Here is a 70,522-nt window from a genome sequence, read left to right on the forward strand (position 1 = left end):
ATATTTAAATACACCCCGAGCCACTTGTATGATCTGGAACTGTTCCCCACGTGACTTAAGTCATCTGTAAATTCGGAGCGGGTCATTTAAGTAACCTGGAAATGTACCGCGGGCCACTTAGGTGGTCTGTAAATGTACCGCTTAGTTCATTTTCACAAAATTAAGCTTTGAGGTAGCGGGTCATACCATACTACACCGAGGGCCACATTAGGCCCGCGAGCCACGAGTTGAGCATGTATGCCTTACGGCAATGTATGCTTTAAATCTGCATAATCGTAATTTTTGAATTCAATTTTTAGAGGGCAATTAATTGAAGGGTTGGTCAAGTGCTCGCGAGCATGAATTTGAGCACTCTTGGTGCTTAAGGAGCACCACGGTGCTCGCGAGCAACAGGTTGAAAATGCCTTCAAGCATGGTCCTCAAGCAGAATCGATGAGATTAATTCTAATAAAACTTAATTCTAATTGAATGAAAAATTATCCAAATTTTGTAATTGACGTTAGTTTTTTCCCATATATGGGTGCAAATAAAAATTATATTTTCAAATTTGGGTTCAACATACGTACATCATCTTGGAAAATGTCGGGAATTTTGCGATCCTTCGGGCAATGGCGTATTTACAGGGGCACTGGCGGGCCCAGGGCGGCAAGTTCAGAGTGTCTGCAAATTTTAGGAATGACGGGACCAAGAAAATTAGTAAGAATTTGAGAAAAGTGGCAAAATTTGTATAACACTCAATAAATCCGCCTCTGCCCAGAAATTAAGGGAATAGGTCAGTGAGTGACTAAAGAGTATCCTAGAGAGTTTGCAAGCACGTGAGTGAGCAAAAGGGTGACTTAGAGCGTGAGTAAGCATGTGAATGACCAAAAGAATGATCTGCAGAATGAGGGACCAGATCAGTGAGTGACCTAGTGTGTGCAAGCATGTGAATGACCAAAAGATTGACCTAGAGCATGTGTAAAGGTGTAAATGATCAAAAGAATGACCCATAAAGCAAGAAACTATGTCAGTGAGCAACCAAAAGAGTGACCTAAAGCATTTGCAAGTAAGTTAGTGACAAAAACAGTGTGCAAACACGTGAGTGACAAAAAGAGCGTGCGAGCAGGTGAGGGACCAAAACGGTGTGCAAGCGTATGAGCGACCGAAACAATGTGCAAGCCAAGTGCGGACTTGTAATCGTGTGAATGACAAAACAGTGTGTAAACGTGTGAGCGACCAAAACTGTGTGCAAGCACGTGAGTGACGAAAAGAGTGACTTAGAGAGTGTGTGAGCATGGGAGTGACCGAAAGAGTAACTTAGAGACAAGTGTATACTTACAGGAGGGGGGTGGATTACAGCACAGGGTGGCGAATTCGAGTAAAGGGTAGTTATATATGAGGAAATAAAACTAGGGTACAAGAAGGGCGGCAAAATTCGTGTGGCCCACACACGACGAAACCGTAAATGCGGTTCCGCCTATATAATGCGATAAATCCGGAGCAAATCACTAAATTTTGTCCAAAAATCCAAATTTTTTTTGCCCTGAATTCAATTTGTCAATTGCTGCAGGGTGGTGGAAATGAAAGACTGCTACAAATCACAGTAAGCACAAAAATGTATTTCATGGGAAAAAAAATATTCAGGTGATCAAATTTCATTGACAAAAATACGTTAAACTGGGATCGTAAATGGGGTAAAATACGGGACATCGCCAATTGTCACCAAAAACGTTGCCAAAGATAAATTATGAAATTATATCACGCATTAATTCTAAATTTCTATTGTTTCTGTGAATCCTTTTTCCTCATTAATTCTGAATTTTCATTATTTTTGAATAATTTCTCGCATTAATTCTGAATTTTCTATATTTTTGAATAATTTTTCCGCATTAATTCTGAATTTTCATTGTTTTTGAATTATTTGTTGCATTAATTCTAAATTTCTCTTGTTTCTGTGAATCCTTTTTCTCGTTAATTCTGAATTTTCGTTATTTTTGAATAATTTTTCTGCATTAATTCTGAATTTTCATTATTTTTGAATAATTTTTCTGCATTAATTCTGAATTTTCATTATTTTTGAATAATTTTTCTGCATTAATTCTGAATTTTCCTTGTTTTTGAATTATTTTTCACATTAATTCTGAATTTTCCTTGTTTTTGAATTATTTTTCACATTAATTCTGAATTTTCCTTGTTTTTGAATTATTTTTCACATTAATTCTGAATTTTCCTTGTTTTTGAATTATTTTTCACATTAATTCTGAATTTTCCTTGTTTTTGAATTATTTTTCGCATCAATTCTGAATTTTCCTTGTTTTTGAATTATTTTTCACATTAATTCTGAATTTTCCTTGTTTTTGAATTATTTTTCACATTAATTCTGAATTTTCCTTGTTTTTGAATTATTTTTCGCATCAATTCTGAATTTTCCTTGTTTTTGAGTTATTTTTCGCATTAATTCGGAATTTTCATTGTTTTTGAATTATTTTTCGCATCAATTCTGAATTTTCCTTGTTTTTGAATTATTTTTCACATTAATTCTGAATTTTCATTGTTTTTGAATTATTTTTCGCATCAATTCTGAATTTTCCTTGTTTTTGAATTATTTTTCGCATCAATTCTGAATTTTCCTTGTTTTTGAATTATTTTTCACATCAATTCGGAATTTTCATTGTTTTTGAATTATTTTTCGCATCAATTCTGAATTTTCCTTGTTTTTGAATTATTTTTCGCATCAATTCTGAATTTTCCTTGTTTTTGAATTATTTTTCACATTAATTCTGAATTTTCATTGTTTTTGAATTATTTTTCGCATCAATTCTGAATTTTCCTTGTTTTTGAATTATTTTTCACATTAATTCGGAATTTTCATTGTTTTTGAATTATTTTTCACATTAAAATTCTGAATTTTCATTATTCTCGTGAATTTATTCCCGTATAATTCTGAAATTATTTCCCTTATTTGTTGCAAATTTTGATAAATTCTGGAATTATTTCTCGTATTAATTTTGAAATTATTTCGCGCAATTATTTCTTATATATATATAAATAATTTCTCTCAATTATTCTTAAATCATTTTTCGCATTTATTCCTGAATTAATTTTCACATTAGAAATTATTTCTCGAATTGATTGTGAAATTATTTCTCTCATTAATTCGGAATTTTCAAAAATTATTTCCCTTATTCATTCTGAAATTACTTCTCACATTGATTCTGTAAAATTATTTCCTTCATTAATTTTAAATTTTTATAAATTATGAAATTACTTCTGTAATTTTAAATTAGTTTCCTTTACATATAAATCTGGAAAAATGCCATTAAATATTCAAAAAAATTCATAAAAAAAGGAATTTTTTTTTATACTGCACACAGACATGTAAAAATTCCATAATCAAACCGCGTTAATTATGTGAAGAAATTTATATTTTGAAAAATATTTAATAATAATAATAATACAGTCAAACCTCGTTAATGAGTCACTCTTGGGAGAGCAAAAATATGGCTTAGTAAGCGGAGTGACTCTTTAAACGGAGTAAGCCATAGCTGTGCCGATTCCTGCCTGAGGACAATTGGGACTTCCCAAAAGTGACCCGGTAAGCGGAGTGACGTGTTAACCGTGTGACGCACTAACGAGGTTTGACTGTATATTCACACATCATAAAGAAAAAAATCACGTGTAAATTTATAATATAAAAAAATGCAAACATTCCGGTGAAAATTACTACAAAATTACATCGTCTACAAAAAAATCGCAAAATAGGAAATATTGTTTCTAGAATGTTCCAAACGGGGCGAATCCGTCGCATTTCTAGAATGTTCCATGGCTCTTTAAAAGCGAACGCGCTCCTTCCAGTCGATCCTGAAGAAGCGTCGCAATCTCGTTGTGATTTTTGTTGGACGTGTTTAATCGTCGTAATTTCGATACCCGTGATACGTAAGTCTATTTTAATTTCATCTAGAATGTTTTGGTATAGTTAATTTTTGTGTTTATGGTTTGATGATTTATGCAGGGCCGTGAGGGGGGCCACGGGTGGAAAAATTTAGGGGGCGGCAGTTTTAGATGGGAACAAAGAACACCGTTACGAAATAATAATAATTTTAAAGTTGAGGGGGCGGCTGAATCATGTTTACCCCGGGCGGCAAAAACCCTAGTTACGGCCCTGATTTATGTCTATGTTGAGGAATCGATAATTTATATCCGTGTTTATGATTTATAATTAATGTTTGTGTTGAAGAATCGATAATTAATGTCTGTGTTCGTGTTTTATAATTAATGTCTGCGTTCGTGTTTTATAATTAATGTCTGCGTTCGTGTTTTATAATTAATGTCTGCGTTCGTGTTTTATAATTAATGTCTGTGTTCACGTTTTATGATTAATGTTTGTGGGAAGAATGCTTGGTCTCATTTTCAAAAAAGATCTCTTCGCGTTCTCCTGCTGTAAGGTTTTCGGAGACCATACCCACAGACGGACATAGACTTGGTTGAAGGGGTGCAGAAAAGAAGCAGCAGCTACGCGTGTCCTTAATGGCACACGGAGTTATTGGTTTTAAGAATTATTGGAGTTATGAAGAGAGACTCCGTTTTCTGAATATGTTTACATTAGATGAACGCAGGTGTCGGGGAGATATGATCGAAGTGTTCAAAATTTTCAACGGGACGGATAGGATGGACCGTGAATTATTAGTACACCGTCAATCGACTGCTTTTACAAGGGGACACCAGTATCGATTGGTAAGGGACAATGCGAGGTTATGGTGTCGCAAGGGAATTTTTCTCTAATAGGATTGTAAATAAATGGAATAGCTTACCCCCGGAGATAGTAAATTGTAACACAATTGACACGTTTAAAAAGAAATACGATAAACATGTTGGGGTAAATCGAGAATCTATCCATACTTAGAATAAGACAACCATAAGTATTCTTTATGGGCATTTGTATAATATTTTTTCATATATATATATTGTTTTTAATTGGGTTGCTGTATTTTTGAAATATATGACATCCATATTTGTTATGGGCATCTTTTTCTCAGCCACCTCGTTGGGCATCTTGCCTGTTGTGGCCTTGTATTTGTTTGTGTCGAAGAATCGGTAACGTATGTCTGAATGAATGAACGCCAGGGTCTCTGCCACCGGACTTATCCCGTTGCCGAGATCTCTTCCAGCCCAGCTTCGTGGCAGAGTCTGGAACAAAGTGAATGCACCTAACAGTCTGAGTGTGTAGCTAGCGTTGCGTCTGATATATCAGTGCTGCCATCTATACTTCAAATTGTGAGTGAAGTGTAATGATTGAATATTTGTAACGTTGTAGGCCTGTTGCTCTCTGTGGCGAGACTTTTTAACGGGATGGGCATATATGTTCCAGATGAGATCCAGAAATTTCGCACACCCTGACCGTATGAGTGAGTGAATGTATGTATGGTAGGACTGAGTGCGAGACTGTCACTCACACGGCCAGGACAGGCGAAATGTCAGAGATAAATGTCCGACTGACTTGATCACTCATACGGTAAAAGGAAGGCGAAATGTGGGGGTAAACCATTTCAGATGCAACAAGGTGCATTTTTCAGACGGAACTTTTGTGTAACGCGTAAATGGTTCTTGAATATATGTAATTTGATTATTTTTCTGAGAGGATCAAACAATAATAATAAAGCCATTTTTTTTCATTCATTTCAGCAAGCACCGACAGAATGGATGGGAGGAACAGAAACGGGCATCCAATGGCTGCCGATTATCACCGGATTCAGCGACAATCCATTCGCCAGGGGCTCGTTCTTCACTTGGAGAGTGTGGAAACGCGCATCTTCCATCTTGAGGCGAGGGTGAGGAATCGTTACATCGCCCTCAGGGAGAACATGAGACGGGATCAGAGTTATACCCTCAACGTCGTGATATACCGACAGATGTTTGACGTCGTGAGCATGAATCTGCAGAGAAGGACCCTCATGAGAGTCGCTTCGGATCTACGAAGGCGTATCCTCGATATGACGAGAGCTGGATATGGCGAAAGCCGGGGGATTTAACTCCAAGTTTTTTGTCCAGAGAGGTCCCCTATATCAATTTGAAACAACCGTAGATAATTTTTGTAATTGAATTTGTTAATTCATATCACTAGCTGATGCATAAGCTCTTCTAAATGACATTGCATATAAACTGAGTGGACAAAATTTCACGTACACACCCATCTTGTAATATTCCAAATGCGGACCAATATCCAAAGCACGGCTCGACATCTTATTTGCGATGGCCATGAAAGGCAGACAAAACGCGCCTATAGTAATAAGATTCACAAATCTCGTAAACAGCTATCGTGCCGACGGAAGTCATCGGATATGGTCTAAATCACGCCCCGAATTTCAAATTAAACTAGGTGTTTGACCTCCTTTCACGCAGCTTAACCTAGAATGCCCCGTATCTTTCAAGATGGCTTACTTTTTATCTTATTTCAAGTAAGCGCAACTTTCAGCAGATCTGCAACATATGGTTGGGACGTCAGCTTCCTGAAGTCCAGTTGCTAATTGATGTACGGAAAAACATTCCAACGCTAATCGATTGATTCCAGGAACATGCCATTAAGTTAAACACGTCCATATTTCTCACTCTCTCCGTATTCAGCAAAAAGATTATGGAAACCCCGTTGCACCTACCCAAAACCCCTATAGATAAGAAAGCCTCCACACTGGCGTCGTGACGTCAGGGAGTGGAGGCTGATCCAACACTATAGGGGGTGTTGCCTATACCCGCTTTATCTTTCGCAGCACCTCACAGGGTCCTGACTTCCCTTTCTTGTGATCATAGCAGCCAAAACCATACTTCTAGGAGGTAATGGCCAAAAGCGCTTTTTTTCGCTATTACGGCTATCTAAACATGCCTACTAAGGTAAATACTCGCTTTGGCAATGCCTCACAGCGTTCTAACTTCACTTCCGTGTAGTCACAGGAGCTAAAAGCGGTTATATTCGCTATTAGGTAGGCGTGATAATTTGCCCACTCATTTATCAGATTCTCTAATCTTCTGGTTATTGCATTACAATACACTGTTACGTATTGTGAATTGTTCGATTTGAATAAAAAGGGGACCTTATTCTTCGATGTATTGTCATTAGTATGAATTATGGGAAGCAAAAATATTCACCATTATGTATGGCACTTGCAGTAGTACATTCAATATACTGGGTGCCCCGTATGTCCTAATGAGTCCTTTATCTCATCAACCGTTCATCGTAGAAATGTACTTCCAGTTCAAAAATGCTCAAAATGTGCTCAAGGGATCACTACCAGTTTTGAGTGAAAATACAGTCATAAAATAAGAATTTAAATTGTCCCGTCCTCTTTCAATTATAAAGCTATTGTTCTATTTCTTCCGGGCACAACACAAAAAAATCCACGTTTCTACCTGCAATATTCGCCGAGATATTCGAGTTCGAAACGGAGAAGTTGTTAAACAGCATAAAATAACGGACAACACGCTGTTTTCCTCTTTTCGAATACCAATATCTTAGCGAATATTGCATTTAGAAAAGTAGATTTTTTTTGGCCTCAGGAGAGAGAGGGCAACAACTTTATAATTGGGTTTTTAGGACAAGATGCCGTATAAAAATTTGATATTTGTATTTTAATAACTAAACCCTTTAGCAATATAAATGACTTATCCGAGTTTTACACATTTGGATACTTTTTCTGACTGGAAGTATGCCTCTAGGATCAACGGTTCGCCAGTAAAATGTATCAAAGAGAATTATGGAATCGACCCTGTAGATATGTCATTTTACTAGGGGCCGTGTATGTAATATAAAAAAACTTAATATTTTTTCTATACGATCCCTGTCCTCCAACTTAAAAATTAAAAAGCTGTTGCTCTATCTTTACTGAGCCAAAGAAACTATCTCCGGGGTTCCCAAACTGCTCCGCCAAAGATTTCTTGGGGTGATCCGCAAAGAGATGGAATCGAATGATTCATTTATTTGCCAAAGTATTTCAAAACTAGTTATTCCAAGTTAAAGCTGGGAGCCATTTTCTTTTCGCACCAAGGCCGAGATTACACTATAAAAGTTTTATTAAAGTTCTATAAAACCTGAAAAATTCAACCAATAAATACATCGGTTGCATTCGAACGAATGTAATCAGCTTTACTGGTTTTTCTTCCAAGTTTGGTAAAAGATCTTTTACCAAACTTTTATAGTGTGATCCCGGCATAATGAAAGCAGATGTCATAATGTAAAATATATCGAAGCAGACATCGGTGGTTTAGTTTTTAAATTAAACCATTTATCCAACCAGCGAGTGAAAATTTTCTTTGGATATTTCTGCCAGAGTTGGATCTATCAGCACCTCCTAGAGATAGGCCTTCACACGCTGCTCGTGACGTCAGCAAGTAGTCCATTTTCCCTCGGAATATTCAGGGGGAAAATTCCCTGCTTGTGCCAGTATCATCGTAGTGAGGAAAAGAAATGATCGGGCTCAGAATTGGCGATTTCTATGCCCCACATCCAATCACTATGCGGTATTTGTGAGCCAATCAGGAAGATTCTAAGCCAAAGTAAGAAGAAACGAAATAGGATGCTGTGTTTCAAAACGTGGCAAACTTGCTAGGCAGTCTGACGTTTATGGCAAACAGTGCAGAGACCTATCTCTAGGAGGTGCTGGTAAGATGCCTACGTCATCAACACCGTTTATGAAGATATGAAATATTCTTCATGGCATCTCACCAGCACCTTACCAAACGCTCCCCGTCATCAACAGTCAGCAAATCGGAAACTCCCCACCGATGCTGAATGATCCCTTACATACTGTTTACATGAAAGAAAGTAAAAAAAATTTACAAAACAAGTTTGTAGTTGGCGAAAAAGCAAGATACAATTTTATTTTTTCTCCAACTTCTTGAGATCTTCTACAATTCTATTATACATGCTTCCAAACCGAAGGCATTTCTCACTAAGCATATGAAGCGCGGCTCTACCAGATACGGATGAGATGTATGGGGAATCCTGTAAATAAAAACAAATGTGTGTGCTGAAAGCTATCAGAAAATTCAATACTTTAACTACCTCTCTCCAACTCTAACGGTAACCAAAGGATGTACAGCTGAATCTGACATGGATAATAGCAAGCTGGACCGTTTTAATACATGGGCACAACTAGGTATGACCCAGGGACCTCATAATGAGATTTTTTATTATGAGAGATGTGAATAGAGGTAGGCTAGACAGGAATATTTAGGGTCCAAGAATATAGTGTTGCCCGGGCAGAGTATTTTGCAACCGGGAAAAAACAGCTTTGCTGTCCCCAAAACAGGTATTGCTATTCTCAGTGTCCCTGGCACACGCCAGGTTCACATTGGCAAATGAGAATGACTATCAAACTAATATTTTGAGGTTATAAAAAGCCATTCGGCAATAAATGTGCCTATTGACCCCTTGAACAGCAATTTATTGCAATTAACTGACGAGCTGGACTCATCATTTCAGTTGAACGGGTTACTGCCCACTGCAAAAAACTGAATGTGCCATCAAGACCACTGTTCTAGAATATCTAAAAATGCAGGGAACCGTAGTGTAAGGGTTTGTTGGAACTAGAGAACCCAGATTTTCTCTACTCGGGGCCGAAACTAGACTTTCAGCCGGAGCAAGCACAAATTTTGCCTCGCGTAAATTTGAATAAGTGGTTAAAGAAAGAATTTAGCGCCATTTCTGGTCCAGCACCCAAGACTCCAGATCCATTGTAACATTGGTGATCATTGTAACATTGAGAGAAAAGCCTAACTGTGATAATTGTTGATAAAACGTAACATTAATAGTTTAACATATAATTGAATAATGTTTATAGTTCAATCAAAACCTGTATTTCATTGTCATCATCCACTCAATGGTTACTGGGGGGAAAATATTAAAGAACCGGGAGGTAACGATTACAATACGTTACACCACCTACAATGTATCTTTACAATATACATGCAAGAGCAAATGAGAAGTAAGGTAAAAATTTAAAGAAACTAACCTCTACTATTACTATATTCTTATTGTGTATAAGGTAGGCATGGTTTTCGTTTGAGTGTCAAGAATTTTAATTAAAAAGTTTAATTTAAAAATAAACAATTCATCAATTGCAGGTAAAAACTGAAAAAATGTAATGAAAAATGAGAAAATTACATCATATTTTCATGTTTTTTAGATAAAAAATCTGAGCCCTATCTCTCCTCCCAAGACTGAAAAAACTAAAAAGTAGAGTATTATACCTGATCTGACTGCTGATGAATGACCGTGTCCGGCTCGACGTCCGGCTCGATGTCCATCTCGATCATCGGCTCGATGCCCATCTCGATCAACGGCCCGACCACCTGCAGGCCGTCTGCGTATCCACCGAGTGTGGACACAAGGCATAGCTGAAAAATAAAAATGACATTTTAGTCCTACAATTTAGTGTTTTGATAGCTAGATATATTCTAATAAGAGTTGTTTTATATATATCTGATTATCTAGATAATTTAATAAATCAGTATTATATAAATGGTGTTAAAACTTATTAAACACCTGTTATAAACAAACTAGAGATGTTTGTATTTATACACATAGATAAGCAGTTGAAGAAAGAAAAAGGTGAATAATCTTGAATTGAAAATTAAATAATTTCATAGCTTTTCTGTTAATGTTATAAAATATTTATAATTTGTATAAATAAAAACGTAGCCTAAAATAATTCTTTGATTACATACAATTAACATGTGTTTCCAATGGGAATTAATATTTAAAATCAATGAAGTTTCAGACAACAGTTTAAACAGTCGAAAACTGCCATGTGTCAAAAACCTGCCAACCTTGCTTTTCAGGATTACCAAATTTAAACATTCATAAGCAAAACTCAAACATTTTAGGCATATTAGTATTATTCTTGATTATTAATTGGCATTACCTTGTTCAGGGCCAGAACTCTGGGACAGCAAATTTTAATTAGGAATGAAAATACCATTAAAATCAAATGGGCCCTGGCAATACAATTGATAGTAAACTGCGGACTAACATTTGAGTTTGCTCTGTGCAACTGGTTTGGGGATTTACAGGTCTCACCCGCAGGACTAAAAAAAACAGATGTTAAATATTTTCCTACAATCATTTCAAGATAGACATATTAAAAAGATACTTTCATCAAATCTGCGATCAACTAGATATGCTCACTACAAAGAAACATTTTTTAATGTTACATCAGATATATTAAGAGGACACCAAGGAATAAGTAAATACACAAAAATTTAAGACACTATTTTTGTGTATTTGCCTTATTCGTTGGCATCTTAATATTCTTGGGCAAAGTTGATCAACTCTTCTACATCAGGTATATTAACCAGATAATTCTGTCCTGGAAACTCAATTTTTCAAATTAGGGCAAATAGTTGATTTTTTTACATGTTCCCATGGTCAAAATTAAATTCTTGGTCAGCCTGGACAAGCATATATTCCGGCGCATCTAACGTTGAAAAAAAACTTAAAATATGAATTCTGTGTCTTTTTGACCTAGCACACAAGATCCATCTGATCTCTCCTAGTTACAGCTCTGCATGTTAAAATCAGATACGTCTCCACTGCATCATTGGACACTAATTATATCAAGTCTTAACGACAATTACAACTCTGTCACTTTTGACACATTATATATTATTTTTGAAAACTTAAATTGTTAAATTTACAAACAGCTGTGCTACTAGAAGTCATGTATTTTCCATAATCACATCAGAAAAACTTTGGTTTTAAAACATTACACCTCTGATAATCAAATTCGCATCAAAACTTATTTTTCCAATGATGCCATGAAGTGCTTGAATTTAATGTTTTAGTTTTTTAATGAATTATATACCAATGATTTTTAATTGATTACTTGCATATTTCATCTTTGTATATCATCCTTACATGGACCTGACTAGGCAAATAAAGTATTTCCTTGACTTTTGCTAGTTATTTTCAATTTCCCCTGCCTATTCCTTTTATTTCCCTGACTTTCCATGTCACTAGGGAGAACCCTGATGAAGGGATGAAGGTGTCTGAGCATTTCATTCAGTAAGGCGAAATATTTTAAGAGTGCTGTCCAATGTGTCCTACAGCAAACTCCAGGAATGAGGTTAAATGAATTAGATAAAATGATTCACAGGAATAATAGGGTGCATTTTATATAGCTGGGAAACTAATCTTGTTTTATTTGTGGTCAGTTTGAAAGAAAAAAAGAAAGTTATTTGTGCGGCTTATATGCTGGAGGAGCACCAAAATGTGACAAGCTCATTTGATAAAATTAGTGACTTCATTAGTATATAAATTTTTACACAATTCTGACATTAAAATCCTAAATAATGCAAGCAGTGCAGTCAATGCATCTACCAACTTAGGGACCTCAAAAATGACAGGTGATAGAAATTTCCAATTTCTCAGACTTCACCAGCTCAAATTTTAATTGAAAGATAATTTACACTAATTCTATTTCACAACGGAACACTGCATTGGAATAAAATTTGAGAGCGATCGCGTCCAGGTTTGCAATTGATAGCCAGACAGGGGGCCTCAGAAAAATAATTTCTCCCACCGCCACCCCACATTCACTCAAGACAGCCCTGTATACTTCATAAAAAAATTACTAAAACTTAATTACTATACTAACCCCCCAACAAATTAACTTGGTCTGGAACACTTACTAGGTTGATGACCTCACAACTTCCTCAACTGTTGTACTAAATCGTACGGCAGGGTCAAAAATTATTGGCCTGACTATGGTGACCATACGTCCCGTACTACTCGAGAAAGCCCCGGTTTCTTTTGTTTGGCTGTCCTGACTTTTTTGCAGAAATGTCCCGATTTCTCACGTATTTTTAACGAAGGCAACTTGACTTTTTAATTCTTAATTTTATTCATCAAATCGACGAAATTATCTTCCCAACTCTGAAAATATATTATCATAATCACGACAACAATCTAAAATATTCATCTCGCATATTAGTCATGTTTTAAATTCACTGCAATTTCAAGTGGAGATTCATTTCCCGCGACTGGCGATCTTTGTGATTTTCACATGATTTAGCAACTTTCATTACTTTTGGCGATTAGTAATCGCCAAAAGTTAATTAGCAATGTCCCGTATTTCAAACACTAATTTCCCGTACATTTCTCGAACAAATATGGTCAGTCTAGGTCTCACCTTTTCACATTCGCTCGAGAGCATGAACACAAGTTTTTCTTTAAACTTTCCCTAGATGCCGCCTCAAGTCACGGGAAAATCTATTAACCCTTTCATTGTCATACGTCATTATACCATACACAATAAAATTATTTTTTAATTGAACTCAAACAAGCCAGTGCCAAGATTAGAGTCTTAAGTTCAAAAGTCTATTCACGAAATTTCACTCACCTCTGCTACGGCTATTCCAACATCAATGATCAACAGCATTGGTAAAAATCGTAAAAATCAGCTATTGTGATCGAGATTAGAGCCATTTCAAGTATGATCAGGATAGATTCTTGAATCTATAGATTGCTTCTTTCGCCATCTTCAACCAGATCCATGGATTATATTCAATGAGCAGCGTGTCCACGATCGATTCCAACATCCAGTCTTTCAATTCATTAAACAAATCCGGTATTATTGCATTCTCGCCCATTTCGATTCAACACTTTCAACAGCACTAATGAACATTCACCACTAGCTTACCAGCAAAGAGTAAACGGAAAATAAACTAGCTCACAATATATATAGCTTGGTGGTTTTACGTGACGTCACTCGGCAACATTTGCATATTCTCACGGGTCCAAGAAACTGCATCACCGCATGATATGGTTAAACACGAGAGCGATAAGTAGGCTGCTGTAAAACAAATTTAAATTCACTAATAAAAATATTGACATTATTTGTAAAACCATTGAAATTTAAAATTATTTGAATTTAAAGTTAAAAGGTGTCGATACATTTCAAGTTTATAAATACTTTTGAATACCGTTCTCTTCATATTCCCTACTTCACAAAAATATCTAAATACGAATTTACTGTTCAAATTGGTAATGTGTATATTAGGTAGAGAAAGATGACCAAGTTTTGGCAGTCACAAAATGGACTTTAATTTGGACCATACATGTGCTCACCCCGCGACCCAAATGTGACCCTCGGAGTCGTTTGATGTGGCTCCAGCCTCATTAATTATCATTTTCATATATATATAAACACAATACATGTACTTAACACAAAAACAACACAAACTACACGAATCTCAATGCAAGAGTTTGATCTTCCAAGGGACCCATGTCCGTCCAGGGCAGATCCATGAAAATCCTGCTAGTATTTGACACAAAACCTCAAACCTGATTCTGTGAAAATGAGCAAAGCGGCCCATAAACAGATCACTTGAGTGACAACCGCTTTGGGCCCACCTGGGCATGGCACGGGTCTTTCAAGAGGGGCCTCCGAAAAATTAGTTGCATTTTTCGAGAATTAGCCTGGTAGGGCCTCATAAAAATCACTTGTCCAGGGAGCCCATGATGCTCTTAAGACGGCGCTGCCTACAAGGTTGGGGCTCAGGGGCGTAGCCAGAAATTTCGTTCGGGGGGGGGGGGACCACTTTCATTTCGGGGGGACCCAAGTGATAGAATAGGTTTGGCCATCTTTTTCCGGTCATTTTCTCACATTTCGGGGGGGGGGGACCAGACCCCCAAGTCACCCCTCGCTAAGCCCTTGGTGGGGCTGACAAGACTAGCCCTTACGCATGGAACACAATTATATTTTCCAGATATTTTCCAGAAAAGCGATGCAGTTCCAGATCCCTAAAGCCTTAGGGACCTGGCAGGGATAGCAGCCAACGGCAACATTTCTAGATCATTTAAGGGACCCACGGCACATTTATAGATCACTTAAGTGACCCGCGTCCAGGGCCGTCCTAACAGTATCACAGGCTGTCAGTCAGAGTGATTATTCTGCCTCCCTACGTGGCTATAGAAATACCCACAAACTAATTTACATAGGTTACTCACTATTGAAAATTCAACCAGATCTCATTTTCATGTGAGGTCCTTCCTGCACTTGAGGGTGCCCGAGTGGGCTCGGCGCTATCCCACATCACTTAAATGGCCCGCAACCTGTTTTCAAACCAATCAAGTGGCCCGTACTCTCCTGAAGGTTGAGCACACAACCTTGGTTTAGGCACAAGTCTACTACTACGAGGACGATAACAACAAGAAGCCTAAATTAAAATAATTATTATACTCGAAAAATTAATGAAAAAATTTCTTACTTGATCTCAAAACCGACTGTTGAAGGTCTAATTAATCCATAGGGATCATGAAATTATCCGAATTTCTACCAGCTAAATAGAAACACTAATTATTCATTCGCCGATTAAGATTTTTAAACATGCTCTTGTTTTCACACTGCACTTCATAATACTTTAAATTACTAGGCCAATGCCTATCCCTAAGGCCAAACACAAATATTTAATTATAAAAAGTGGTGTTAATCGACAATAATCCTCGAGAGAGAGAGAGAGACAGCCATAGGCTAACCTCACGAGCCACGATCTTTCTCGTTCAAGCTTGCGCTCTTTCTGGTGCGGCGGCCTACCGATTGATGACGCGCCTCGTGCAAAAACGCGTGGGCGCGTAGAAAAAAAAAACCAGTGCGATAAAAGAGAGAAAAAACTGTTTTAGCCAGGTTTTTTTTTTCCTTAGGACAGGGGTGGCCAACCCGTAGCACGCGTGCCACAACTGGCAGTTCACGGCATCAGGAATAGCACGCGTGCCTCAACTGATTTAGCATGGTGTAGGTCAGTGTTCCTCAACTGCCGCGGCCCGGTACCGGGCCATTCATTTCCCATTAGTCGTGCTTACGACCGGGCCTTCCACTCGGAAAAAAAAAGAAAAATACTCAACCGGGCCGCGAGCGCTTCCAAAGGTTGAGAACCACTGGTCTAGGCCATTCTTAAAGTAATGATTATGACTTTCTACTGCAGGGTTTTCCCAACGTGAAAGCTCGCGCTCGGAACCCTTGATGGTTACGAGGCTACTACGCGGAACCTTTAACAAATTTCGAATATTTCTTCAATATACAGGGTGTCCTAAAAGTCCGCATTCGTTCTGCCAGGGCCGCAACTAGATGCTTGGTCACCCGGGGCAAGTGCGCATTTTGGCGTCCCCTTGTAATGTTGAGGGTAAGGTTTGAGAATGAAATTTGCGCCCCCTCTGGTCCAGCGCCCGGGGCACGAGACCCGCCTGCTCCCCCCCTAGTTGCGGCCCTGCGTTCTGCGAAACAAGAATCCTCACTTGCACTAGATAAAAGTGACAATATATACTAGTGCAGGCATCTTCAACCCGTTACACGCGAGCACCACGATCCTCTCTGAAGCACCCAGAGTCACAGGCGGAGATAGACTTGGAAGTCTGGGGGGCACGGGCATTATTGCTGGGGGGGGGGCATGATGATGATGATGATGATGTCAATTCATCTATACAAGATATAGAATTCTGTTGAAGAGAGAAATTGATAATTCAGAAAATAAAAATCATGGAAATTCATAATAAATCCAAGAAATAATTTCAGAAATTGATGAAAATTCAGAATAAATCTAGAAAAATTGATGAAAATTCGTGATGAATGGAAGAAATAAATCCAGAAATTTATGAAAATTTAGAATTGAAAAAATGATGAAAATGCTGAATTCCAGAATTATTTTTTTTCTTAATGAAAATGCGGAATTCCAGAACGGATGAAAATTCAGAATTTATGAAAGAAATTGTTATTACCGTAAAGTGTGGGGCCCCATAGAACGCGGAGCCCGGTGAGACCTCACCTGTCGCCAGCGCCGGAACTAGGGGGAGGGGGGGGGGGGCTGGGAGGCAACTGCCCCGGCGGAAAAAATTGAAGAGGGTGGCAATTTAAGGTGGGAACAAAGAACCCACCCTTAAAGTTGTTGGGGCGGCCGAATCATGTTTGTTCCGGGCGGCAATAATCCTAGTAACGTCCCGGCCTGTCGCACACCCCAGAACGGCGGCTTCGGCTAAAACAAATGACTTTTTATATGTTAGTTGCCATTGTTGAGAGAACGTCTTATCAGTATGAAAGGGCTCTCGATTTAGTGACTCATTTTCTTGTTTTAGGTATAGGTATAGCCTATTGTTATACAGTAGATCTCGCTTATAACGTTCCCACTTAAAACGTTTTAGAATGCTTAGCTAGTGAGATCGGTATTTTGCGACCCCTCTCCTCTAAGGCGTTTGATTGGGACCTTGATCAAGTGCTCGCGAGCACGAAATCACGAGCATCAAGCACTCTTGAACTTGAACTTGCATCAAGCACTCTGGGTACTTCAGGGAGCAAGCACCGTGGTGCTCGCTAGTAACGGGTTGAGGATGCCTGACTAAGGGCCGTATTCACCGACATGGTTCAAACTGTAGTCACAATTTTTGGATAAGAGATCAACATAGATTGGTTGAAAACCTAAATTTAACTAATCTGTGTCGATCTCTCATCAAAAAATTGTGACTATAGTTTAAACCATGTCGGTGAATACCGCCCTTAAGCGATCTAGAAATGTGTCGCGGGCCACTTAGGAATTGCTGGCCTTTCTTAGACTTTTGATATATATATCTACTCTATAATATAAAATCACAAACTCGAAAAGGGCCTGTTTCTATGCAACCGAAATTAGTGACGATTTTATGTAACGGAAGTCGGTGACGTTTTTTGGGTGACGGAAATGAGTGACGTTTTTGTGTTACGCAAATTGGTTACGATTTTGGGTCAAGTTTTCATTTAACTCTAGCATATATCGGGACCAAGTTATGTGCATGTATCGGGAGGCTCCCACATCTTACAGCAGGGCGCCTAGGCTGGAATAGATGGCGAGCCCCTAAACCAGCTTTTCAGGGGCCTCTCTGTGGTTAATTTATAGTGTGAAAAATCAGTGATAAGAATCGTTCCGGCCCTTGCCAGCCCTGCCCTTATGGGGTCATGCCGAGAGATATGTGTACGTGTAATGTACATATGTCACCAATGCTCCCAACACACAGGATCGAGGTACCCGGGGGGAAATTGCACGTATACCTTCTTGGAGAAGTTAAAAGGTTTCATTTCCAGGGAGGCCCTCGATGGATCTCGTTGTTTTCTTGCTGCTTAACATTGAAAAATTTGCGATAGCAGAAGCCCAAGATATATCCAATCTGGGGGCCCCATAAAATTTGCGAATTCGGTCACGGGTAATTGAGGGGACCTGGATTTTATTCGTTGGTAAAATGAATACAAATGAACATTTGCCGTGGCACTCACAGGGGGATGTCCGACAAGCTTCCGAGTCAGGGGCCCGTTTCATTTTGGGGGCCCTGGATGAATCTCATTCTTTTCTGTTATTTAAAATTGTAGAATTTGCAACAACAATGGAAGTCCGAAGTAAATCCATTCTGGGTCCCCACTAAAAATCTGCGTATTGGGTCCCCGCTACTGGATGTGGGGCCATGGATTTTATTCGTTGTAAAATTGATAAAAATGAAAAATTCCCGTGGTTCCTCACGGGGGAGTTGTCCTACAAGCCTCCAGGTCGGGGCCCCAAGGAAATGTTGACAAGTTCCGATTCGGGGCCCCTGGATGTATCTCATTGATTTTTATTTTTAACATTGTAAAATTTGCAACACATCGGTAGCCCAAGATAAATCCAGTCTGGGCCTCACTAAAATTCAGCGAATTGGAGTCTGGGGACCCCCATGAGCAAGTTTTCTGGGCGTACTTGATTAATCTCATTTGTTTTGTGTTGCTTTATTATTGTAAATTTCGCTTCTTCAGTAAGCTATTGCTTTCACATGTCCCTTTCCATAGCACGCTGATGAAGTGGGACGAAATAAACAAGATATGTTGTGAAGAGAAGGGGGGGGGGTTGCCACCAAAGGCGGTAGGGGGACGGAGCCCCCTAGTATATATATATGTATAATTCAATTTTAACTGGATGAGAAATTATTCAATTGTTGTAATTGATATCATAGTAATATCCATATATGGGTTCGCAAATAAAAATTGTACCTTCATATTTAGGTTCATTATACCTTATCAAGGAAAATGCGGGAAATAGCGATTCTAAATACGGGATATCTCTAATTTGCAGCCCAAAAATGATATGAAAGGATGACGTCACTCTCCGCTATCCATACAAAGAGCTCCGCTATTCATACTTTGTATCGTGACGTCATCCTTTCGTAAGTCGCCATCTGGTGGCAGCGTCAGCAGTTGTGAGCTTGGCCTGACTCAGGTCCGGCAGTCCATGTACGATCTATTTCAGTGTACACGAGCTAAAAGGAAAGGTTCATTGCCTTTGTAGTCTAGTGGTCTAGGGCAGTGTTTCTCAAAAACTGTTGGGCCCTGATATAATTCATACCGGGCCGCGATTGATTGGCCGTTTCATTTTTCCTCATTCATTTTCCGTTAGTCGTGTGTTTGACCAGGCCTTCGACTCACAAAAATGAATGAAACCGGGCCACGGGTTTGAAAAGGTTGAGAACCACTGGTCTAGGGCGCTCACCCGGAAAGTGAAAGGACGTGGGTTCGATTCCCTGTAAAAAGGCAGTTGTGAATTTTCTTTCTTTCCAACAACTACCTTTGCACCACCTTCCAAAAATTCACCTTCGCACAACAGCCAGTTGTTAAAAACCTTTGCAAAAATGCTATTTACGACAAATTTGCTAATTACTGCAGGAAGGAAGGAAGGGTAGAGAAATAGAAGGTATCTACAAATCGAAGTAAATAAAAGTTTGACGAAAAAAACGTTCAAATGGCCTAATTACTGTAAAATACGGGACCTCGCCAGTTGTCTTTAAAAACGTTGCGATAAGTCAGCAAAATCCCCAATTGTAGTTAAAATTGGTGAAAAATTGAGAAAAAAACAGTTCAATTTGACAATGTTAGATGAATATTTATACCCAAAATTATCATGTTATAAATACGCTGTTTATTAACAACTTTAGTGAACAATTTAAATAAACATCATTGAAAAAACGGGACAAATGTATAAAAAAGAAATTCGAAACCACTAAAAATACAGAAATGTCCCGTTATACGGGACGCAAGCGGTCCGTCAAATTGTTTCAGACATTTTACTGGTCCTTGGGTTCAGAAAAGTTGAGAAACACTGATGTAATGTAGTCAATGGTTGTTGTTTTCAAGTTTTGTATATATACAAATACAACGCCACAACAGGCAAATTGCCCAACGAGGTGGCTGACTTAAGAACATCATGGATCCCCGAGCTATTTTTTGAAGGCCCTACCTACTACTGCCTGCACCCCCCTCCGCGGAACCCCCAACGAATCGGTACATGCGGAAATGTGCGTGTACGTGTAGTGAAACCTGACGTGAAGTTTTTTGTTTCTCTGTAATGCTTGTTATGTGTAGTGCTGCCATCTGCCACCAGTTTTTCTAACTATGAGTGAAGTGTTATCACTCATAGTTAGAAAAACTGTTAAGAAAAACTTAGAAAAACATCATAAAAGATCTTTTACCAAACTCTCTCTTATCGTGTAATCCCGGCCAAAGTTCTCGAGTCCCGTATATGCGGGATGTCTGGTAATCTGAGGATCTCACAATGTTGTCTCTGTGTTGGCAACTGTCCATAATGTGTCCACCCGACTGGACGGCGGCGGGAGTTTTTCTAAAACGCTCTACCTGCCGATATAAAAACACGAGTGCAGTGATTCCGCAGGTATTCCTTCTCTTGATTTTGACGTGGAAAGATCGCTCTCTGTGTCGTTATATAGAAAGTCGTAATTTGAGCACCTGATATATGTAAGTCAACTTAGACTCGTTTTCAATTAATTAATTTTTGTACGATGATTTTGTAATTAATAACTAATTATTTACATGTGATTACTGACTATTTCTTGAAGAAATTATTGTAATGTTGTTTCTCCCGACGAGAATTTACGATTCTGCCGCCTGTAGCTGTGGGGCTACATGAATTTTTCCGCCCTTCTCTCATTCTAGTCCAATCATCTTCAACCCGTTGCTCGCGAGAACCATGGTGCTCCCTAAAGCACCCAAATTGCTCGACGCTCGTGCCTTATTTCGCGTTCGCGAGCACTTGATCAACAGCCCAATTAAATACCTTGTACAAATTGCGCTCAAGGATTAAAATCAACCCCGATTTCATGCATGCGCATGTCAAATTTGCCGCCCTGGGCTACAGCCCGCTAAGCCCTCCAGTAAATATGTCTGCTGTAAACAACGTTAATGGCCGATGAATTGTTTTTACTTTTGTATCTGAATTAGTTAATTGTAAAATTATTCATCAATGATGTAAAGATCACTATTTACATTATCACTGTATGCTTTTTCATTGTTTTCACTCGTTTTTTTTTTCAATGTTTCGCAGCTTTAAGCGCATTTTGGTGAATTTTAACTAAAGTTTTGTTTATCTATGTTGTCTTGGTGTATTTCGGAGGCCTCAACTTCTTTCAACAACAATGGGCCCCCATGGGGGAAGAGACTGAGAGGGCTCTAGTTGTGGCGCCTTAATGGGTGGCCCTTGACGGGTTTTGGGTTACGGAATCGAACGACCCCATATCCATGAAGAAGTTTCAGTAGTATTTTATTTGTCGTGTTCATGTTTTTAGGGTTTTGGTCAACAAAACCTTGGCCAATATGTTAAAGTCATTGCAAAATAAATGAATTTTTCTGAATTCTCTGCCCTTTTTGAACATCTGCCTCCTTGCTTCCCCCTTTCTGAGCTTCTCTCCCTCCCTTTTTCTTCTTTGCCCCTTTCTGAATTTCCCTCCCTTCTTATTCTGAGTTAATTTTCTTCTTTGCCCTCCACCTTTTAAAATCTGCCCTCATTCCTTGCCTCTTCCCGATTTTCCAATTGCTTTTAAAATATACCTCCATCTTAATATGCGTGCATATTCATCCGCTTAACGAAACCCCGAAACTTTTCTCCAACTCGCAACCCCATCTCGTCTGTAATCACCACAAAATTTGTTAATCGCGACAGTACCCAATTGTCCGGGGAAAATAAGTTGTAACAATTTTTGTTTGTTCTTTTTTTTTTTTTTTTTGTTTCCTTTTCGACACAAAATAAAGTGTTCCAGACTCTGTCACGAAGCTGGGCTTAAAGAGATCTCGGCAACGGGATAAGTCCAGTGGCAACAAAGTTCTGGCGTTCATTCATTCATTGCCCCTTCCCGAATTTCCCTCCTTTCCTTTTCTTAGTTTTCTCTGAGTTAATTTTCTTCCTCCCCCCCCCCCCTTTGAATTTCTCGGCTCATTCGCAGTTGAAGATGCCTTCCCCACCGACACCGCAGTGGTGGTCAGCTGAAGTTGGTTTCCTGTGGTTCCCAACTTCGAGTCGTAAATGCGAGCCGATCTCCCCATTAAAAAGTCTCGCCACAGAGAGCAACAGGCCTACAACGATTAATTATTCAATCATTAAACTTCACTCATAGTTAGAAAAAACTGGTGGAAGATGGCAGCACTACACATAACAAGCATTACACAGAAACAAACTTCACATCAGGTTTCACTACACGTACACGCACATTCCCGCATGTACCAATTCGTTAGAGGTTCCGCAAAGGAATATGGACGAGTTGCATGTCTGGGTTTAGTAGTAGTAGTTGAAGATGCCTGCCTCCACTCTATTCGCAGATGGGATATCTGCCTCCGCTCCATTCGAAGCTAAAGATATCTTCCACCACTCCAGTTACAACTGAAGATTTCATATGGGGCCCCCATGAGGGCCGCTTATGGCTCGAAATAGAGCCAGTTTCGGGCTTTAAACTTCTGATTCTGGTTACAGCTGAAGATGCCTGCCTCCGCTTCATTCGCAGCTGAAGGTATCTAAACCAGCTTCTTTCGCAACGGAAGATATCTTCTTCCAATTTATTCGCAGCTGAAGGTACTTGCCTACTATTAGGAGGAACGGATACAGAGGGGAAAGATAGGTACGATCGCCCCTCCCAAGAGCCGAATAACATGGAAAAATTTGCATGTTCCGTGAAATACGGGACGATTCAATGAACCTACACAATTCGTCCTGGATCTGCGCCTGGTCCACCATCTTTAGATCCTCGTTATCATAGAGTTTCTTTGACCAATAGTTTAGATACATTTCAGATTTTTCTAATAAAAATGTTTTGTTCAACTATTTTACTGAGAGGAACATAACTACAGTTCAAATTGTTCTCATTTCAGCTGATACTTACAGAATGGTGAAGGGTAAAGAACTAAGGCACCTAACAGCAGCTTCCGGTCTCCAGCCGGTGCAGCGTAGAAAGGTCTTCATTAAAGCGATATTGAAACTGATACGCGACAACGTCGTGAAAGCTATCAACCAAAGAGATTCATATCTTCTGGAGGGGCAGCTGTATTCGATGGCCGTCTTACGCTTGGTGCAGTCGCAGGCGTGTATCAAACTGCTCACTAAACGGATACAGAACAGCACCGTCGCCTTGAGGGACCTGTTGATATCGCAGCAACAGAATAGTACCACCTCCAACCAAGAGATCGCGTGTCGCGTACGCAACATCATTCAGGTGGACGCATTACGAAAGCGGATCGGCGCCCTCTTCACGGTGGTCAAGAACCACGTCGTCGCCTCTATTAAGCAGGATATTCGTCAAATGGAATTGATTGCAGACGCTCACTAATTTCTAATTTTGATCTCCTTTTAGGGCCTCTTGTCTGTTTGCAATAACCATGGATGATAACATTTAGATGAGGTAAATATTTCGAGTGAAGTTTCCAATCTCTTATGATATGTTTGTTGGTGTTATGGTGATGTCTCTGGAATTAATGTTATGTGTGCATAGGCACCGGAACCTAAGGACTGAGGCCATTTGAGCCCCTCAAATCCAATAATTTCTGTAAAAACACTGCAATGCACCTTCCATCTCCCGTGTACGCGCTTGAGTCTCGTATATAAGGGACGACCAGAAACTTTCAGCTCCCCCCCCTTCCCAATGTTTTTTCATGTCAGCGCATCTGTTTACATGGCAGTGTTGATGTACATGAGTGGACAAAATATCACATACGCCTAGCTTGTAACATTCAAAATAGTCTATTCTCCACAGACCGATGCCAAGTATGAAGATGGTGTCACTCTCTACAACTCAGACAACTGGCTTGCATCTTTGCATAAGACAATTGTCAAAACTATTGTATCAAATAAATCAAAAACTCTCGTATCAATGCCAAGTAGACGTAAAGTAGGCGATGTAACTGTTTGGACTGATTTAACACAGCCTGATCTGGAGCGTACCTCTGGATACATTTTTCAAAGTTTCCAGATTAGCGTAATTCCTGTTAGATCCTTTTGGAATGCCAGTTTCCCTAAATCACGTTGTCATTATCAAGGTTACAGGAATATATTTCTGAGTTGACCACTTTCACGGTCCTCCAAATCCCCTTATCTCAACCCTACAAAAATTTTAGGGCATCGTTTGCATTTTTTATTCATGTACGTCTGCAACTATCTATGCGTATACTCTACCTGGAGAGCACCCTTTATATCTTTTGCAGCAATACCTTCATCCATTGGGGCACCTCATGGTGTTCTTACTTCATTTCCTGGTGGTAGTCGTGGGAGCCAAAAGAAGCAGGCCTACTACACGCTAGCACAGTGTTTCTCAAAATGTTCGTCGAGGATCCTAGGGACGTCGCGGTGAAGATATTGATTTCTATGCCTATTTATGCTTTGAAGTGGTTCTTTTGTATGGGAAAATATCCATCCAGCTATATTCAGGGAAGCCGCATATAAACCACGAATTGGGCAAGACAGGCGCGGGGTGACAAAAGTCTGAGAACCACTTCCCTAACAGATGGGTTAGGTTTACGTAATAATTTGTCCACTCGAAGTTTTGGAATTGTAGTCTTTTAATTACATTTTAAGTAGTGATGTGATTTTATATGTTAATATGCATCGCCAATTACACACCATTTCTGTAATATTTTTGTATCCAGTGAATTCTGGGATTTATCTTCTGACGTGTTGATTGTGAAAAGTATTATAATCTGTATATTTTTAATTTAGAGGTCCGAATAAAAAAATGGTCTTTTTCGTTTATGTAATCAATTTATTTAGGAAATACAAGGTAACCAACTCACACACACAGTTCTTCAAATTCAATTCAGTTCTTCAATTCCAAAATACAGTATAGTAGGCACGCACACACACACACCAATTCGTTTGCAATTCCTAAACGTTAGTTTCAAAACTTTTTAGCTTCACAGCGTCCTTTGCGTGAGCATCTGCAATCGTGTACAATGTGATATCTGCTCACGATTGACAGTGTAACGTGATGAAAGCAATATTTGACGGAATCATTTTTTTCATTCGCTTCCTTGGGCAATTCACCAGTTGTGGCCTTGTATTTTTATAGGTGTATAAGCGTATAGTAAAATGTAATTAGAAATTTTAAACTTGATTAAAAAATAAACTAAATCAATTAAAGAGAATTAATGTATAGTTAATTTGAATAAAAAACTATGAAAATAGAGAATGAATTTAATTTGATTTTTTTAAATGAAATTTAAAGTACTTTCAATGAATGCATAATTCTAAATTTGCGCCTAAACAGGAATAGAAAAATGCGCCTTTTGGAGGGGATTTCGCGCTCCCCCCCATTGACAAAAAAACCTCGCTACTCCACTGCTTGTCATACCACTACCGTGTGTGTATTCAATAAATATAAGTTGCAAATAAATTATAATTAAAAAATGATAACTGAAGTTTACTATAAAAAATTGGCGTTTTCACGAAAAATAACCTTTTTAACTTTTTTTTAAAGTATTTGTCGGTCCAGGTGCAAGTAAAATTTTGGGCCCAGCCGCCGCATTGGAAATAACAAGTGGGTCCAATGGATCTAGGTAGTGGTGTATTTACAAGGGGGTTTTGCGGGCTGTAGCCAAGGGCGGCACGTTCAGAGGGGTGGCAAATTTGAGGAATGATTGCCCAAGAAAATTGGTAGAATGGGAGAGAAAGGTGGTAAAATAGGTATAACCGTCAACAAATCCGACTCTGCATAAAAAGCTAGAGGCTAGGTTAGTGAGTGACCTGAAGAGTTTGCAACTACGTGAGTGAAGAAAAGAGTTACTTAGGGTGCGTGCAAGTATGTGAATATATAACGAAAAGAATGACCTACGGAGCGAGGGACTAATTCAGTGAGTGACCTAAAGGGTGTGCAAGCATGTGAATTACCAAAAAAAGTGACCTGGTGTGAAAGCATGTAAACGATACGTTGATTATTTTTTGTCGCACCACGGTCGTTTTCTGCACAAAAGGGCTAATTTTAGACCCCGGAACCTACAATTTATTTCCGATTCCGAACGGCGGGTTTGTTTTTATACTCATCGAGAGGTTGGTGCGCTAACCCTTCGATGGGGGAAAGCGGTAGCAATTTTTTCTGCGGTCACGTCACCGTTTCTGTTGTACCCCTGTGTCAGGAAAGTTTTCTGACATGGACGAAGCACGACATTTTGAAAAATCCAAAAATGTTCACACTTTTTTAAATTTACAGCTTTGTATTTCAAGTGTTTAAGATAAAAACTCAAACTTCAAAATGAGTTATAACACACTCCTTTCTAAAAATAACACAAACTTTCATCTTTCCTCTTTAAAATGAGACCAAGATAGCGCTATATTTATTTTTGATGGAGTTATAGAAGTTTCAAATTAATTCGACATAAACTGTCGCTCATTTGGACGCGATTGCCTCTCCACACGCAGTATCGATTTTAAACACGTTTTCACGTCAAAAAACCATCGAATTGGCGAAGGAAAATAATCTGACAATATAAATTTTGCAGGTTAATTCGAATTTGTTACAAGGAACAGGAAGTGAAAAGTGAGGAAAGAGTACATGAGCTACTCTGGGATGGGATGAAGAGAGGGAAGTGTGTTTCAATACAGTTGCACAACTGGCTAAGACCAGTGTCTCAAACTCTAGGGACCCCCACAGCTCCCTTACCTTAATCATAGTTTGTCACCCAAAAAAACTTCAGAAATCTATAAACACGAAAATTACTCCGTGACTCCCCTAGGATCCGCCACACATACTTTAAGAACCACTGTCCTACTTGATTGCCAAAAACATTGTCTAGACTCCTATTAGGTTCTATCCACTTTGGCTGCCCAAAGTTCACGTCAACATCCATTCTATTTCCTTCCCCCTACTATCCCCGTACCGAGAAACAAACTTTGAGCAACCGCAAGAAGTTTGAGAATGTAAACCCCCACGACAACCAGAATAGTATTAACCACAAAAGCAAAGCTTTTGCTTTTACCCGATACAACGCGTAGGTTCGCACCCTAATTAGTCAGGATTGATTTAGGTTCTTGCCATGTTACTTAGTGCCAGGCTTGCAATGCGATATTGGAGTTCGTTAGGCATGAAGCTCTTCAGAAAGATTGCAGCTACCGTTTTTTTTCCTCAACATCGGCAGCCTTCTGTCAGCTCTAATTCATACCGAGAATTCTCGGCTCCCCAATAAGAATCAACAACTTCACATCATTATCCAATCTAATTCCCTGGTCTCTCAGACCTTACCAACCCCTTACTTGACAGCAGAGAACCTAACCTTGAGCAACCGCAAGAAGTTTTGAAAGACAAAACACCATGGTAACCAGAATAATACTGCCCAAATGCAGAATTTATACTGGCCCACAGCATAGCGCGAAGGATTGCAAGCTTTGTCCCTTTCGATCGGCAGAAGTTACAGCTGGCACATCCCCACGGTAACCTGAATGGTATTGCAAAAATCACAATTAGAGCTGATCGGCAGCACTGTGAAGGTTGGCAAGCTTCGTCGATTAGGCCCTTGCCACCTTGTCATGTTACTTAGTGCTGGGCTTGCACTGAGCATTATGCGTTAAATTGGCAAGTTGCAGCTGCCGTTAAATTAGCCTCAAACATAGGCAGCTTCCTTTCAGCTCCACTTCATTCTATGAACTCTCGGCTGCCGTGTAGGAGACGAAGTTCAGGTCATCATCCATTCTATTTCCTTGACTCTCCCTCACCGTACCCCTACTTAAATGCTAATAGAAATCGCGAGGATTTCCAGAAGAGCAAACCCCACGGTAACCTAAAAAGTATTGCGCAAAAAACACACCGATCTATCCGACACGATTAATTATGGTACTTACCATGCTAATTAGTGCAAGCTTTGCCCTGTGGATCGACAGAAGTTGAAACTTCCGCTGTAGTAATGTCTAAAACATGGGCAATCTTCTTTCAACTCTGCTTCCCATAGGGAGTCTAGAATTTCTCGTCGATATATTCCATTTCCATGATTCTCCCTTGCCATACCACTACTTTGATACCGAGAACCCAGTTTCAAGCAACCGCAAGAATTTTCAGAAGGCCGAACCCCACGGTAGCTTAAATAGTTTCGAGCAAAAATGCATTTCGATCTGGCCCGCAAACTCTGGCATGATCAATTTTTGTATTTGCCATGCTACTTTGTACAAGCTTTGCACTGCAGATTCTGCGTTCGATCGGCCGAAGTTACAACTGCCGTTTTATTCATATCTCGAACATGGGCAATTTTCTTTCAACTCCATTTTATACTATGAACTCATCGCTCCATAATAGTTGCCTAGAAGTTCCCGGCATCATCCATTCTATTTCCTTGACTCTCCCTCACCATACCTCTATTTGAATGCCGAGAACCTCCAGGAACCGCAAGAAATTTCAGAAGATCGAACCCCACGGTAACCTAAATAGTATTGCAGAATCTGAGATGCGTCACAAGCTTCACTAACGATTTAGGTCCTTGCCATGTTACGTATTGCCGCGCTTGAACTGCGGATTATGCGTTCGATCGGCAGAAATTACAGCTGCCGTTGAATTAACGTGTCAAACATCGGCAGTTTTGATGAAAGCTGTTCGGGTTTGAAAATCGTCGTCCGTTTCAGTTAGTTCTCAACGTTAACTAACTCAAACGGACGACGATCTTCGAACCCGAACAATTTTCATCAAATGGCCGCGAAAACCTTATCAACTATTTACATCGGCAGCTTTCTTTATGCTCCATTTCAAACTATGTACTCGGCTCCCCATAGGAGTCTAGAAGTTCACGTCGATATATTCCAATTCCTTGACTCTCTTGCCATACCACTACTTAGATGCCGAGAATCCAGTTTCGAGCAACCGCAAGAATTTTCAGAAGGCCGAACCCCACGGTAACCTAAATAATTCCGTTGCACCGCATTCATTTCTTAAACATCGGCAGGCCTCTTTCACCTCCATTTCAAACTATGAACTCTCGCCTTCCCCATGAGAGCATCGAAGTTCCCGTCATCATCCCTTCTATTTCCTTGACTCTCCTTACCATACCCCTACTTGGATGCCGTGAACCAACTTTGAGCAACCGCTACAATGTTGGGAAGAACAAACCCCACGGTAACCTAAATAGCATTGCATAAAACCATATTTCAATCTGGCCCGCGATCTCCGGCACGATTAATTTTTGTATTTTCCGTGCAAGGTTTGCGCTGCGGCTTTTGCGTTCGATCGGCAGAAGTTATAACTGCCGTTGCGCGCATTCCTGTCTCAAACATAAGCAACTTTCTTTCAGCTCCATTTCATACTATGAGCTCCGGGGTTCCCTATAGGAGCCTAGAAAAGTTCACGTTATCATCCATTCTATTTCCTTGTCTCTCCCTCACCATACCCTTACTAGAATGCCAGGCACGAAACTTCGAGCAACCGCAAGAATTTTCAGAAGAACAAACCCCACGGTAACCTTATTTTGATCATTTTCTGCACACGAGGGCTAATTAGACCGACAGACCACACGACCCAGGCTCTGTCCCTCCCGGGATATAAGCCTTTTACCAGTGTGGGTTGGGTCTGTCTAAGACCCTAGCTGCAAGCGCGAGGCCTGGTCTTCAGGGTGTTCTTCGATCTACGGCAGCGTCGGCCCACCCCCCCACCCAGGCAGCCAACCAACCAACGGGAGGGGCCCACAAACCCGAGCGGCGCCTAGATTTCTCCTGTTCGACAATTATATAGCTGACAATCTATAAATATAGGATCAAAATTACATAAATTTGTTCTGTATCTCTTAATTGCGAATAAATTATAAGATCGCGTTCGGGACATTGGAACATTATTAACTTCCTGTAAAAATGCATAAAAACATATTTCGATCTGGCTCGCGATCTCCGTCACGATTAATTTTGGTATTTGCCAGGTTACGTCGAACAAGCAATTTGCGTTCGATCGGCAGAAGTTGCAGCTGCCGTTGTATTCGTCTCAAACGTCGTCAGGTTTCTTTCGCCTCTATTTCATGCTATGAAATCTCGGCTTCTATATAGGAACCTAGAAAGAGAGAGTTCACGTCAACATCCATTATATTTCCTTGACTCTCCCTCAACATACTTGGATGCCGAGAACCCAACGTTGGGAACGTTATAAGCGGGATCGATTGCTGTATATAATGACGTCCTGCCCGATTCACTGATTCATCATCGCTGAGTCGAAACCACTGAAATTATGAATATGAAATTCGGTCAGTAGTTTCATTTTATGAAATAGACCCACTAAGAAAGGTTTTTCAAAATGACCCCTAAGGGCTTCAAATGTCATATAGAGAAATCACGCCGAGCCGAAACTACTATAGCTATAATTATGAAATTTGATCAGATTTATTTCATGACGTAAAAACTAAGTAAGTAGTTGTATTTTGAAATTCCGCCCCTAAGGGGGTCATAAGAGGGTTCAAATGAAACATAGAGAAATCACGTCGAGCCGAAAACGCTGGAGCTATAAGTATGAAATTTAATCAATAGGCCTACTTTCATTTCATCAAGTAAGGACTCAGTAAGAATGGGTTTTATGAAATTCAACCCCTAAGGTGGGGTCATAAGAGGAAACAGAGAAATCATTCTTTGCCGAAACCGCTGGAGCTATAAATATGAAATTTGGTCAGTAGTTTTAGTTTGTAATGAGAGACTCACACTAAAAATTGATACTTCAAAATTCAATATCCAGGAGGGTGATGGGTTGGGGGGTTTCACAAGCATCGCGGAGTCCAACCAGCAGAAGCTATATATATATATATGAAATTTGGTCAATATTATATTTTATAATACAGAGAGAATTACTACGACGGGATTTCTGAAAATCTAACAGACAAGAGCATGGGCGGAATACGCCCCCCCCCCCCCAGCGTCAAAGGTGGAGTCGACTGATATAATGTATATTAATTGACATCATCATCATCGTCCCACCCGAGACTTCCAAGTCTATCTCCGCCTATGGCCAAGGGGTTCCAAACGTTGTACGGGGGAAATCATTGCAGAAAAATTTTCAGATTACTGAATCGACGTGAGCGAAGCCGCGGGTAACAGCTAGTTTAAAATAAAAAATAACTTTAGCTTAGTAACAATGAGAGAGAGAGAGAGAGACAAAAAGTAATACAGTGGACTCTCGACAATCATAGGCTCAGATAGACTTGGAAGTCTGGTGGGGGGCACGATGATTATGATGTCAATTCATATATACAGTATTAGATCAGTTGACTCCACCTTTGACGCTGGGGGGGGGGGGGCCCATATCTTCACCCATGTCGGCAATCCAGCCGTTCGGTAATCCGGAGTTTTTCAGGCGGGTTTTCTTCGAGCATAGAAGGGGAAAACCTCATTGTATGTCTCTGTGTGCTCAGAAATTTATATTACTTAAATAGGCTTTTTTGACTAAAAAATACGGGGATTTCGATAATCCGGCACACTTGGTCTGATATGAGCCGGATTAGCGAGAGTCTACTGTGCGTCAGTTTTTCCTGGTATAAGATGGGTAATGTCATAAAAAAAACATGATTTTTTAAACACTTTCGATCTGCTGAATACGTTTTTTTTTAAAATAATAACATGATCATTGCGTATTCCCAAGTTCCGCTAGAACTTTTAAGTTGGAAACCTGTGACGATGTTTCATCAGGTCACGCATTGGTGGACCATGTGCGGATCATGTGAGAGCAATCCATTAGAATGTAGAGTCTATCCACCACACATTGCCTGTTTTAACTGGTTAAGAGGCGGAACCGTGTTGAATATGGCTATTATGAAAATCTTCCCCATTCAACCCTCAAAGTTCCTGATAATCAAGAAGCCACTAAACTTCACTTGTGTGTGTGGAAACAGGCCTTCTATATCTCTGCGATCAATAGCCAATCACAATCGTGCAGTGAATTCTTCTCCCAAAGAGTGGGGAGAAGTATTTCTATAAGGAGCCTCCCCATAACCCTTACTATAATCAGACAGGATTCTAGCCCATGAGGGCTGGAGGATCAACCAATTACTGTGGTGTATTTTTTACAAGGTAAACTTCAAGTACGCTGCTTATAACTCATTTTCTGGTAAAGTTCTGGTATGCCCCCCCCCCCTCCCGATGAAGGATTTGGAGGGCCGGCATTACACTATAAAAGTTTGATAAAATTTATTTTATAAAAGTAAAGCCAATAAGACTATCGATTGCATTTGCGCGAATGTAACCGGTACTATTATCGGTTGCATTTTTCAAGTTCTATAAAAGTACTTTTATAAAAGTTGAAAATTGCAACCAATAAGAGCATTGGTAATATTCTAGCAAATGCAATCGATCACCTTATTGGTTGTATTTTTGAGTTTTATAAATGAACTTTTATGAAACTTTTATAGTGTAATTCCAGCCTAAAGCTGGTATTAAAACTCGAAAATTAGATTTAGATGTCATTATCAATGATTTTGCTCATAGCAGTGCGAGGAAAAAATGTTTATTGTAAGATTCACAGAATTGCACATTACATTTCTCACTTAAAATAGTGCATGTCCTTTTTTGATGTGTTTATAAACATGTACTGTTTTGCTGACGAAACAAACCTCTTCGACCAGTGGAGGGGTTCCCCCCAATACCTTTTGTCCAGAGCCCCATCAAGTGAAAGTCGAACCCTGAACTTGTGGTTATACTGAATTATAAATTTTATAAAATTAATTTTAATTGAAATTCCTTGTGAAAAAAGGGGCCACCTCTCCAAATGGCATATTTTTTTCTACTCCAGAATTTTTCCACACACATTAATTCACCTCTATAAGGGGCAAGTTTTCTCAAGAACATTGTCTTTCTTAGAGAGGCTTTACTGTTTCAGAACGTTATCTGAAGACAAACGAATAACGGAGTTTGTTTCTAATCAAACAATGAATATTTTTATAGGTACCAAGTGGGGCCTACCTATAGGCCTTATGGGTTCCGGCTAGCTGCCGAGTTGTAAGCCTGGTTGGACTTATGTTGGAATCCTGAAGAAAGACTGAAAACAGCTGGTTGAAATCGGCTTTAAAATTTAAGACCGTGGTAGCTTAGTTTGTTTCGCGAGCATGAAGGTCCGGCTTAGACATTTTACACTCTAAAATCGAAATAAAAAATGTTTTAAGTATAAAAAAAAATACAATGGCTCTTGCAAAACAAAGTGAGCAAGTATTATGCATAGCAATGTGAATGATTTTTTCAGCCTAAAAATATCAAGCTACATTTTGCCCAATCGGACTAAATGCCTTGCCTAGGATGATCATACGTCCCATATTTCCCGGGACAGTCCCAGTTTTTCTGTTCTGACTTTTTTGAAAAACGTCCCGTTTATCACGTATTTTCAACAAAAAGCCAACTTCTTTTTTCTTTATTTTATTCTTCAAATCGACAATGTGAAAGTTATCTTCCCAACTCAGAAATTACATTAGAATTTCGACTACACACAAATAAGACTATTCATCTAACACATTTGTCTTTATTTTTTAATTTACCGCAATTTAAAGTGGCGCTTCATTTCCCGCGATTGGTAAATTTTCTGTGATTTTTTATGAGTTGGCAACTTTGCTTACGTTTGGCATCATTTTTGGCAATAATTGGCAATGTACTGTAATTTCCCGTATTTTACTCGAGCAAATATGGTCAGCTTAGTCTTACCAGGCATTAGACCACCCTGAATTCTACTGGGTGGTCTAAGCTATTGGGTCTGGCCTTTCTGTTGATGTATGATTCGAATATGCCATCTCAGACAACGATTACTTAAGACTAGTTTCAGACTGTAAACGACAATTATTGTCATTCACAGTCTGACCAATAACACCACATTTTTTCAACATCCCTGCCATAAGCCCTATTCTTGACATTGGGAACTGGGTATTATTTATTTGACAAACTATTTCAGATAATGAATCATCCTCCATGCATTGGGCACCTATTATGTAGCTGTAATCAAAGCAGTCAATCACAAATTTAACCAAACATTAATATCATAGGCCCAGAGTCGAGGTTCATTTCAACCTCAGATTGTTTGCATCTAGAAATCTCTCAACCAACATTACAGAATGAGACTTATGGCAGCTCATGCCTGAAGGTATTTGAAAGCTAAACATGTTTTCTACCAAGGTCTCAGAGGATAAGATATTTTGGTCCTAATGAGACACTCTTGTGTAAGATGTGTTTATACCATTCAAAATAAATTAATCAGTTCTACAAACTGACACATGATGCTGGGCTATTGATGAAAAAAAAATTGTGTGACCTGCACATTACATATAGGCTTATGCGATACAATGTGTGTAATTTAGAATGGGAGAAGGTTCATAAACAGCCTAATGGATGTGATCCGTGTTTTACGAAAAATAAAAATCCTCAAACCAAAGGCATTCTACATTTTTTTTAGGTTGGTCCTCCACTGGAAGGTACGCTACCACAAATGAAAACAAGTTGTGGAACAAAATTGTGCATATACACACGATTTGTTTTCGCTCGTAGTAGCTCTTATTGGACAACCAGCCTTCTATATTCAACTAATCTGTGATACATTGGTGGAAAGAGTTATCAAATCCAGGGCCGCAACTAGATGCTAACGGGCCAAGCGCACCATTTGACGCCCCCCTCGGATCCAGCGCCCGGGGCACAAGATCCGCCTGCTCCCCTGATCAAATCGTTGAAGAACATGTTGTCCATATTTGTAACACTGAGCTTATATAAGAAAATGGGTTTTCACACGCGATATATTGGTAGCGAACCTGTTAAAGGACATACTCCCTGTAAGAGTTCAATGGAAAATGTGTGTGACCAGTTACATGGAAATAAGGTCTTTGAACCTTGCATACACATACTAACCCTTTAAATGGTTTTTAAAATTTTCCTGATCCACATAACTGTCATATTGGAGATGAAAGCCTGTTGAGAACCAGAGATATTTCGGGTTAACCGAAATAAAGCAGATCAAATTTGATGAGTAGAGCCCGGAAATTCAGGAAAAATGCCATAAATGCCTTTTTACGCCTATTTTCAAACTTTTTTGGTAAATACATATTTTTTTTTTTTTTTTTTGAAATTTTTCGTGCGCGCGCCTATTTTAACATAGTTTTGAGTTTATATTAGTGAATTTCAGAGGAAATAATCCATAAAACTTAGATATTTTGAGCATTCAGAACTTCAAAAGAATTGCTGTTTTTAAAATTTTCCAACTCAGTATCAATTATCAAAAAGCCTCCATTTGATCTCGAATAGGTGATCCGATAGATTAGTGTTGCCATTCATTAACACTTTGCTTTAACTCAGTCTCAAACTTTTTGTCTCTCCCCCCCCCCCCCCCAACTCAAGTAAACCCATAGGATCCTGTTAAATCAGGTTCTATTGCCTCCCTTGGACCATTCCATCGTCCACTTGGGGAAACACTGCTTTAACCGGATGGTGTTAGACGTGATTTTGTTTCAGAGAAACGCAACCGTGTTACAAAAGCAGAGAAAAATAAGAAATTTTTAGTTTCTCCACAGGCTTCACATAATCAGTCTCGCTCAGGCATTAGACTGCGTTGTACGTGTATAGCGGACCGATGATTGTCTCAAGAGGTCATGAATTAACGTCATGGCTCACACAAGGCAAGGTAGGAGCAGACAGGGCTCTTGGGGGGGACCCATGTGTTTTAATTTTTTTTCCACCATAAAATGCACTGCAAAACCACCATGGCTATTTATTAAACATATATATTTGGTATTCGATTAAATTTACGAGAGTCGTTCCCAGGGGTGTGCGACATATACAGGCACGCAGAGCAACGAGCTTGAAGGAGTCCCGCATACTTGGTAATATTTCACAAAAATGGAACAAGATAGCCATATATGCATAAACTATAGAAATAATTATTCGAAATACAAATAAACGAGTATTCCCAACTACAAGGGAGCCCCACAGATCACTACGGCTCCACGTCTGGTAATGGTGGCCCTGGAATTGGCGTAATTCCAGGGGCGTAGCAAAAAATTTCATTCGGGGGGGGACCAAAGGGAGCAATAGATTGTCATTTTCTCACATTTCGGGGGGGGGGGGAGAACCAGACCCCCTTGCCTAATCCTGAGGGTCTAATAACATTTTATTTTGGGCTTGAAATCAATTTAACTTGGATAATGATGCAGTTATTATAAACTATAAAACAATAGACGGGTTAAGTGCAACCAATTTTTCAACTAGTTTTTGGACCCTTAATATCTTTGTTTTTAATTTTTTCTTCTTTCAAAAATTATAAATGCTTTTTTAGTGCCTTTTTGCCTGCCTATTTCGACCATTTTTAGTGCCTAAACTTCTGGGCTCTATTGATGAGGATTGCCGCTTACTGTAAGGGCTAAGTAGCACAAAAGCATGCCACTTTCATGCTTATTAATAGCATGTGTATGACTTAATCTCCTTAGACTTTTAGAGGATAATGCACATCCATACCGAGCAAAATCTAGTAAATTTCTTGAAAGTGAAACAATTGAAAGAATAGACTGGCTACAAAAATTTACTAATTTTAATCAGAATGAAAACGAAGTAGAGCTTACTGCACAAAATTTTAATTAATCACCTTAGTAAATGCATGAACTAAGTTGTGCGCATTCAAGTTAAAGAGCATCATGTGCACATAATCAAAAGTGACTGTTCACAGGTTTTTCTCGCTAAAATTTCCTTACATTTAATTTCGTTTCACTTGCATTCATAGGCGTATGCAGAATTTTCTCAAGGGGACTTTACGTTTTTTCCTGCAAAATAGCACTATAATCTCGGATTGAGGAGGGGTTAGAACCCCACTCCCCCTTTGCATACGACAATGCTTGCATTTGATATTACCACAAATAATTTTCAATACAAACACCGCATTGGCACATAAAGCTCTATTACCATTTTCTGAAACATAAGATTTATAAGCTAAAATGTTTCAAAACTTAAACACATAAAATATACATTTTTTTACCATCTTTGAAAATTTGTACTTAATTTTCTTCTAACAAATATAATTACAGAAGTCATATTTTAAGAGGGACAAGCCATTGACTAGTCACCGTCATCCTCATCATTAAAAGCCGTAGCTGCCGTCATCCTCGTCACCGTAGTCATTGGTGTCATCCTCATCATCGTTGGTGTCATCCTCATCATAGTAGGTGTCATCCTGGTCATCGTCGGCGACATCCTCATCATAGGTGTCATCCTCGTCACTGCAGTCATAGATGTCATCCTCGTCACCGTAGTCGTAGGTGTCATCCTCGTCACAGAAGGCCTCATCCTCGTCACTGTAGTCGTAGGTGTCATCCTCGTCACCGTAGTCGTCGGTGTCATCGTAGAAAGCATCATCCTCGTCACCGTAGAAGCCATCATCCTCGTCACCGTAGAAGCCATCATCCTCGTCGCCGTGGTCGCCATCATCCTCGTCGCCGTGGTCGCCATCATCCTCGTCGCCGTGGTCGCCATCATCCTCGTCGCCGTGGTCGCCATCATCCTCGTCGCCGTGGTCGCCATCATCCTCGTCACCGTGGTCGCCATCATCCTCGTCACCATGGTCGCCATCATCCTCATCATCTGCGTAGTCTGCATCCTCATCACTTGAATCAGTTTCACTGCCATCATGAACTCTGCAGAAAATTTTATACAAAATAAGTCCCATAATAAATTAAAACAAACTGCTGGCATAGTTCTAGAGTTCTCTGAGTAAAATAGCATTCAAGTAATCACAAGATATTAAATCCACAAATCCTGAATATAATTAAAAATATTGATGGAATTTCAATAAAGTACATTTTATTTAATATTTGGTTTTAATTGTTTCCAATTCAAGATTATTTCTCTTCAATAGATTTTATAAAAGAAACCATGGCCTATATTTTTGTCAGTTTAAATATGAATTCGTAATAGTTCAACTTGTTATATAAGCACATTTTTTCTTTAAACATTAACAGCTTGTCTAAATTAACATTTCTTCCCATTGAACTTTTAACATGCAGTAAAATGACTGATCTGACAATTTGCGGGGGAATTATAATGGAAAACATGTTCTTAGGAGAAAGTAAAAAAGCATCTTTGGCTCCTAATTGCCAAAATAAGATTATTTTAAGGAGACGAGAGACTCTGTTTCCAAAAGAAAGGACTTTTTGGAGTTTAGGTATTTTTTATCAAATTTCTAGAAAAGTACTGGGTGAATCGTTCTGAAATTTCAGTCATATATACCTTAGGCCAGGATTATACTATAAACGTTTGATAAAAGTCCTTTTATAAAACTTGAAAAATGCCACCAATAAGCTTTACATTTGGTTACAATAAGATTGCATTTTAGAAAATGCAATCTTATTGGTAGCATTTTTCAAGTTTTATAAAAGGATTTTTATCAAACTTTTATAGTGTAATCCCAGCCTTATATTAATAGGCTATTATACAAAGATATCTGCACACAAAATAGTGTTTTAAGAGCCCCTCCCTGCCAATTTTTTTTTATAAATTTCCTTTAAAAAATAGCATTACTTCACACAGATTATGACCGACATCTTTTCTTTCCCAGTCTCTAAATTCAGCAAAATTTCATCCTCCTCACTGTACGATTTGAAACCGCTCTTGCCATTTTCAATGTCGCCATTCATTCTGCAAAAATTTTTAACAAAATTAGTCTTGTAATTAATAAAAATAAACTGTCAGCTTAGTAAGTGAGATTAATTAAAAAATTCATAAAATTTTAAAGATTAAAATTTAGACAGTTATATTCATTTGAAACCTTCAAATTTAATTTGAAATAAATGAGTCGAGTTTGAAATTCTTTTATAAGCTATATTATGTGTTACAGTAAAAGTGATAAATTTAATTATAGAAAACTGGTAATTATGCATAATCACTGAGCATTTTGGCAAGTTTGATAAATTTCCATACATTTTTTTATCACCTTTACTGGCTGGTTTACATGAAATGAATGATTACATGAAAATTCACAGACAACAGTTAGACATGAGTCAGTGAGCAAGGAATGACTGAGTGAGATACAGTAGTTTGCAAGTGACTGAGTTGTTAGTGCTGGTGAGTGAGCAAACTAGTAAGTAATGTCATAGTGAGCAACCCAGTGGTAGACAGTGATCTAGTTAGTGAGCGAGTGACCTAGTGAGTAAGTACATCTTGGTGATTGAGTGTGTCACAAAATGAGTGACTAGATGATTGAGTGTATAACAGTGAACAGAGTTTGATAGAATGAATAAGTGACCTAGGGAGTAAATGAGCAACTGAAAGAGTGATCAAGTAACAATGGGACCAGCATTTTGACTGAGTGATCTCACTTGTTCACTTGCTTAGACCATTCATTCACTCTCATGTCAAACTGTTGTCTGTGAATTTTCCCAGCAATGAATTGTTGTCTGAATTTTCTAGACATGATTATGCATAGTACTCATGCATCATGGGTAAATGTTAAATTTAAAAAAATTATCACTTTTGCTAGTGATTATGCATAATACCAAAGCATTGTGGCATAGTAAATTGTACATCATGATATACTATGCTATTCATAACGTATTGGCATTATTATGTCAAGATACGGTCATAAAAAATTTATTATATCGGGGTCCGACTATATTCATCACATATACAAAACTCATTTAGATATTTATCAAATTCACCAATTGGACTAAGGTACAATACATAATCACAGTTAAGTGAAAAAAATATCAAGTATTTACCAAATTTACCAATGACACTTGGTTATTATGCATAATCACCAGTGAAGTTATAATTTTCTCAGTATTTATCAAATTTACCAATGACGTTTGGGTATTATGCATACTTGCTGGTAAAAGGGATAAATTTATCAAACTTACCAAGAGAATTTTAAGTATGCATATCTGGTTATTATGTATAATAACTGATTTATCACATTTACATTAACAAATACACAATTTTAATAGCCATTGAAGGGCTTGCAGCAAGAAGGGGGTTAGCTACTTAGTTTAAAAGCTTTTGAATTAAGTCTGCTTTTCTCGTTAAAAAAAATATATTTCCTTTATTTGATGCTGGAGAAAGGTAACTACAGCAGTCAGCTCCCGTGTTTCTCGATAGAGCTAGAATCATTGTAGAATTGGGGCAAAAGGTGAGGGGGGGGGGGCTAACTTCTTGGCCCAATGGAAGAAAAAAAATTGAGCTAACTCCTCCTTGCTGCACGCCCTTCAATTTGTACACACACAGTTTTTTTTGATACCTTGTGGAATTCTCAGGGTCACCAGTAAATGATTGCCTCCTCTCATGTTTCTGTAAAGCAGTATTCCCCAAAATTTATAATGGGGCATCACCAATTTTTAGACGGGGTGTCTTAGCGAGCTATTGATCAGAGATAGATTTGTGTGCCTATTTATACTTTGAAGAGATTCTTTTATAGGTGAAAATATCTACTGAACTATTCTGGGGAACCGCGAACAATCCATAAATTGGGCAAGGGAGATACGAGTGACTAAAGTTTGAGAACCACTGCGTTAAAGGGATATTTGCTATTGTGGTTTCAATTATCTGCCACCTACACAATAAATTGGTCATCTTGAAATACATTTGTGTCATGACCATGCTCAAGGAATTTCACAAAAAAAAAAACTGATGATGTGCTGAAAATTTTAGCAAATACCCTAATTCCAGGGCAAACATTATTTTGCTGCCCCCACAACTTTAAAATTAGATAATTTTGTGACTGTGTTCTTTGTTCCCTCCTAAATTTTACCACCTGGGGCAGCCCGTAGTTATGGCCTTGGCTGCATATAATGTAGACTCAACCTTTATTGAGTCGCAGAGCCCTTCCTAGTGTATAATTTCTATGACGAAGCCCTGCAGACATTTTTTCAAATTTTACTGATTTAACTTATTTTTCTCGAGCGGCCGCGAAGCCCCAAGCAACGGTTGAGAACCACTGACATGAAAGTTTTCTTCTCGTTCTTTCTTTGCTATCCACCCTCACAATAAATATTCCAGAAATGTGAAAAATTCCAGTGGAAAAATTAATTCCACTGTGTTTCAAAGTATTGTAAAGCTTTGGCAGAAACAAATTTTCAACTTAAAGCAATGAAAGAAATCTGTGCTAAAACATCACTGCAGGCAGAACATGCAATAGCACAGCACAACCTGTGTAATAAAAATGAAGCGAGACAATGTTCAACAATATAACAATGGAAAAATGCTTCACTCAATTGCTGACGTACCTACCTACATGCGATACACAAATGAAACAAAATTGGACATCATAAAATGGCTCTACAGCTATAACCATAGAGCTTAAAAAACTATCAATCGCCTTAATTTTTTTTCATGCAGTACCATGCTATATGCAATATACAAAACACTATACTGGGTGAATTTCCCAGGGGTAGCCCTGAGATGACCAAAACCCCTTATAAAAGTGAACCTACTAACGCATAGCCTATACAGTGGAATTTAAGACAGACACTGTATGAGATGGAAACCCGTCTTAAACAGAATATAGTGTCGTCAATGATTAGTGCTTTGATGAGCAGAGACCTTTATAAAACAAACTTGTAAAAACAATGTTATTTCAGTCTCTTAATATTCTATCTCATACAGCTTCCACCAATTTGTATTTATAATCACAGAATTTTACCTGTTTTTGATACTTCTGCTAAGGGCAATCTTTGTTGGGCCATTCAACTCCAACTTCATACATTGCTGGGCGCTGTCTTTTGTCTCAAAGCGTATCTCATCTCCATATGCCTCAGTGAATTCATTTGGATCATTGATTTCATGCCATGCCACATTCGCGCTGGTGTCAGAACTGACTTTCCATATCATAACATCTGTGCTAGATGATGCTGAGTTTGAATCATTATCCACTGGTGACTGTAGAATATGATCTTCATTGCCAGTGAATGGAAGAGTGATGCAGTTGTGGTCACTCACTAATGACGATGGACGAAAGTCGTCTTCATCTACCAATAATGGTGTGGCACTGTCATCGTCAGTTATTACATCACCAATACTTTGATCCTGGGTTCCCTCATGGTCATTAATCCATCTGTGAACTTTACGCTTTACATCTGCAGTAACTAGATGATCAGACATTCTGCAAAAGATTAGAAACAAACACAATTCTATGAGTAATAGAAAAAACTTTCAGTCAAACCAAGAACAATGAAAAATTATTTTGATACAATATTCAAATTTTAAATAATTCAACTATGTTCCACAAGTTTATTGAAATTTCAATTTTCAAATGTATTTCAGAAACACATTAAACAATTATATCCTGCACATGAATACTCTCTAATAAGAGGCATTGAACAAAGCCAACTGACCATTCAATTAGAAACATGTTACAACAAATTTAAAAAAATTTCAACATCCTAAAAACTCTGAAATTTAGTTTGAAATGCTTAAGTTTGGGAGTCAAATATTTTCCAGTATTCCTGTATAATTTTCATTTTAGTCTTTCCGGAACTTCTCAAGCATATTTGAGGTATTAGATAAAAATATTTGCATACAGTGGATATTTCTCCCGAAATTTCAAAATAATTTGTCTCTCGTTACATAGAGTTGAAATAAAAAAAGTGTTCACATTTACATTTCAATAGTTATGTAATGATTTATTTGAATATATTTTTAAATAATTTCTTTATGCTGGGCCATCTTAACACAGGAGAAGCAATACACTGGAATTGTTAGAAATATAATACAATTGATATAATCATGATGCAAGCAGAAGCATCATGTCCCTTGGGGCCCAATATGGCTATTGTGCCATGTGTTGTTCTTTCCATGTGGTTTTTGTTCAGTCTTTTATATGTATTGTGTTTGTTTTTGCAAATTAAAGAAAAAACATATTTGCAGGGGACTTAGCGGACGCTATAGCCTAGGGTGGTAAATTTTAGGAATGAGTGGTCAAGAAAATTAATAGAATGGGAGAATGGTGGCAAAATTGTGTAGGAACAGGCGATAAAACAATCCACTTCTGCCTAGAGCAGTGTATCTCAACCTGGGGTCCACGAGTAATTTGCAAGGGGTCAGCGGAATCATTTTCATTTACTACCATGACACGTTTTCTACTGTAAAAATATTTTTCATGGAATTTTGTATGATATGAAAATTATAAAAAACAATACATTTTGGATTTTATGGATAGGGGCTCAGAATTGACCTTTGCTACAGGGGGTTCGCAGAGTATTGACTTCAACTACAGAGGGTCTGTGACATCAAAAAGGTTGGAGAAACACTGGCCTAGAGAGTGAGACTAGGTCAGTGAGTAATCTAAAGAGTGAGTAATCTAGAGAGCGAGGGACCAGCTGCGGAGCGACCAAAAGAGTTTGCAAGTATGTGAGTGGCTAAACCATATTCAATCAAGTGAGTGACCAAAAGAATGCCCTAGAGATGCACATGTATAAATCAGTGAGTGACCACAAGAGTGTCAAAGAGTTTGTAAGCATGTGAATGACAAAAAAAGTGACTTAGAACGAAGTCAGTGAGCGAGCAAGAGTGACCTAAAGGGTTTGCAAGCATGTGAGTGACCAACACAGTACGCAAGAAAGATGAGCCAAGAAAACGAGAGACCTGGTTATTGAACAACCAAAAGATTGAATTAAAGAGTGTGTTAACATGGGAGCGACTAAAAAAAGTGACCTAGAGGGCAAAGGACCCAGTCATTGAAAGGTGAAAAGAATGATTGAAAAAGAAAATGTGCAAGGATGTCAGTGACCAAAGAGTGACTTAAATACAGGGACTGGAATAGGAGAAGGGCGGCAATACCATAAATCTGCCTCGGGGAGCAAAATCATCAAATGTCTCTGATGCACCAGGAGTCTCAGGGCAGTGTATTAAGATGGTTCTGCCTGTATAGAATAAGCTATCTTAACTATACAGGATGTTTTCAATCAGTTTCTCCAGGTAAATATCATCCCAAATACAATGGATCCTCCTAGAGTACTTTTTTTACACTTTTGAATCCTGTAATTCAACAGGGCTTTAATGCAGAGAGGGGCATGGTACACTATAAAAAATAATTTAAAAAAAATCAATCAATTGGCATAATGTGTAGTTTGCATTAAAATACTTTTGGCATAGTTTTTTTTGATGAATTGAAAATAGTTCCAAATTTTACTCACACATGGCTCATGCCCCTCCCCCCCCAACATGGGCGGGGCTGACAGAGCTCTAACCCGGAGGCCCAGGACAGTTCTCATTATTTGTTTTTTAAATGTAATAAAATGTCGCCTGGCAGTTGTGATTAGGAAGCTAGCCTCTGACTGCAGGTCTGGGTTTGAATCCCAGATTGGGTATGGATGTTTACTAGCACTAACAAATTTCCTGGACAGATCGTACAGATCTCTTGGGAATATGTAAGGATCATGTTATTTATAAAAAAAAATAACTATAGAAGAGCCTATGAAAAGTCGGACCGGGGACCTACAAAAGATCCCATGCTCCAGAATGTAGGCTTGTATGACAAAACACTAATTCATTCTATATCACACTATATTCACACAACACAAAAGTACATAATTAATGTAATACAATCTGCGTTACATAAAACTACCATATTTCATTTCAACATAAGCATCCTTTTCAGATCAGGTTACATCTAAATGATATTCAATCTCAAATCACATATCTGCTAACATAGGCGTACGCAGAATTTTCTTTTGAGGGAGGTTTCCGATTTTTTTTACGTTTTTCATGTAAAATAATATAATTTTGGCTCGGGAAAGGGGGGGGGGAAATTAAACCCCTTTGCATGGGCCAAAATGTCTGCTAACAACCATTGCAGAAATGTATATGTTACATCATCTACACTAGTGCTTCCCAAAGTAGGCAATATCACCCCTCTTGGGCTATGGAATGGTCTAGGAGAGCAATAGAAGCTACAAGTATAACACAGGATCCCATGGGTTCACTTGAATCAGGGTGATGAACAAAAAGTTTGGAAAACTACGATCTACATCTACACTATTTATTCCACATTTTATGTGTTACATTGAGTCTTTTTTGATTCAGCAGCACCTGTTAGTGAAATTTTGAATGGCAATATCCAACCAGCTCGTCTGTATTGTGACCTTTCACGAACGAATGCGGGGTTATTTCGAGTGCCCCTGTCCCTCCATACCAGAACACGTCGGGTGTCACACTCCAGACTGAATCGGGACTCGTCTGTAAACAGCACTTGGCTCCAATCATGTTGCTCCCAATCTCGATGTTCAGCAGCCCATCTTCTTCGGTCCGCACGGTGGCGTGGGGTCAACGGAATGCAGACCATTGGCCTACGTGCATAGAGCCCTCCCTCATGAAGCCGATTACGTACTGTTTGGCTGGACACCCTTTGTCCTGTTGCCAAGAGCAACCGTCTTTGCAGCTGCGTAGCATTCTCTGTTCTGTTTCGACGGGCTGTTAACCGTATATACCGGTCATCAGTTGCTGTAGTGGCGCGTGGCCGACCTTGCCCTGGTCGACGTCTAACATTTCCTGTTTCTTGGAATAGATTCCACAGCCTTGCAACAACACTTCTGGCGACTCCAACAGCGTCCGCGACACTACGGTGTGTTTGCCCGGATTCCAGTCTGCCTATAACACGCCATGCCATGGATTCCAGTAAATCACGTTGTTGAGACATCCTCTAGTCTAAAAAAAAAATACTGCGCAATCGAATTTCACAGTTACGGCAGTAAAACACGTTTCTGCAACATCCCGAATTCTGCCCTTATCTCCTTTTTCTGGTTTTTGACGTCATGAACTTTGATTTGCATATGAAGTTTTCTTCTTCCGTTTCCTGCTAGGCTTTAAATTATGGATGATTCATTTTATGTTACTTATCGGTATACATCTTTGCGTAATTTTGTTAAAACCATGTGCTCCCCTAATTGTTTTGAGCAGTGTAGATATTTTGCAACTTACCTTGACGATAAATTTTGGATGCTTGGCAAGAAAAAGAAGTACCGTATATACTCGTGTATAAGCCAAGTTCTTTTATGGAAAAATTCCTTCCTCAAGTGGGGGGGGGGGGGTCGACTTATACTCGGGTCAGCTTTTGATGAGAAAATATCGACCCCGGCAATCAGAAGTCACTTTTGTAACAGTGTTCGAGAAACCGGCATTATTGGTATGGGATATGTTCAAAACCCCACAGAACTGATAATGTGAAAGCTGAGATAAAGAAATCTAAAACATCATTGGCTTTGATGCCCGGTGGGCTAACGTTGATTGTACAGCTTTTAGATGCGAGCATCAACAAGCCTCTCAAAGACTATTTGAGGAATTTGTGGATCCGAATGGATGAGTTCTGATGATAAAGGAACTACAAAAAAGTGGTGCCTTGAAGAAACCTGACCACATGCCTTGTGTGCCAATGGGTACATGAGACGTGGAATTCCATTTCCACCAAAATTATCATCCGATCCTACAAAAAGTGTTGCATCAGCAATGCGATGGACGGAACTGAAGATGATAACCTCTTTGAAAATAACAATGGCGATAACAGCCCAGATGAAGATAAAAACGAAGATGCCGCACCCCCTATGATGATCTGATGGATTACCCTGAGCTTGGAGACTTGAAAGAAATGGATTAAAAAGTTTGAATCATTTTCTATTGTAAAGTTCTGTAAGAAGCTATTCATTTTGCATTGAAATATAAGAATTTTTTTTTCCCTCTAAAATGCACAGATTTTTTGGGGTCGGCTTATACACAGGTTTTCAATTTATTGCGGATTTGGTGGTCCTGAAGTAGGGAAGTTGGCTTATACACGAGTATATATAGTAGGTACCCTCTACTTATTCTTAAAATTAATTTTAAAACAGTTATGATAAAAATATTCAAATTTTGTGCAATGCAAGCTGATACAAGAATGTTCAGATTCTTCAATGTTCAAATCATCCATCACACAAGAAAAATGAGACTAAGAGAGGGATTACACTATAAAAGTTCTTTTACAAAACTTGAAAAATACAACCAATAAGTGTATTGGTTGCATTTGAGCGAATGTAACCATATACCTAATAAAAGCCATAACTAGACGGGGCAGGCATTACAGCCGTTTTTTTTTCCTGTCAAAATAGACTTGTCCAAGTTTTGACTAATCTTTTTTCTCTTTTTCCACCGTTTCTCCAAGAGCAGATTTTGTGTTGAATACAAGGTAAATTATCCAGCATGACAAACTATCTACTCATAAATACAGAAGTACAGCATGGTCATAAAAACAACAAACTTGTAGCAGCTACGAAAATCAAAGAATTTGGATGAAATTTGAGATGTGTTTCAAATTATGCGCTTGAGCATGTGAAAACAACCCCATTTCTTACGGTTATGGCCACAATGAAAAATTGAGAAATTTAAATGGCAACACTCACTTTTATGTATTGCAAAATGATCAGCTCATCAAAAAACAAATGGCATTGGAATGATACCTGTAGCCTCAAATGCGAGAACAGAACGCAGACAAAGAATGATCTCACCAAGGGGTTGGTGCCCTAGACGCTTGGTCAGGGACTTCCGTAGATTTGAAGAAATTCCCTGACTGAGCGTCTAGTGCAGGCTCGTAGTCAGAAATTCCGTTCGGAAGGGGGCACTTTCATTTCAAGAGGGGACCAAACTAATAGAATAGATTTGGCCAGGGGCATCGGAAATGTTTCGAACCTGTGGGTGCTCGTCTTGAGCTTTATATTGGAAATTACGATTTCTCAATCAATTATGGGAGTGCTCGGACCCGAGCCATAAATTACCATGGGTGCTCGAGCACCCACAGCACCCCTGGCTCCAACGCCACTGGATTTGGCAATCACAACCAGTTCATCATCAGTGAGTGAACCAGTATGAATGAACCAGTGAGTGGATGAATGACCAAGCAAATGAGTTATCAAGTGATTGAATTGTAACATGTCTCATGTAAGAGTTGATCCACTAAATATGTCTCATGTTTCCAGCATAAATGTCTAGCACCCAAGTGACGCAGTGGTAAGATGCTTGTCTTCCACTATGAAGGTTAGCGTCAAGGTCCACGGGTTCGAATCCGGGCATATGACATCAGAAACAAGTTCTTTACCTAACAAGCTTGGGGCAACCACCGATAGATGGTGCCCTCTTTTCCCACATAACTCCACTGGTTGGAAATAGCTGTATGGCAATATATCATCAGAGTTGGTGTGCGGTAAAGTAGCACAAATGGCTGAAAATAGTCTCAAATTTCTCTGTTGAAGAAATTCCCTGACCAAGCATCTAGCACAGTGTCTCCCAAAGGGGGCGATGGAAAATTCCATGGTGTGGAAAAAGCTTTGAGTTTAGTATAGGACCCTATGGGTTGGCTTGAGGGGGGGGGGGGGACAATGAGAAGAAAAATTTTATGAAGTGGGCGATGGGACAAAAAGTTTAAGGAACTAAAGTCTAGCATGTCTAAGTCTGTATTTATGATCCTACAGGTAGCCTACTGTTTCAACGTCATTGTTTTTTTATATGCTGATTATTTAACAATGCAGGTGCTGCTGGTCAAATTTTTTAAAAGAATTTTGTTGTGGCAGTAACCACTAGTGCTAGGGTTTCGTTTCTTTCAGATCCTCGAGCGCACTCTGAAACACCTATACCTCAAATTTCATTTGCATTCATTGATTTTTTAACAGCCCTTAGGGGCTCGTATATTGGTTATTTTATGACCACTCTGTAGGCATGATAGTTTTGACACAAAGCGCAACACGTCCCATGGCCGTGTTTTATATTGGGCATGATTGGCTGACTGCTTCTGGAAGAGTCAGACACCTCAATATGCCATTATTTTGTAGATATTTTCTGCATTTTTACGGTGTGTAATGTTTTTATCATATAGGCTACTTGAAGTAAATAGTGTTTTCTTATGTGTGGAGAAATTAATGTAGGTCCTATTTTTAATGTATATAGTATTACTCTGACTGATTTAAGAGATTAAAGAAAATTCACTGACAGTTCACCAATAAGGAAATTCACCGACAAAAAAAAAATAAATCACAGCTGAGAAAACGCATAGACAGAAGTTCATCAGTGAGCGTCAGTGATTGAGCAAATGAGTAAACATGTGGGCAAGCAAGTGACCTTATAAGTGATCCAGTGACAGTATGAATGACCAAGTGAGTGAGCTATCATGGGTGTGAGCAATTGAGTGATCATGGGAGTGAGCAATTGAATGACAAAGCAGGGCCGTAATTAGGATTTTCACAGTCTGGGGCAAACATGATTTGGCCGCCCCACAACTTTAAAATTTGGTAATTTTATAACAATGTTCTTTGTTCCCACCTAAAAATGTTACCTGAGGCAGTTGCCTCCGCCCCCCAGTTGTGGCCCTGACAAAGTGAGTGAGCAATAGAGTGAAGGTGAGAGAAAGTGAGCAATTGAGTGACCAAGTGATTGAATTGCAACAGGTCTTGCAACATGTTACCAGCATAAATGTCTGAAAATAGTCTCAATTTGATCATTGATCATTTTTGTCGCACCACGGTCATTTTCTACACACGAGGGCTAATTAGACCGGGACCTACAATTTATTGCCGATTCCGAACGGCAGGCTTGTTTTTTATACTCGTCGAGAGGTTGGTGCGCTAACCCCTCGATGGGGGACTCCCTGCTGTAGCAGTTTTTGTTGCGGTCATGTCGCCATTTTTGTTGTACCCCTGTGTCAGGAAAGTTTTCTGACAAGGACGAACCGGGTATCGAACTCGCGACACCTCTAAACATCCTTTGGTACTTTAGGCGAGTATCTTACCGACCTGGGCTACCGCGCCCATAGTCTCAATTTCTGTTAAAATTCCAAGGTAATGTTCTTTTTCTTTCAAACCGAGTGACTCCAGTCTATCGCCATAGGCAATTTACTACCCTGAGTTAATGTTAAAGGGTATAATAAATTACAATGAAACTCTTGCTTAATTACCTTTTTGTTCCATCACTTCCTGATGATTGGCTGCAGCAATCCCAGTCCCCCAAATTGTTGCCAGTAGAATTTTCTTAACTTGGAGATTTTTTTTTATATTTTCTGATTATGCAATTATTTGAGACAGATTATGTGAGTCACATGGGCCGAGATCATGTGTATTTCTCATCCTATAAATATGTCTCTCTTGGAGTGTTAGTTTGCATTCTACATTTTCATCATATTTCATTCTGCAAGTAATAATTAACTTAGTTTAATTTGACTGTTGGCCTAAATCTATATGCCGCATTATGGTTAGCTAACAAATTTGTATTTTTGCGTCGCTGCAGGTTCGGATTTTTTATACAAAATTGAATAATTCTCATACGAGATCCTTGAGTAAGGTATGCAGATAAATAACATTCGATCAATATGCAAAAAGATCCAGAAGACTCGTATCAACTCCATCGATTGTTCGTTCATCTGGCAAATACCCTCAGAAACTCCAGCTATATGATTGGAGAATAATCTCGTTGAGTGTAACTCTTGTCGTCATCATAATGCAACTTCAGTGTCTATAAGCTCAGTTCTGTTAATTCTCTGCCATTGACAGATAGAGTAAAACACGAGATAAAAATTTGTTTTCTGTCGAGATAACATTTTTTTATACCGTTTTTCACTGCCTGAGAGAGATTTGATTTAATGTTCAACTCTTCACTGACTTTGCAAAAATTTAAATTGGGAAATTCTTATTGAGCAAGAATTTGTGCGATTAAATAAATACCTTTTATATGAACAGCCTATTTCTTGTTGTCTGCAATGATAGTTAGAATACTGGGATTGCACAGAATTGGTGCAGAGTGAGTGACCATATAAGAGGCAGAGTAAGAGCCAGTTTACCACGTGAGTACCACAGTTACCACCAGAGTAACCAATTGTGCAGCTGAGTCTGATTGACTACATGAATGATTCAATTGTTCATTTGCTCTCGCCCACTCACCAAACAAATGTGTGAGACGTCAAAGTTTTATGTTTCTGTTGATGTGAAATAGCCCTATTAGGTTCACATGGCACAAAAACCTGCTCCTAGGAAAACTGCTAAAATCGAATTGGCCAAATAAGACATACGGTGATACTAACATGCTTCACTTTTGTTAACATTGGGCGGAGATATGGGGGGCCAGCATCAAAGGTGAAGTCGACAAATCTATTGCATATATGTATAGATGAATCGACATCATCATCTTGCCCCCCCCCCCGAGCAATAATGACAGTGCCCCTCTCCCCCAACTTCCAAGTCTATCTCCGCCTACGATTGAATTCTTTATAAATTTTTCTAAAAGAGAGCCAATATTACACGTTTTCTACTAGCAGACATACCAAATGATTTCAGTACACTTTTCTACCCTCCAGGAATAATGCTATGGATATTGGGAAAAAATTCTGAAAGAACATAGAAGTTTAAGTTGTTTGAAATATGATCCTGTTTCTTTGAAACTTGCCATGACTGCTGAATTCTTAGAAATAAATTGTTACGCACACGTCCACTCTAAAATAGTCATAATGGACTCAATGCTTATTCTTATATCTGTCAACAACCACCTTAAAGTTTGCGGCTGTTACGGTGACAACATGTATGAAAAACTATTACGACGACTCGTTTTACCGTCTACAAAAATGTATATTCGATGAATGGAAATGTCGTTTTATGAAGACTTGGGGTTTGAGTCGAAGTGAAAACAAACATAATTGAAATTGAAAATAATAAATGAGGTCAAAATAAATGAAATATTTTAACATTAAAATGTATACGAATGAAGTGCGACTGAAACAAAACTTCATATAAATGTAATACAGTGGATACTGCTTGTTTTGAAAAATACCATCACGAAAAAATGTTGTAGGCAGAGAAACGCTTTAAATTTAATGAGAATTAGTTAGAATCTGGACCGCAAAAATAAGTTGTACTGAGCGAAAAAAACATTCCAAGTCTAAACATTTTAAGCGGGATCGAATGTAATTGTATAGCTAACTAAGAAGCGTATAAGCAGGGTTCCACAGTAGTTAAAGTATTTACTGCACATAAACCTCAACAACAATTTATACATATTTGCAAAATACAATCGAACCCCTATTTAACACAAAAATCAGAAATTTTAATTCGTAAAATCGAGGAAAACTGTTTATTGGAAATGAGATTAACACAAATACAACCACAAACTTTGGGGGAACGTTACATCGGAGTTCATTATATCGGGGTACGATTGCACTGTAAATGCAAAAAAAAAAGATTTTACATAAATAATGCAAAAAAATTATTTACCTGGACTAAGCTCAAATAATCAGCTGAACTAGCGAGCAGACTTCACCTGAATGCAACACTAACGTGCCGCCACCGCAACGGTACTGCCGTAATACATCAGTTACGAGATAGAGCGACGTCGCATCACATACGGTTTCGATCTTTCGCCGAGATGCGTCGCAAGATGTCGCCACATATCGGAAACTGATTCGGATTTTTTTTTTTTTTCCATCACGTGATCATCGATCTACGGTGGAAAAACCTGCACACACAATTCTCATTTAAAATTTAATTTATGATTTCAAAAAATCAAATAATCAATATCGATAACAAATGAAACGTACTTACGGTAAACTTCCAACGACCATGTTCGGTAGCATCTGCGATAATTATCCAACGGGTTTTCATTTCGGATAATTAATACGAGTCGGAAGATTGGAGAGATCGAAGATAATTGATGAATAATTATCATTTTACTGCTGTGGTCCAATAGTCGATCAAAATAACTACCATGTTTACATGGCATAATGATCTAAAATTCCGCGCGCTTGAGCCACTTGCTAGGAAGAAACCCGCTCAGAGCGGTGAAAAAGTATTTATAGACACGGTGTGTGTTTCTCTCTTGTGTGACGTCACGGCATCTTCATTTGCATATTCTTGCACATAGGAATCTACGACACATAATCACGTGACCGGTTGAACAATAACTTGCTTTTTCCCGACGAAAAGACCTACCTCTTACGAGTAAAAATATTCGTCTCCAGATCAAAATTTGATTTTACACCAAACCTTAAATCAGGCCTACTGAACCTATTGAAGATTGCGGGCCACTTTATTGGTTTGAAAACGTGCCGCGGGCCATTCAAATGGTCTGAGAATGTGCCACGACCACTTAAATGATCCGAAACAGCAACCCACGTCACTTGGGTGATCTGTAAATGCACCGGGGGTTGGGTTCACTTGGTCCTTTGAGCAGCAATTAGAAATTGGAAACCCCCCTTCAAATGCCACATCGTTTTTAATGTAGTAGGCTTTCTTCCGATTTTCAGCAGGTACAAATTAAGGGGTAGAGGGCAGTGTTTCTCAACCACCGGGCCGCGAATAGTTGACCGATTCATTTTTACCCATTAGGCGTGGGTATGACTGGACCTTCCACTCACATAAAAGAAATCAACCGGGCCGCTGGCTTTGAAAGGTTGCGAACAGGTTGAGTATAGGGCAAAATCTTTCCATTGAGAAATCATTTTTACAAAATGTCTAGGCTCGTCAATGCTGAAATAAGAGGCTTTCATGGGGGCGAGATATCTCGTCATTACCGCTTAAAGGGTTAAGTGGTCTAGGAATGTGTTGCGGGTCACTTATGTGGTCCATAAATGTGCTGCAAGTCGATTAAAGGGTCTGTAAATGTGCAACGAGTCGCTTAAATGATCTGGAAATATGCCGTGGGTCACTTGAGTGATCTGGAAATATGTCCCGGACCACTCAAAGGATCTGGAAATGTGCCGCTTTCTTTATCTTTACAAAATCAGATTTGAGGCCGCGGCCCACTTCATTAGTTAGAAAACGTGTCGCAGGCCACGTAAGTGATCTTCAAAAGTGTCTCAGATCACTTAATTGATTTTTAAATGTGCTGCGGGTCACTTAAGCCGTCTGGGAATGTGCCGCGGGTCACTTAAGCCGTCTGGGAATGTGCCGCGGGTCACTTAAGCCGTCTGGGAATGTGCCGCGAGTCACCTAAAAGACCTGTAAATGTGCGGTGGGTCACTTAAGGAATCTGGCTATGTGCTACTCGGCTCATTTTTAAAAAATTAAGCTTGAAACCGTTGGTCACATCAGATGACTCCGAAGGCCATATTTGGCCAACGGCCGTGGGTTGAGCATGTATGTCTTAATCTTAAACCTTAAAGCCTTACAGAATGTTAAAAAAAATGAATTTCAGAATCGCATGGGGCCCCTCATCCTAGAGCCGGTCCCTTAGGCAGGTAGTTGCGCTTTAACTCATGGGCTCACCCGGGCACGGCCCGGGGCCCTCAAGAGAAGAAGGGGGGACCTCACAAAAATAAGATCTAGCTGAGATTTTCGAGAATTTGCCACAGGTAGGGCCACAGAAAACTAACTTGGCCCGAGGGTCCATGACGCTCTTAAGACGGTCTTACGTACACCTCAGGGACCTTCGTATGTAGGTTCTAAAGGCCGCTTGATGGGCCCACGACGAACAAATACATACATGAGAACGCATATCCAAATATTTTAGGTTGTAGATATTTCTAAAACCATAATCGGGTTCTGCCAGGGCCGGAACTAGGCGTGGTGCCCCGGGTGCTGGACCAGGAGGGGGGCACCGAATTCAACAGCTTCTTCTACATTACACGGGACGTCAAAATACGTGCTTGCCTCGGCTGCTAAAGTATCTAGTTGCGGCCCTGGGTTCTGCGATGGATACCTTTAGATTTTCGGGGCCCAGGGCCCCGAATAAAGCAAGGGCCGCCAATTATTAAAGGCGTTCAATAACTCTGAAATTATTTCTTTCATCAATAATGAATTTTCTTCATCTGTGCAAATGCTGAGAAATAGCCTACCTACGCAAAAATATGTGCCAGTAAAAAAATTTAATGAAAAACTTTTTGGAATTTATGAAAAAAAAATTCAGAATTAATAAAAATTTAGAATTCATGAAAAAATTTTGAGAATTAATGAAAATTTAGTGGATGTTTTAGTGGATAGTGGAAAATTAGTGGATTTTCAAACAAAAATTCAAAATTCTCATGAAAGAAAAAAATCTCAGATTAATTGAATATTCAAAACTCATGAAAGAAATAATTTCAAATTTAATGAAAATTCAAAATTCATGAAATAAATAGTTCTAGATTTAATGGAAACCAAAAATTCAATAAAGAAAAAATTTCAGATGAATTGCAAATTCAATATTTTAATGAGAAAATAATTTTAAATCAAGTGAAAATTCGAAATTCATGAAAAAAATCATTTTAAAGTAAAAGAAATTTTAAAATTAATGAAGAAATTCATTAAAAAAAATAAAAATTCGGACACAATAAAAAAGAAATAATTCAGTTAATGGGTGAGACACAAGGCAAGCCCAAACCTACGTGCCCCGAGTAGTCTTATCTGAAACCCATGGCCCTCACAAGGGCGGACCCCTGTATCCCTGGGGGCCGGGACAGTTCTCATCATTTTTTGCTTTTTCACGCTATAAATTATAGAACGGCCCATGAAAAGTCTGACAGGGGAAGGGCACCCCCCGCAGAAGATCCCAGCCTAGGGCCCTGCTCCAGGATGTGGGGGGGGGGGGGGCATGCTTAAACCATATAACCTATACTCAACCCGTAACTCGCTGGCCAAATGTGGCCCTCAAAGGGCCACATTTGGCCGGGGAGCCTCTCGTGGCTCCCCGGTCTTACCCAGAATCTTCGGCCCTCATCTGGAAGCAAGATCCTTTATACGTATTGAATTGATTTTTTTCAGTGAATTTATACTGAACGAACATTTTACAAAGAAGATTGGCCTCCAGACCACTGGCCTAGAATTTATTGAGCTCCCCAATAGTCCGAGTTCTAGTCAGGACCGTCTCAACATCATAGCCCCCCCCCCCTCAGCCCTCAGGCAAAGTTATGCTATGGTAGTCCCATACTTAGCTGGAAATAAACAGCCTGCATATTTCCTACTTATTTTCGAAATTTATTGTACTATACAAAATATCATGAGGTGGGCTCACTTATGGACACGAGACCCCCGGGCATGACCCCTCACAAGAGTGGGACTGACAGAGCTGCAGTCGGGGCCTGATATGTTTTTCATCATTTTTTGTTTTTCACACTATAAATTTGATATAGAGGAGGGTTCTGTGAAAAATCTAGCTGGGGGGGGGGGGGGGAAGGGCTACGAAAAATCCCGTCCCAGGGAACCTGCTGCAAAATGTAGGCGGTGAGGCCCGGGTGGGCCCTTTTCCTAAGACGGCCCTGGTTTTATGGGTGGTTTTGTTGGATTCTGTAATTGTATAGTCACTAATATGAAAGCTTTATTTCTTCACACCTTAATTTTTCTTCCCAGCTCTCGCAGCCCTCCAAACCACCTGTCATGGCCCCTTTCTCCATTTTCTCCCGTGCCCCCCCCCCCCCCTGCAGTATCCCAGTACCACTGGAGGGCCATATGGCCTCCGGTTGAGAACCACTGGCCTAGAGTGCAGATTAATACAATATAAGTTACTTTCCTTGTGAAAGTTAGCTTCCCTTACGGGTTTTACATGCGAAAGATATTTGTTTCATCGGTGCGCGAGACAGCATATATAGTGAATAGCCGGTTTCGTTTTCATAGCGATATTTCATTTTTGCCTCATTACCCTTTCCCTGTAGTTTAGCAATGCTGGAGGTGGGAGGAGGGAACGAGGTCGAGTCGTGAAGGAGTATTGTTACAAAAAGGGGGTCTTCTAAGGGCCGTGGTGCAAGCACCAGTGTATCGATCATTCCCTAACGAACTCGAGGCCGACCACCGATAGACAGCGCCTTCACTTCCAACCCATCTCACTAATGGCAGTAAATTGCAATACAGCGATATGGCCAGAGTTGGCGTTTGGTGAAGTAGTAGTGTATCGATCGCATGTTTATACGGGGCTCGGTCGACTGCGCCGAAAATGCGAGTGTTTCGACTTGCAATGTATTCCCCCCCCCCCCCAACAGGTCGATTGCGCCCAGTCTGATTTTAATCCTTGTGGGTTACACGGGAGGAGGGAGAAAGTTACCAACTGCTCTGATTGGGGGTGTCACTGTCTATTATAGACAGGATTAGTGCATATAAGCACAACGTGGTTTTGCCACAAAAAGAAAAAGAAAGATAGATATAGATAAAAGTTATTACCACTGAGATTTTTCACAATTCTGTGGTGTTTGGCCAGAACGTATCTCCAAAAAATGGTTTTTGATCTAAAAGAAAGTCTTTTGAATCGCAATGAAAATGCTCATATCTCAAAAATGTGATTTTGGAGTCATCACATGTTCTGACCAAACACCACAGAATTAGCACCTTTATAATCCCCCACTGAGGCCATATTCTTGAATTTTTCGGTACCATGCTTGGGTCAGATGGAACCGACAACCAGTGATGCTACAGTGGGCCATATTACAATAGGAGTATGAGGAATTGCCGGCGCTTGCCGTCCAAATAAAAAATAACCTGGCCTAATAATGATTTAGATAAAGGGTTTACCTGCAATTCTTAGAAATCGGGGGTGAGCGCAATCGACCTATTTCTTATCAAAAACGGTTCATCTTCGGCGCAATCGACCTACACCCGTTTGACCATGACCATGACCATAATTGGTGGGCCGGGGTCCCAATCGCCGCTGTGATAGCGGCCCATACCCCCTTCATCTCTCTTCGCCACCTGCTTAGCGAATGTGCGTGAAGCCATTAGCGTGAATGTGCAGATTATTCAAAAGTTTTTACTCTTCTTCAAAGAGCTGGCACCCTTGCGGGTTTTTAATTGCTTTAATGGTTTTATGCCGTCACTTCGTTCTTCTCGTTTCTCTTTCTTTCATATAGATAGCATTGACCCGTTTATATTCATATTTACGCAATTTCATGGATTCAAAAATTTCAGAAGATTCAAAAGATTATCTACAGTTAATTACAATTAGATGCAATATTAAGATACCCTTCGCCATTATATATTTACATTATTTACATTTATATTACATATCCTGCTCCCTCAGTTTGGGGAGGAGAGGGATAGTGATGTTGGAGGAGAAGGGATTAAACTCTCTTATCAGTGTCTTTTTTCCCTCGTGTTGCAGGGGGAGACGAAGGGGAGGAGCTTCCTCTCCTTTCTCTTCATTTCTATTCTTTTCCCCTGGAGCGCTCTCCTCGCCTCTCTTATCAGGAGTAGCTCACGGACATTGTTTAGTAAGTAGGCTATGAGTAGCTCCTATCTACCTTTCCCTTTTCTTTCTTTTTCTTTCTTAATTTTCGGAAGGTTCGCTTTTTACCCAACTTGTTCTCTTCTCTCTTGGGGGAGAGGGGGGGGGGATTGAATGCAGTGCGCAAAAATGTCTCCCCCGTTATCTATATTGTTATTGTCACTCCGGAGCTCAACGGGATCTGTGTGAGCATGCTCCTTTCCTTTTCTTTCTTCCTTTCTTACTTGTTTATTTAAGAGAGCGTTTTATTGTTCTCTTTTACCTCTCCCGTGTGGGTGCTCTCCTTTCGTATCTTTGGTGTAGAAGGGGTTTTTCTATGGGAGAAATTGTAGTTTCGTTTTGACCGAACTTGTTAGGCCATCCCTTTAAAAGTTCTGGTCTGGTTAGATGAAGAACATTTTTGGGCCTTCTACGGGCCAAGAATTCTTCACTGTCATAGTCGGAGATTTCCGTTAAGAGCTGGTGTTCCGAGTGCTGTAGTGGTGGGTTGGTAAGATACGGGGTTAGAGATGGAAAGAGTTCAGGTTACATGGGTTCAAACCCCTCCACCTCCAACTCCCCAGCGCGACCCAACCCCGCAAGGGTAAAAGGCTTATATCCCTGGAGGGACAGAGCCTGGGCCGTGACTGGTTTGTCGGTGTTCCGATTCTTCGAGTGCCTCAAAGAACCCTTTCGCCAGTCTCTGATTGAAGTCGAAGAGTGTCTCAAGCCGGAGGTCCTCTCAGAGGTTCCGGTTCCTGATGAACCACGGAGCTCTTAGTACTTTCCGTACATATTTGTTTTGCTCCCTTTCAAGTTTGATTAGGTTGGAGTCTCTATTGTATAGCCATACCGTAGAGCCGTATGTCATTATCGGGCGTATGACCATTTTGTACTGAATGATTTTATTCTTTGTCGATAGCGCCACTCTGTGGTGTATTATTTTGCTCATCATATTCTTGGCAATTATGGCTCGTTTGATCGTCTCTTTAAATTGAGGTACGAACGTCAGTTTCTTGTCGAGGACAATTCCGAGGTACTTCGCCTTTTCTGAAGGGGGAATCTGAGCTCCGTTGATTACTAGAAATGCATTTTGTGGTAGGTTGGCTGGGTGTACGCCCGTGATCCACATAAAGATGGTTTTACTTGCGTTCAATCTGACTCTACTGTTCATCATGGCAAAATCTACAACAGAAAGAGAATCTTCAGACTTTTCATTATTTCTTCCCAAATCTTGGGCTACGGGAATCCTGAAGAACGAAATGATGGACAAATGGCAATGCAGATGGTCTAATGAGAGAAAAACAGGACGTAAAATCTTCGCTCTCATTCCTACAGTCAAGGCCAAATTAAGGAGATGGACCAGAGAAATGTTTCTCTTCTTCTCAGAACACGGTCCATTTCCTTCTTATTTCGCTAGATTCCATCGAAGAACGGACAAATGTAGGTGTGGTGAGGAAGGCACAGTATTACACTACGCCACGTCATGTCCTCTTACAAAAGCTTATCACGTCTCTTCTCCACCTGTCAATGTACATCAGCATCTTCTTGGGAACCAAGAATTCCATCGAAAGATCAATAAATTAATTAACTACATAGAAAACAATGAAGACCATATCATTGTTTCTAGACCGACTGGTGCACAAAACCGGAATGAGATGCAAGACTCCTGCTCTGACTCGGACTATGAACCCTAAAAAAAAAGAAAGGTCATGAACAATGAAGTCCGTTGTGTTCCCATTGTCATCATTTTCACAATAATATTTGAACAATGATGTTTCGTAAGAATTTCCATTGAAATGTCTGTATAATTTTCAATCTTTTGTGTATTGCTTCATATTGTTTTTGCCATATATAGCTGTGGTATTTTTTTTTTTTTATTTATGTTAATTGAAGATTGTTGTATAAATCCTGCATTTGTCGGTTTCATTGGACTTGTATAGACTCTCATAGCTTTGTCTTAAAAATTTCTGATTGATTAGGACATTGATGTTTTGCATGGACATTGCTTTTGTGCATGCGAATTTCCACTGCCTGACTCGTCGGGAAAAACTGACAGAGACTTTGATATTTTGTATGAATCCAATTGATCGGCATTGAAAACTGATGGACGACTGTCATCACATTCGGTCCCTTCCGTTCCTTAGAACTGTGAAACTGTCATACTGTTCTGTGGAATCATATATATATATATATATATATATATATTCGCTTTATCCTTCACTAAGTCTGTTTATAATATCGCAGATTTTTGTATGTATGAATGAATGCTTTTTGTGCTCTCGTTTCAGCTATCGGACTTCCAGCCAGAAGAGAAAGCAGTGGAGTGGCGTGGATCCCCGGTGGGGTTGAATCCCGCGGCTTGAGTCGGGGATACCCGCTGAGCCCGGATACTCGAAGAGTTTTTCCAGCATGGCCCAGCCGCAAGGTGAACTACTTATATCCCGCAAGGGACAGAGCGGGGGCCATGTTTGGTGTTGGTGACTCTACTGTTTATGCACCATCTTTCAATCTCTCTGGCATTCTTTTGAAGGGCATCCAATGCCTTCAATGGGTTTCGATGGCACTGGGCGACCTGTCATCAACGTAAAGGGCCGTGAGACCTGTTGGGCTCACGGGGAAGTCGTTTATATGATAATTATGTAGTGCCGGTCCGAGAACGCTTCCTTGGGCAATAGAGGCCTGTATTGGTCGCTCGGAGGAGTAAGTCGTATTAATTTGGACTTTGAAGGTTCTCCCTTCAAGATAATTTTTTACGAAATTTAGTAAGCTGCGTGGCATGTTAATGCTAATCAGCTTGTGCAATAGCCCGTTAAGCCAAACTTTGTCAAAACTTTTAGAAAGATCGTACATGGCTATTGAAACTGTATCGCGCTGGGTTCGAGCCCATTGAAGGTATTCGATAACCCTCAGCAGTTGAGTTGTGGTTGAATGCCCGTTCCTGAAGCCATGTTGTTCTGGGATGATGACATTATGATCGTAGTTGAACTTTTGAAATCTCTGGATGACTATTCTTTCAAAAAGCTTTCCAAGGGAGCTCAGAAGAGAGATCGGCCGCCAATTTGTGGCAAGACTAAGGTCCTGCCCTGCCTTGGGGATAAGACGGATGACCGCAAATTTCCATGCCCTGGGGAAATAATGAATAATTTCATTGAATAATCGTGTCAAAATGTAAATGAAATTTGCAGGAAGCCCTTTGATGGCCCGGTTTGTAATTTCATCGTAACCCGGGGCTTTCCTTAGCTTCAGATTTTTAATGACCTTTTTGATTTCGTCTTCATCCGTCGGGTACAGGGCAGTGTAGTACTCGAGGCTCTGGGAAGCAAAGTATCTTTCAACTTTTCTGCCTATCCTGTCGATCCTCTCAGCCTGGGGGTGTTGTCGTTGGGGCTAAATTGCCCTTCAAGGGAGTTGGCAAATACCTCGGCCCTGTCCTCGTCTGCAAGGGCGTGTCTAATACTACTGAACGCTCTATTGTGTACCTAGGTTCTTGTGCCAATAGCAAAACAGACGCTTCACGTGAAAACAGGCCTGCTGTATCTTTCCCATTGAACAGCAAATCACGTTCGAGGTGAGCAACAAATCCTTTCTGAAAGTGGAATCGTATTTCTATGTCGCTTGCCTAGGCCCTCAAAGCTGACGGGGATCCAGACTGTGGGGGGGGGGGGGGATCAACCACAAACCTACCATTATATACGTAAAATGAAAAAAGGTCACTATCTCAGATCTTTTGGGGGGGGGGGGCTGAATGAATTGCTTGGCCAAGGCGCCCATGATGCTGGGGCCCACGTATCAATTACCAATAGGCCTTCTTGTTCTGCCAGTAGCCAGTTCGTCTGATGAAGTTCACGAAGTTCTCTTAAGTCACAAAGAAAGGACTGCTTTTCGTCTAGTTAGCTTTAGTGAACATAAGAGCTGGGTGTGGCATTCTGTGGCCCAGGCTGAAAAAAGAAATTGAGGCCTTCTAAAATTTTGAAGGAAGAAACTCTTTATATATATATATATATACATACAAAAATAATTCCTGAAAATTTTTTTTTTAAAACTTTAACAAATGAAAAAAAAATTGAAATATAATTTAGAAAAATGACTATATGAAAGAGACTGGCGGGGCCTAGGAGCCCGGATATAGTCCTACATGTTGGGCCGGCAAGGTTCCAGCCCAGGTGCCCAAAATGAATGAATTTTTTTCACACTGTAAATTTATCAAAAAGGGATGAGTAAAAATTTAAATATTTTTGGGTCCGCGAAAGTTCTAAGCCTAGTCAAGGCCTGTTCCTCGTCAGTTCGGACTCTGGGAAAATATGAATTTTTGGGACCAGAGGCAGAGGCGTCCACAGGGAAAGGGATATTTGGGCTGTTCCTTAAATACAAAAGGCAACCAATTTTAGGGCTCGGTGAAAGTGCCTCGTTTGCCTATGCAAGAAACATGCCCTGAGCCTAGTAGCCCGGCTTATAATGATATGGAGGAAGAAGACAATGAGTGTGCCAGGGTCTATTTTTATTTTCTAATTTATAAATTTACTTAAAAATCATTTTAAGGCCCGCTAAAATCCATTGCTTTAGAGGCCATTAATAAGGCTATCCTTGAGGATGGCCCGACTATGACACGAACGAGCCCTGGACAAAGTAAGAATTTGGGAGCCCCTTTAACAACGTCAACGATATTTGGTTAACAATAAATATTGGTCGTTAAAATTTTTTAAGAGTTCTTTGTCTCTGTAGTGAGCATAAAAGCTGGTCTTATGCAGACTCCCCTTTTTTTTATTTCGGCATGGGCATTCTGTAGCCCAGGCCGAAAAAAAAAAAGTTGAGGCCTTCTAAAATTTTGAAGGTAAAGCCTCTACACAAAAATTCAAAATCATTGAAAAAATTCTAAAAAATCATAAAATATTAAAATTTAATTTTTAAAAACGACAAGGAGAGGCCGACCGGGGACTAGAAGCCCGGGCATGGATCTTACATTGGTTGGGTGGCAAGGTTCCAGCCCAGGGGCCCGAAATGAATCAATCTTTTTTTTACATGGTAAATTCACCAAAAAAGGGCCCGTAAAAATGGAAATGCATTTGGGCCCACCAAAGTCAGCCTAGTAACCCAACCGCATAAAGTGGGGTGGGGGGCGTCATGAGCCCCTCCATAAGGCTTCTTCAAGGTCTCCTTAAAATAAAATAAATCAGTAAATTTGATAGATAGATAAAAGAAGCCTACAGGGTTCCGGAATAAAAGTTATATACAAGAAGGGCACTTCGAGTCAAACAGGGCTCCGCCATAAAAATTATATACTGAAAAAGGGCTCCGCGAGTCAAAAAAGGTTGAGAACCACTGATCTGGAGGAATGAAAACCCCCTTCGGATCACAAAATGGATGCATGTCAACTGTAGGGTTGGTATTTACCTTAGACGGGTTTTTACAGCCTTTGGGAAAAACCAAATATAGTTCTAGTGTAACTATATAACTATTAAAAATATTTTGATTAAGTTCTTAGGCCGGGATTACACTATAAAAGTTTGATAAAATCCCTTTTATAAAACTTGAAAAATCTAACCAATAAGGTTATTGATTAAATTCTAGAAAATGCAACCGGTGACGTTATTGGCTGCATTTTTCAAGTTTTATAAAAGGACTTGTACCAAACTTTTATAGTGTAATTATGACTTCAAAGAATTTACCATGACACGGGATCACGTCATGGTAAATTCGTTGAAGTGAGATCCACGTTCACAGAATTCCCACGAATCAGAATTCCCCGACTTGACGTGGTATTAACGCATGGACCAATCCGGGCCTCAAGTGCAGAGGGGCCTCAAGAAAATGAGATATGGGTTTGAATTTTCGAGTAAGCAAATGTGTTGATTGGTAGGTAGGTATTTCCAGCCAGGTAGGGGCCTCAGAAAAATCACTTTGCCCCTGGGCCCCATGATGTTTTTAAGATGGTCCTGGTGGTACCACGTTACGTTAGAGTAGTGTGTAGTGGCCTAAGCCCTAGTTTTTACCGAGGCGTGTTGGTAGATGTTCGAAAAACATTTGTCAAAGTTTTCATGTCGAACTTTCACAAAATCAAATCCCGTTTTTTTAATTTTTCAATTAACCATCATGAACTACTGATTAAAGCTATTATAATAATAATTAACCAAGAAATGACTCTTGATAATTATAAGCATAAGCCAACCTGTTCACTGCCCGGGGTCCTCAAGCTCATAAGGGGCCCGAGATAATTCGATCGGGTATTTATTTTTAGAGTAAATTGATACAAAGGTACTTCCCGCTAAGTAGGGCCTCTAAAAACTCAGTTTGTCAGAAAGCCTATTAGGACGGCCTCTAGTAGCTAGATCAAGGGTGCTCATCCTTTAAGACAACGCGGGCCAACTTTGTTGGTTTAGAACCTTGTCGCGGGCTCCTTAAGTGATCTGATACCGTGCCGCTAGTTACTTAGGTGGCCCGCGTCACATTTACAGATATCTTAAGTGCTTTGTAAATATGTTACGGGTCACTTAAATGATCTGGAGATGTGAAGTGGGTCACTTAAGGATCATTTATGTGCTCTGGAACTGTGCCGCGGGCAATCCAATTGATCTGTAAATGTGCCATGGGTCAAATGCTTTGGAACTGTGTTGTGGTGATTTGTAAATATGATGCGAGTCATAAGTGAAAGGGAATTTTTCCGCGAGCCAACTTCAGTGTTATGGGACTGCGCCAGCGATTTGTAAATGTGCCGCCAGCCATTTAAACGATCTGTGAATATGCCTCGGGCCACCCAAGTAAGCAGGAACTGCACCGCAGGTCATATAAATGACGCTTAGTTCACTTTCACTAAATTATGTTCGAGTTCGTGGGGCCACATTACCCATGTATGAGCTAGATAGTTAGTGAACAAACCCGTGGCCCCCACATCTTGGAGCAGGGCCCCTAGGCCAGACTTTTCACGGGCCCTTCCTTCTATAGTGGATTTATAGCGTGAAAAACAAAAAAAAATGATGGTAATTGTCTCGGGGCCCTATCAGCCCCCCCCCCCCGTATGTGGAGGGGGGGCATGGACAAACCATCTAGGCCTAAATACTAACGCAACCTGGGGCAATCTGCCCTGAATTAATCTTACTGCCACTCCCTATTGTTCCGCATTTCGAGGAACTATTCTACACAATGGCAGGAAAGAAACCGCTGACAACAATGATGCCTATTTTTATAGGCTTCCCCTAACCACCTTTAGGTGCCAGTTTCGGATGCGCCAGAAACGAAACCTCCTGCCGTTGACGTCAGCGGGTGGCGCTGTCATCATCATCACCATCAACCGCGCTGTCAATTCTCGTTCCCGCGGCAGCAGTGGGAAAAGAAACTTTTCGTGGGTAAACGGAAACTTTCGATTGTGGGACAGAGCGGGGGGCTCTCCCCAAATAAATACAAACGCTGTTTTCCTGATACACGTTGATCGGACCGGGCGGCTCCGATACGAACAATACATATTGTGGGGACGGACAACAGCCTATTTTTGCACAGTTTTGTGCATAGATGTTATATACGGCAGCGGTTCTCAACCTTTGACTCGCGGAGCCCTATCCGGTGTATGATTTCTATGACGGAGCCCTGTTTGACTCGAGGAGCCCTTTCTTGTACATAATTTTTATGGCAGAACCTTGTAGACCTTTTATTTCTGTCAAATTTACTGATTTATATTATCCTCGAGTCACCGCGGAGCCCCTGGGAGGTGCACACGGAGCCCTTGGGGTTCCGCGGAGCACCGGTTGAGAACCCCTGTGTTACGGTAAAGGCTCGAAGACTGGTAAAACCTAGGCGAGTTGGTAAAAGCCCGAAATACGCTTGTAAACGTTTTCATTTCGGACTTGGTAAAAGTTCCTGGATCTCATTAATTGATAAATAACTATAATCATTTAATAATTACTTAATTATATTGAATTAATCAACCACCTAGAACTCAATACTTCCTGACGCTAACGAAATAATGATCAATTATCATAAATTAATTTAAACTCGATTAATTATCTCTGAATAGTATGAAGTTTAACAGTTAAAATCCGTTTTTAGTGAACCAATTGAAAACAGTTGGTCATGATAACTATTGATGGTCGGAGTAGATTAATTAAAAAATTGTTAAAATTTACTCCTGACATTAAGTAGTTATCAGTTGCTGACACTAATTAGGTAATTAATAAGTAAATGGCAGTTGACTAATTTAGTTATTAATTAGCTATAATTAAATAATTACAAAAATTAATAAGGAACTAATAAGTTCAGGAACTAATGATTTCATGATAGTTGATTCATACAGTGCATCCCGCTTATAACATTTTTCAAAAACCCTCATAAAACGTTGTAAGCGAGAAAACGCTTTAAACGGGAAATCTTAATGAGAATTATACTGAGTTAGGACCATGCAAATGAGTAGTACTAAGCGGGAAAACGTTTAAAGTGGGAGCGTTATGAGCGGGATAGACTGTACATTAAAAATGAACTTCGACTTGGTAAAAGTCCGAAATGAAAACGTTTACAAGCGTATTTCGGGATTTTACCAACTCGCCTTATAGTAAGGTTTTACCAGTCGTCGGGCTTTTACCGTAACGTATATAGCGGGCCCAGGGTGGCAGTCTTTACGAATGATTGGTTAATTAGTGGAATGGGAGAAAGGCAGCGAAATTCGTATAACCAACTGACGGTAAAATCCTCAGCCTAGACAGCGAGGAACTACGTCAGAGTGACCATAAGTTACCTAGAGAGCTTGCAAGCGTGAGTGACCCAAATAGTGACCTAGGGTAAGTGCAAGCATATGCGTGACCAGCAGAGACCTAGAGAGCAAAGGGTGACGTCAGTGAGTGACCTAGAGCAGTTGTTCTCAACTTTTTCAAGCCCGCGGCCCGCTTTCATTCATTTTTGTGAGTCGAAGGCCCGGTCAAACACACGACCAACGGAAAATGAAACGGCTAATCACTCGCGGCCCGGTATGAATGATATCAGGGCCCGGCGGTTGAGAAACACTGACCTAGAGAGCAAAGGATAAGGTTAGTGAGTGACCAAAAGAACAGGTTGCTAAGCGACCTATACATGGTCCCCACATCCTGCAGCAGGGCCCTTATAGCGGGAAAAAACAAAGGATGAGAATCGTCCCGGGCTTCAAGGGTGGAGCCCATGGATCTGTATCACGTGAGTTACCAAATAAGTGACTTGGAAACACGTGGGGGAGAAGCTGTAGCCTAAAAAGGGTGGCAAATTTGAGGAACGAGTGTTTCAGGAAATTAAACTAGAATGGGAGAAGGGCGGCAAAATCATAAATTCGCCACCCAACAACTCTGCTAGACGTTTCGCATGTACGGGACCGAACATTAAAGGGCGAACGCATTTCATTATTTGTATATTAGTGAATTATTAGTTGTATCGTAATTTTCTGATCATACTGGTATCGGCACCTCGGTGATAACGTCAATGATTAGCAGTCCGGGCAGATCCAACACCACCTATAGACAGGGCCGTCTTAAGAGCATCATGGGCCCCCGGGCCAAGTGATCTTTCTGAGGCCCTAGCAGGCAAATTCTCGGAAATTTTAAACAGATCTCATTTTTGTGAGGCCCCTTCTCTCTTGAGGCCCCCGGGCCGTGGCCGGGTGGGCCCATGCCTTAAGACGGCACTGCCTATAGAACAAGGCCTCCGCACGAAGTTTGTGACGTCACTGAAGGCTCACAATTACCGCATGGTGATTGGATGTGGGGCATAGAAACCGCCAATTCTGAGCCCGATCAGGGAATTTTTTCCCCGAATATTCTGAGGGAAAATGGACTACTTACTGACGTCACAAGCAGACTGCGGAGGCCTATCTCTAGGAGGTGCTGCCCGAGTCCAGGCATTTCTAGGGACTTTTTGCTGTAGTATACATATATACGGGACTTTTTATCTCATGAACGACCCGTCGTAGAGGCATGGTTTCAATTTAAAAACATGCTCAAAAGGCATTCAAAAATTACCCTGTACCAGTTTTCAGTGTCACAATAAAAACAATTTTCATATACTCCCCTTGCCCTCTAACTTCCAATTACAGAGTTATTGTCCTGTATCTCCTGAGCCCAACAGAAAAAAAATCTGTTTCAAGTGCGATATTCACTGAGATATTTGAATTCAAAAATCTGAGGAAAATTATGAAAGAAAAACGGAAAATCTAAAGGACAATGCTCTTTTCCCAACTTTTCTGATTTTTTTAAATTCAAATATCTCTGTGCATTTGAACTAGATATGCGACGATAGGCCATCACAGAATGAATGGTGTTGACCAAACTGGAATTTGAACTTTCGGAACAGTGGTGGTGCCGTGACATTTTAGTTTGGCATCAAATCGGTTAGAGGTGCTCGCATACATGAGGCCTCTCATTATATACATTTAGATCAGGCTGACAGGGCTCCAGCCCTGGGGCCCAGAACAGTTCTCATAATTTTTTGCTTTTTCACGCTATAAATTAACTACAGTCTAACCTAACTAAAAGTCTGACCGGGAAGCCCGCAAAAGATCCCAGCCTAGGGCCCCGCTCCAGGATGTGAAGGCCATGATCAGGCATCTTCAACCCGTTGCGAGCACCACGGAACTCTCTGAAACGCTCAGTGCTTGTGTCCGATTTCGTGCTCGCGAGCACTTGATCAACTTTACAATTAAACACCTTGTACAAATTCATTCAAGGACTGAAATCGCCCTATTTCATGCATTCGTATTGCCAAACTTGCCGTCAGGGTGCTCTTCTTTTGATGATGGGAACAAGCAGTGCTCGCTAGTAAAAAAAGGTTGAAGACCCCTCTGATTCAGATACGAACAGTGGATCGCACTTTTATGACGTTCTCACTTGAAACGTTTCCAGCTTAGTACGACACATTTTCATGGTCCAATCGTCACTAAGGCCGGGGGTTACACTATAAAAATTTGATTAACGTCCTTTTATAAAATTTAAAAAATGCAATCAATAAGGTCATCGGTTGTAATTTCTTAGGACGTGACCAATAACCTCATTGGTTGAATTTTTCAAGTTTTATAAAAAGACTTTTATCAAACTTTTATAATGTAATCCCAGCCTAATCTTACTCGTTAAGATTTCCCGTTCAAAGCATTTTCCCTCTTAAAATGTTTGTCACGATTGTTTTCTTGGGAATCGTTATAAGCGGGATCCATTGTAATTTACTGTTTTCAGCCCCGAATAGCTGAGTTGCTTCACAATTTTTTTATTGAAGTGGCTGGTGGTGCTCACGTGAACAAAGAATACAATTGGGGCTTGATTCATTGCTGGTGGAGGGATGGACTTTTCTGTTGTATATTCGTGAAATATTGTATTAAAAAAGCATGTTCGGAGGCAATGTATGGTTTTGCCGCCTGTGGGCTACACAAATATTGCCTTTTTCCTGTTTTAGACCAAAAAGTTTTCAGATTTGCTTGCCTCCACCATCGCTGAGTACGCCTGTTTAAGTCACTCTTTTGATCATTCCCATGCTTGAAAACTTTCTTGAGAACGGCTCTGGGTAAGCGTCGAGTCTATTATATATACAGGGTGTCCTGTAAGTCCTAATTCAATCTTTATCTCGTCAACCGTTCGTCGTAGAGGTGTGATTTTGGTTTAAAAAATGCTCAAAATGTGTTCGGAAATCATGCTGTATCAGTTTTGAGAGTGAAAATAGTGTCACAAAGTAAAAACTAAATTTTCAAACGGTCCCCCTGTCCTTCAACTTCCAATTAGAAAGTTGTTGCTGTCTGTTCTGAGCCCAACAGATAAATCCCATGTTTTTTGACTGCAATGTTCACGGAGATACAGTATTTGGATTCAAAAATTGGAGAAAAGGTGAAAGAACATCATAATGAGCTTATAGTTTACGCCGTTTTTCCCCACCTGTGATGTCTTGAATTAACATAAGGCCTATCTCAGCGAATATTACTGTTAAAAATATGGGATTTTTTTCTGTTGGGTTCAGAAGAGACAGGACAACAACTTTCTAATTGGAAGTTAGAGGACGGGGGGCTGTATAAAAAATTTGGATTTTTTTTCCTTTTGTGACACACTCAAAACTGATACAGGATGATTTCTGATCAACCGTTCGTCGTATTACAGTTAAAGGCCAAATTAAGACACACGGGACACCTTGTATATATATGTTACGGTAAATTTAATAAATCTGTTATTATGCATACTTACTAATCGTCTTGGTTTGATAAACTTGTCACTTCTACCGGCGAAAT

At 39.8% G+C, this 70,522-nt stretch overlaps 2 protein-coding genes across 2 annotated transcripts; both read right to left on the reverse strand.

Annotated features, from left to right (window-relative positions):
• Positions 1-8,845: 8,845 nt before the first annotated feature.
• Positions 8,846-15,519, reverse strand: LOC149072382 (uncharacterized). Its single transcript, XM_089246803.1, has 4 exons — positions 15,238-15,519; positions 13,368-13,820; positions 10,219-10,365; positions 8,846-8,971 (listed from the first exon to the last, which is right to left on the reverse strand). Exons 2-4 carry the CDS (start codon positions 13,404-13,406, stop codon positions 8,846-8,848), a joined length of 312 nt encoding a protein of 103 aa, XP_089102929.1. The 5' UTR covers positions 13,407-13,820; positions 15,238-15,519.
• A 21,230-nt stretch (positions 15,520-36,749) lies between these two features.
• Positions 36,750-52,509, reverse strand: LOC149072383 (uncharacterized). Its single transcript, XM_089246820.1, has 4 exons — positions 52,425-52,509; positions 41,858-42,316; positions 38,746-38,862; positions 36,750-37,862 (listed from the first exon to the last, which is right to left on the reverse strand). The coding sequence occupies exons 2-4, from the start codon at positions 42,313-42,315 to the stop codon at positions 37,310-37,312; spliced, it is 1,128 nt and encodes a 375-aa protein (XP_089102946.1). The 5' UTR covers position 42,316; positions 52,425-52,509; the 3' UTR covers positions 36,750-37,309.
• Between the last annotated feature and the right edge of the window lie 18,013 nt (positions 52,510-70,522).

The sequence above is a fragment of the Pholcus phalangioides genome, unplaced genomic scaffold (genome assembly GCF_987345545.1).
Source record: "Pholcus phalangioides strain wild (caught in Gottingen) unplaced genomic scaffold, Ppha-v1.0 ptg000017l_1, whole genome shotgun sequence".
In the NCBI taxonomy this organism is placed as follows: domain Eukaryota; kingdom Metazoa; phylum Arthropoda; class Arachnida; order Araneae; family Pholcidae; genus Pholcus; species Pholcus phalangioides.

What these genes read in the sequence shown, in the direction of transcription:
- LOC149072382 (XM_089246803.1), bottom strand. Translation starts at nt 13,406, where the DNA reads ATGCTGTTGATCATTGATGTTGGAATAGCCGTAGCAGAG. An exon ending in TTGGAATAGCCGTAGCAGAG is followed by an intron (nt 10,366 to 13,367) that starts GTGAGTGAAATT and finishes TTTATTTTTCAG; the next exon opens with CTATGCCTTGTGTCCACACT. An exon ending in TTCATCAGCAGTCAGATCAG is followed by an intron (nt 8,972 to 10,218) that starts GTATAATACTCT and finishes TTTTATTTACAG; the next exon opens with GATTCCCCATACATCTCATC.
- LOC149072383 (XM_089246820.1), bottom strand. Translation starts at nt 42,315, where the DNA reads ATGTCTGATCATCTAGTTACTGCAGATGTAAAGCGTAAAGTTCACAGA. An exon ending in AGCAGAAGTATCAAAAACAG is followed by an intron (nt 38,863 to 41,857) that starts GTAAAATTCTGT and finishes AAATTTTTGCAG; the next exon opens with AATGAATGGCGACATTGAAA. An exon ending in TCGGTCATAATCTGTGTGAA is followed by an intron (nt 37,863 to 38,745) that starts GTAATGCTATTT and finishes AATTTTCTGCAG; the next exon opens with AGTTCATGATGGCAGTGAAA.